Below are 72,089 nucleotides of genomic sequence, written 5' to 3' on the forward strand. Positions count from 1 at the left end.
AGTGATTGAACCACGGGTAGGCAATGTGAAAACGGGTCTAACCACAGGTGGTTTTACTATAATTATCCCTCAAAACAAAAAACAAAAAACAAAATTACAAGAATCACACACTCCATCAGACTTCCATTTTTGTTTACATGGAGAGTATGTTACAAAATAGAATACAGACTAATGAAAAAAATTCCAAAGAGTTGTGCCTTCATAAATTGGGCTCAATCTGTGTCTAAAGGAACAAACCGCCATCTTAGCTCTTCTAAAAGTAAATCTCTGCAACTTCCTAACTGACCCAGGCACCAGCTCGAGATAATCCACCAGCACCAACTACACCTGATGGCTTGGTTCAAAAACAAAGGACTTGTTTGTATCATTAGGTCCATACCCATAATTACTATACTCAAACCCATTATTAATCTTGTTATAATTTTCTGAAGAAACCGATTTATTAACACCAAGAATACGAGCCTTCTTGCAACGATGACTATCGTTGCTCAACGCACTTTGAAGAGCCACGTTGACTTCAACGGCCAAAGTGGCCATATCCAACATGGTCAAGCGCTGTTGAAGCTTAGACACCAAAAGCGCAGAGTAGATTTGGTTAGCCTCAAGTTCATCGTTCAAATTCCTTTAGAACTCTTGAGCATCCAATACTCAAAGTAGCTTGGGCTGTTCAATTCGCCTATTCTCTTTATCAGATCTTGTTCTTTTTCCTCCCTTTCTCTCTCTCTCTCTCAATGAATTATTGTTGATAGTTCAACAAATTCTTTAATTTAATTTTAATTTCTTTATTCCATGTGGCACTACATGTGTCATCTGATGTGGCATAAGAATAATTTTTTGGCGTAAATCCACTTTTAGTCCCTACATCTTGGCTCTTTTCCATTTTGGTCCCTACATTTTCATTTCACCACTTTTAGTTCCTAAACCAATTAACGCGTGTTATTTTAGTCATTTTCGTCAGTGAACAGATGGAAATAATTGAGGTGACTAACGGAGAAATTAAAATATTATTAAAAATTTACTATAACACTCATCAAATTAAAAAAAAAAAATAACCTTTTTAAGTTTTTCACAGATTTAAAATTGAAAAAACAAAATTAAAATCGAAAATTACATCAAGATCTATGTTCATCTTCAACAAGAACACCAAAGGACACTAACCTAGATTTTAAACATAAGAACACATGCCCAGATTTTCTTGCATTTTCTTGCCCTTTCTTGTTAACCAAACACAAACACAAATCGATCTCTAGCAAGAACACAAACACAAACACAAACCTAGCAGCAGATCTTCTCAAACCACAAAATCCAGATATACAAAATCACAACTCAAACCCAGATTTTCTCATCTTTCAATCAACAACGAAACCTCCAGTAAATAAAATTTATAAACCTAGAAACCAAATTCATAAACCTAGAAAATTCTGCATAAAAACACCATAAAAGAAAATTGTAAATTCCAAAGCCCCCATCCTCAAACCCAAGCAAAAATCATTTCTCAGTTCTTTTTCAATCTTTGTTTGGTTTCCAAGAAAATGAAAGAATAAAAATTTGGACAACACCATCAAAGTCCATTCCATCTAAACCCAACTCCAATCAAATCCAAATCAAAAAATTTATCTAAACCCACTCGGTTACATACACATTTACATATACAAAACACGATTTGCAAATAAGGGGTGATGCCCATTATCCTTCTTGCGTTCATTCTGCAAATCCAATCGGGTTTGATCTGCCCATTGTTGTTCTTATGCTCATCTTGCTATGGGTGATAAGTGTTGCAGACCTCATAATGACTGGAGGTTAGAGGAAGTTAAGGTGCTGGGTGATAATTTTGATATGGTGGTAAAGGTGGGTATTAAGATTATTGGAGGTGTATGGTACTACTGATGTTTTGATTCTTGAATAAGCATCGGTGTTGAATAGTGGAAATCAGGCTCAAGAAGAGAGGGGATAGGGTTCTATACGATGGGAAAAAAGGAAAATAAAAAAAAGATTTGGGTGTTCGTTTGCTTACAAAACAAAGGACGTGGATTTAAGTTGGGTTGATGTTTGTTTGCTTAGAATACAACAAAAAGATTGTGTACATTTATTTTCGTGTTTGTTTTCTAAGAAAACAAATAAAAAATATCGTATAAAAAAAATTCTCTTATTGTGTTTGTGATTAAATCTAGGTTTTTGTTTTTGTTTTTATGTTCTGGTGTGTTCTTATTTTTTTTTAAAAAAAAATTTTAACTCATATTTTTCTTTTGTTAAAATTGAGAAATAAATATTTTAAATTATAATCTGATGTGGCATGAGTGATGAGTGCTATAGTGGATTTTGAATAATATTTTAATCCTTTCCTTAGTCACCTCAGTTATGTCCGTTTGTTGACTGACAGAATGGACTAAAATAATACACATTAATTGATTTAGAGACTAAAAGTGGTGAAATGAAAATGTAGGGACCAAAATAGAAAAGAGCCAAAATATAGGGACTAAAAGTGCATTTACGCATAATTTTTTTTATTTTGATTGTTAGTTACATCAGTATACGACAAGGACTATTTTGACATAATACCCAAATGTTAGGAACTAAATTGAAATATTTGAAAAGTTAGAGACTAAATTAACATTTAGTGTAAAGGTTAAAGACCAAATTTATAATTTGGGCCAAAGGTTTTGTAGCTGAATTGACACCTCCCCATGTACAAAGTGCTTGGGGGTCTGGGGGGAAAGGGTTCAAATTACGAGATTAGTAGCATATTGTAATTATTTCTCAAAAAAAAAAAATTATAATTTGGTCATGATGAGATTAGGTATACGATTGACTTGAGTAATAAATACCTATTATGAGCAAAGTAATTAGAGGAATTGGTGTAGTATCGACCTAAATGTCTTTGATAAAGCTATTCGAAGGACCACAATTTGATGTTGACTTAATTGTCTCCCATGCATCAAAGAATACTTTTCTTGGGAATTAACTAAGATAATTTATGAGCGTTCAATACCTTTGTTCTGGTATGAAATTCCATTATTAACTTTATATTGAATTTCCTTCTCAAAAAAAAAAAAAAAAAACTTTATATTGAATTTTGATGGTATACATTTATTTTAGGTGAGAATTTATAGGGGGTGACAGTTTGTATTACTTTTCTAATTTTTATTGATGGGTAGTTGATATTAAGGTTTGGTTAATGAGTGCCAAATTGTATTAGTTAATGTTTGATTTTTTTTATTGCAATTAATTAGTTTTTTTTTAGGAAATTACACAATATTCAGTTGAAGGAGTTATGTTTTTATTAGCTTTTGCTACTTTCTAATATAGTGAAACCCGTTTGATTTTTCGTTGTAACATATGCACTTCGACACCCATTGACAAAAAGTCTTGAAAAGCTATTTGAGCTACCTTATGTTTAAATGCTTATAATCTTAGGCGTATCTTGTGCGGTTGAATTGGTATTTAAGGTCCAAATGAAGACCTTGAATTGAGTACGATGTTAACTCCATATCAGTATCATGTCACAAATTCAATTTCTTTAAAATTAATTTCCACAACTATTCAGTTATTAGAATTTAGAAAGACTATAAATAGCTAAAGAAGTTTCTCAAAAAAAAAAAAAAAAGAAGTTAAAGTAGTATAGTAAATTCAGATATTAGCTTAGAGTGAAGAATTGGTGTAGTATCGACCTAAATGTCTTTGAGTACGATGTTAACTGCATATCAGTATCATGTCACAAATTCAATTTCGTTAAAATTAATTTCCACAACTATTCAATTATTAGAATTTAGAAAGACTATAAATAGTTAAAGAAGTTTCTCAAAAAATTTAAAAAAAAGTTATAGTATAGTAAATTCAGATATTAGCTTAGAGTGACGTGAGAATGATGAAGAGATGGTAGCCACAAACACAATATTGGTGATGTAGCGTTTAGCACCTTCTTAGAAGGCTAACTTATTTTTGCTACTATTTATGAGCTCTATTGCACTTTTTGGTATTATTCAAGAGTCTTATAGTACTATTTCAGCTAACTTTTACTTTTATTTACGATATTTTCAACAAAAAATTTTCAATTTTAATAAAATAAGCGGATCTTATACAGACCCGTAGTATCGCACTACTTATTGGCAAGCAAACCTTTAAATCCAATCTCTCTCTCTAGTTCTAAATTGCCGTCTGAAACTTGAAGACTTCTCAAATCTCATAACTATACTAGATGATTTCCTGAGAGTGATAAGTGCCCACAAAGCTACAAGTCAATCTACATAATTAACTTGCCTCATCTTTTTTCCGAGTTCAAATCCTTTAAAATGATGATGCAAATGGTAGAGTTTATATAATCCTACCACTGACATCCCATCAACTACTATTTTATTTGTTTAACCAAAAAAAAAACTAGTATTTTATTTAAATAATAAAAAAGTTCAAAATTTATTGTTGGTTTCTAAAATTTAGTTGTTCCAAAAGTTAGACTATTTTGAATATATATCACTGTAACTTTCTTTAAAAAACATTCTTTTATGTGTGTGTGTGTTAAAAATACTTAGTATTCTAAAAAAAAAAAATAGTGAGTTAATCCCATATTGAAAAATGAGTGTGAGTTTAAGAGGTTTAAAGTCTGTGCTGTGTATCTAAAAGTTAAGCTTTTTTTGAATATACACTGCTGTAAGTTTCTTTAAAAAACCTTCTCCCCCTCCCTGTGCGTGTATGTTAAAAATATTTAGTATTTAAAAAAAAAAAAATTCATTTGATTGCTTTTAATTTCTAAAACACTTAAAATGGTAGGATTTAGTCCCTTACCAACTCTAAATTCACTTTTATTCCCTAATGTGTCTAATAATAGAGTGATAACATATCAATTTTTAGTTTAGCTTTGTCATGCAAAAGTAATCACCGAGTAATTAAAATCACTCATGGACTAAACAATAGGAATCAACAATATATCGAAGCCAAAGGACAAAACAAAGGATGACATTGGAGGACTTTCTCTTCGATTGCTCAAATGAGATTCTTGTCATGCGTCTGAGTAAGGGATTTTTAGGTGGAAATTGCTTCATGATAGAATTTAGAATTATGTGGAAATGATTTCTTTGTTTAGATGAAGGATAGGGGGGAACTTCGAAATTTAAGGGAGGAATTTTAGATAGAAATTGAGAGCTTAAAATTACGCCACAAATTCTGCCCATTCACACATTATTTCTAAATTTCTTCCAAGCTCTTTTGCTAATTAACTAACACAGATTCACAGCCAAGAAATTTTCCAATTCGTAACTCTTCGAACTTAGCACAAACACTGCCTTTGAGGTCGACATGTTGCTTGATGAAGTGGTGGAGGATTGGTCATCTTTTTTTATAAAGTAATTCCTAGCAAAAAAAGCATTCCCACTTTCTCGATATAAAGTTAGCAAATCGCCATACTGATGTAGGAAAATGATAAAAAAAAAATTCCTAATATACTTTAAAGTTTAAAGAATCAGACCCACACTTAGAAAAAAGTCACCACACTCTCAATTTATTTCAGCCACTATCACACGTATTCACCACACGATTATTCACACCGCTGCTTTTTCCCCTCCTAATCCCAACATTTTATTTTCCCTTCTCACGACAACTCATTCATCTATATTTAATATTTTACATAAAAATAATTAATAAATTTTTAATGCTCTTGTACCATACTAAAACCCTAAAGGCCTAAAACCCTACACTATCTTTTGTTTTTTGTTTTTCCGTTTTCTTACTTTTTCACCGTTGAGAAGAATGGACTAAAAAATGGGTTGAATACAATAGATTTTATAAAAGTAATTGAGGCAGTTTATACAACTTTGTAGACAGATCGCACTTTTAAATTGATTTATTTTCTCAATTGATCTTAAGGAATCATATTAGATTCTAAACCTTATGTATTTAGATGAATCTCATACTTTGATTGTTTTTTGACGATTTTTTTAGAGGAAACAATAATAAACTTTATTCATTTAATATCATGCTATACTTTGATTGTTAATAACTATGATTTTTTTTTTGTTTATTTATTTTAATATTATGAAAATTTTATTTGTAGTTAATTGAGATTATGAAAAATTCTCAGGGTAGTAGCATGTTTGGATGAAATTCTAAACGAACTTGTATCAAGGTAGATTTTAAATTACAATTGCTTACAATTGTGAATTGTCTATTTATTTTACCATTAATATTGATCAATATTTTTTAGCCTTTTAAATTTCTGATATTATCTTTTAATTTTGTCCCTACTAATTAAAAATTCTAGTCCTAACACTACTTCGTGGTCTGATCCACTAACAAGAAAATGCGGAAACCATTATCAAAGAATTGTCAAATACTTCCAATTAATCACCATCACTTCTAAAGAATCATAATGATTATGAAGATTTGTATACACTAACAATAGAAAGTGTATAAAATATTGGCTTCATGTCATATAATATGCAAAAACTACCATAAAACAAGGATCAAAGTTCTTTAATCACCATCTCTTTAATTAATCCATCTCTCTTTCTTCCTTATCAGTATGGGGATCATTTCTCTACTTATCAGACAAATTATCTACACCTCCCTCATCTTGCTTCCATGTCTTCTCTGCGTAAACTCCACAGACTCACCATCTCCTTCACCGGACTTTAATTCAACTTTTGAAGACCTAAAACTTGCCGTGGTCCACCCAATAGTCCAAAGATTCAAAAGCACAATCACTGCAGACCCCTTTAAAATAACCAAAACTTGGGTTGGCCCTGACAAATGCAACAAGTACAAGGGCTTCTTCTGTGAATTGTGATACCCTACCAGATAATAGTTCAGCCAAGGCCCTCGTCGCCATTGATTTCAATGGCTTTCAGCTTGCAGCCCCTACTCTTGACGGTTTCATAGACCAACTTCCTGACCTTGCAATCTTCCATGCCAATACCAATAACTTTTCTGGCACTATTTCACCAAAAATTTCAAATCTCCCATATTTCTACGAGCTTGATATAAGTAACAGCAGAATTTTCGGGGTATTTCCACAAGCATTGTTGGGCAACAGTCTCACTGGGTGCTTGCCATAGGAAATTGGGTTGTTGAAAAATGCCACAGTTTTTTATGTGAGCTTCAACCAGTTGATAGGTCCAATACCACAATCATTTCAGTGCTTGTTCAACATAGGACTGCTCAACCTGGCTCGAAACCAGTTCTATGGGGAGGTTCCTGAGGCTGTTTGCAAGTTGCCTAATCTGTATAACTTCTCCTTATCATACAACTACTTCACTCAGGTTTGTCCTATATGCAGGAAGTACAAAAATACTTGATGTAAGGATGAATTGCATTAATATTCTAGGCCTTTCTCATCAGAGATCAAAGGCTGAATCTTCTGCATTTTTCTCTAAGTACAAGTACTACACTAGCCCCAATCTGCAGTCCTTGAAGAAAGTAAAACCAATGGCTGTAGCTGCTTCACCAAGATCCTATGATACATTTTATAGGATGTGATTTTCCTGCTCTAGATAATAAGGTTAAGTCATGGAATACAAATTCTCTGTACTATTTTTTGTGTACCATTTTATGTTCCACCAATCACCACTTGTTGCGGATTGATTTTTTTTTTCTATTTTAAATTTCAATTATTTTATAAGGAAAGTAAAATCAATATATGACAAGTTGTAATTAGTGGACCATAGAGTGGTATACAACAAATGATACATAGAATATGTATTCTAAGTCATGAAGGGTATTTGTATTATATTAGTAAGTTGCCTATGTGTTGCATGGATGATGTTTTATGTGAGATAATTTTGGAGAATGTTGTACATATATTATAGCATTATTGTTATAAAATTTCATTAGTAATGAACTCATCATAAGAAGTAACAATTATTAATTGTACACACATATCGATTATAATTATTCAGTTCAAGTAATAAGAAATATTAATAAAAAAACAATTATGGAGGAATATTATAGAATAAAAGTTGATATAGAATGCACATTTTTCTTTCTTCACAATTATAAAACAAAACACATCCCAAACACTTATAGTAAATCATAGCTTTTACAAAATCCACAAATCCACGTCTAGCTTTTACAAAGCCCTTATCCTGATTGTAGCCAACTCATATGAGTTAGGATTAGATGAGACAACAATGTTGGAGTTAAGAAGTATCTTTGAAAAATTGAAGGTAAATGACATCTTTTTTAGTATGCGTATATTTGATATGAGATGACATGAAGTTCTATGTGTAGGTATATATAAAGAAGTAGAAGTGCAAGAGGTGAAAATGCTAAATTGAAATGCGAAGGGTTTTGTGTGTATATGTGAGGGAGAAAAAGTTTTGAAACATTGAACCAAATGAAATAAAAAATATTTATTTATTTTTAATTAGAAAAGTCTTGAATTATTGAAACAAATGAAAAAAAAAAGTCAATATTTAATTTATTCTTATCTCTAATGTGAAACTTGAGAGTATTTCAATTTTTTTTTCAAAAAATACACCACATGATTAAATCTCATGTGTGTGTGTGTGTGTAATACTTCTGAATATTATTAGTTTGAGATTAGAAAATATTAGTTAATATTAAAATACGCCACAAAAAATATTTAATTAATTAATATTAAAATGCTCAAATACTTTGTTTTTTTTTTGAGAGGAAACGATAGTAGATTTTATTTAAATAGAATCAAGTTATACAATGAGAAAGAGAAAAGAGGGACATTCCCCCTTATTATTTTTTGCAACACTAGCTAAAGCTAGAGCAGCGCAATTACATCGTAAAGATAGACTAACAAAAGAAATAAAATAAAAACTACCACAAAGAAATTTAATGTCTTCAACACTTTGTTTAAATTATCCAAACAAGCTACTTAGATTTTAATCACCTAAATCTAAATTCATGTGTCAAAATCCTGCTATCCAAACATGAGTATTCAATATGTTACTTTTGTTATGGTATGAAAATCCATTAATAACTTTATATAGAATTTTGAAGGTATACATTTTAGCTGAGAGTCTTTGGTGTGATAGTTAGTATTACTTTTCCAACTTTTATTGATCGGTAGTAGAAGTTAGGGTTCCGTTAATGAATGTCAAAGTTTATCGGTTAATGTTTGGTTTTTTATTGCAATCAATCAGTTATTTTAAGAATTCAATTAAATAGGTTGTTTGTTTATTACTTTTTTTACTACTTCATAATACAACAAGACCCGCTTGATTCTTCCTTGTAACATATGCACTTTTACCTCCATTAACAAAAGGCTTAAGACGTTATGAGTAATGATATGTTTACAATATTTTCACAATAAATCCTAAATGGCAAGTTGTTACTGGTTGTTGTTGTTAGGTAAAAAAGTAATCTTAGTGTTAGGTTTAAATTTGAACTAATAACAACTAACCCCTATGATTTGTTGTAAAAATGTTGTAAAAATATTGTGAACGTAGCATCTCTCAAAGACTATTAGAGTAAATGCTTATAATCTGAGGTGTATCTTATGGGGTTGGATTGGTATGAATCTAAGGCCCAAATAAAGACCTTGAATTGAGTACGTTGTTAACTCCATATCAGACTATCAGTATCATGTCGCAAATTCAATTTCGTTAAAATGAATTTCCACAACTGCTATTCAATGATTAGAATTTAGAAATACTTAATAAATAGTTAAAGGTATGGTAAATTCAGAGATTAGCGTAGAATGACGTGTGAATGATGAAGTGGAGTTAAGCTACAAACACAATAAATTGGTGATGTGGTATCCCACTAGTTATTGGCGCGCCCACCTTTAAATCCAATCTCTCTAGTGCTTGGGAAATTGCCAGTGTGAAATGTGAGGACTTCTCAAATCTCAACTAAGTGCAGCGTAAAGCGCCTTGCTGGGGACAATTACATTGAACATCATGAATTATTCGATCTTGCAAACATTTGTGGACAATACATGTAAACCAAAGAAGTTTAACTGTTTAAGTGCACTACTCCTCAAAATTCTTATATACAATTACTATATATGATGATAATTAGGGATGTAGAGCTTTTTACTCTGGATGTCACTGTTAGAAATACTTAATAAATACCAATTGATCAAATAAAAACCTTCTAAAGGGTACTTTATATTTGTGGTTAGGATCTAAATTTTGAGACATCAAACTTCTAAAATTTTAAAGTAGAAAATTCCATATACTTGAGGTGTAGCTTAACACAAGAATTTTTTCTATTTGTGAAGGCCAAATGACATTACAAATAATCAAATTCCGTCACAAAAATTGTATTTGCAAATTGCAATATCCTAAATTTATGTTGTTTTAGAATCTTAAATTGTGCCAATCCTTTCCATTCTGTTACATAGAGTCAAGGCATCATCATTATGATCTATAACAATACTAGATGCCTACCTGTGAGTGATCAAGACATCAAGCACCCACAAAGCACCAACTACGCAATGGTGAGGGCCAGTAGAGTCAAGTCAATCTACATAAGCTGCCTCATTCCTTTTTTCCAACTTCGAAACCTTTAAAATGATGCTGCAAATGACAGACTGTATATAATCCTACCATTTACATCCTATCAAATACAATTTTTATTTTTGGATATTATATACGCAAACGAAATTTTCGATTCATTAAAAACTATAAAAATTCCATAGATAGTAACCAAAATTGGGTGATGAAGCTCAACCATTAAACTCATGCCTATTCATAAATTGAATAATTTCTTTCCCAACTTCAATACCTACAAAAAAGAAAAAGCCAAAATTTATTGTCATTCTCTAAACTTTAGTTCATGACAATTTTAGTCCCTTAAATTTAAAAAATGATCGTCTTTTTAGTCCCTACAAACTTATGCTGATTGCTTTTAATTTCTAAAAAACTTAAAATGATTGAATTTAGTTTCTAACTAACTCTAAGTTTGCTTTTAGTCCCTGGTGTGTCTAATAGAATAGAGTGATAACATGTCAATTTTTAGTTTGCCAATGTTATGTAAGGAACTAAAAGTAATCACTAACTAAAATCACTTATGGACTAACTATAGGTATCAATAATACCTTGAAGCCAAAAGACAAAGCAAAGAACAATATGGAAGATTTTCTCTTAAATTACTCAAATGAGATTCTTGTAGTGCATTTGGGTAAGGGATTTTTATGTTGAATTTGCCGCATGATAGAATTCAAAATTGTGTTGAAAAAAAATTTCTTTGTTTAGATGAAGAATAGGGAGGAACTTCAAAATTAAAGGGAGGATTCTAGATAGAATTTGAGAGCTTAAAATTATTCCACAAATTCTGCTATTGACACATTATTTCTAAATTCCTCCAAGCTCTTTTGCTAATTAACTATCACAGATTCACGGCCAAGAACCAAACATCATTGCTAAAATATCCACCAGAGTCATCAACCTTGAAATTGTGATAACATGGGGAGGGTACACCCACCCATCCACCGGGTCAACAAACTCGAAAGTGTCCAATTTGTTACTCTCCGGACTTAGCACAAAGCCACAAACATTGCCTCGCTCAACTCTTCGAGGTGGACATATTGCTTGATGAAGTGGACACAGCCACTATATTGGTAATTGTCTAAAATAAGTGAAAAGTGATATTAACGATAGATCCAAATAAAAATGGGTAAAAATTGAATATATGAGCCTATAATAAGTTTAAGCCTCTTACGCATCATAATATCTCTTAACACGTGGTAACTTCATCTCAGATTCTAGGTGGCTTCCTCGCCATAGGCAAAGCGGAAAACCGATCATCTGTTTTGATAATCTTCAAACGGAAAAAAAATAAAAATAAGAAACTTGATTAATTGGTACTAAGCCCAAGAATGCAAAGTGGGATATCACAGTGTTGACGTCGAGCCAAACGCAACAAAACTCTGTAGTCTGAATAGCACCCCAAGTGACTGATATATATTTGGAATTTGCGTAAATATAGAAAAGTTGATTGATGTGCTAATTCTCATAGCTTTCTCAAATCATTTTTAAACGTGGTTTATGGGTGATTATGCGTATCATAACGAATAAAAAGTACTTCATTTGGTTTAAATGATTGTCAAGATGTGATATACTCATAGACCTTCACGTAGAAGACTCCTGGTTGTTTTGAGTTTGACTACGATTTTATAACATGTCAATTGTGAAATTGATGACTTAGAATTTAGTAATACTTGCAATAGTATTTAGAATGAGAGAGGACCTTATTATTCTCAACACATACATCGATACTTTCTAAAAACTTTAATTATATGCTTGTTATTACTTCGTGGTCCGATCCACTAACAAGGAAAATGTGGAAATATGCTCACTATGGGACTTCACAACGACCTCAAACCACTATCAAAGAATTGTCAAATACTTCTAATCTCCATCACTAAAAAATCATGATGAATTGTGAAGGTTAGAATCCACTAACAAGAGGAAGAGTGTTTAAAATATTGGCTTCATATTTTATAGAATGTGTAACAACTACTATAAAGCAAGGATCAAAGTTCTTTAGTCTCACCATTGCTTCTAATCCATCTCTCTTTCCTCCTTACCAAAATGGCAAGCATTTCTCTACTTATTAGACAATTTATCTACACCTCCCTCATCTTCCTTCCATGTCTTCTCTGCGTAAACTGCACAGGCTGTGGTTGTTCACCATCACCATCTCCACCACCGGACTTTAATTTAACCTTCGAAGACCTAAGACTCGCCGTGGTCTACCCAATAATCCAAAGATTCAAGGAGACAATCACTGCAGACCCCTTTAACAAAACCAAAACTTGGGTTGGTTCAGACATATGCAACAAGTATGAGGGCTTCTTCTGTGATAACCCACCGGATAATACTTCCGCCAAGGCCCTCGCCGCCATTGATTTCAATGGCTTTCAGCTTGCAGCCCCTACTCTTGCAGGTTTCATAGACCAACTTCCTGACCTTGCAATCTTCCATGCCAACACCAACAACTTTTCGGGCACTATTTCACCAAAAATCTCAAACCTCCCATATTTCTACGAGCTTGATATAAGTAACAACAGATTTTTTGGGGAATTTCCACAGGCAGTGTTGGGCATGAACAACATTTCATTCTTGGACATCCGTTACAATTTCTTCACTGGGACAGTGCCACCGCAAGTTTTCATGCAAACCCTAGATGTACTTTTCATTAACAACAACAATTTCAAAAGGCAGCTACTCCCTAAGAACCTTGGTTTCACCTCTGCACTCTACCTCACATTTGCAAACAACAAATTCACCGGTCCAATTCCACGAAGCATAGGAAATGCTTCATCAACATTGCTCGAAGTGTTATTCTTGAACAACCAATTAACAGGTTGTATTCCCTACGAAATTGGATTGTTACAAAAGGCCACAGTCTTTGATGCCGGAAACAACTTACTGACTGGGCCTTTGCCGTGGTCGCTAGGCTGCTTGGATAGTATTGAGCAGCTGAACTTTGCTGGAAACTTTCTCTATGGAGAGGTACCTGAGGCGGTGTGTCTACTAGGGAACCTGTTGAATCTTTCACTGTCAGATAACTATTTTACTCATGTTGGACCTGTGTGTAGGAAGCTGATAAAAAAAGGGGTTCTTGATGTAAGGAACAATTGCATTCATGGTCTCCCTGATCAGAAATCTTTGGGGGAGTGCTGGTGGTTCTTCTTCTACTCTAGCTTCTGGCACTGCCAATACCCTTGGTGGTTGAGTACTTATGTTCCTTGTAACGCTCATCCTCCACTGAAAAAAGCTCCTCCAGTGGGGTCCAAGAGAAGATTGCTGTCTTATGCTGCTCTTGGAAGAGAGAGATTGTGAGGATCAAATGGATTTTGGTTAGAAATTCCTGATTCACCAACCAAAAAGAAGTGCTATAAATTAATGGTATAGACTACAGATTATAGATAAATAATTGTAATACTAGATAAATAAATTGTGGAGCCAACTAAAAGGTGCTAATTGACTTGCTGGCTGAAGTGAAATTGGCCAATTCTCTTGTTATTTTTGATGAGCTATCAGACCACTTGGATCCTGTACTCATGTTTGATGATTTGTCTAATGTGGTAATCTTTATACTTTTAAAAATGTTACAAGCATACCTATCAAAAATATATAATTATATATATAGTTTCTCATTATCATTAGGATATGGATGAAAGTTGACAGAAAGATTTTTGTTAACAAATAATTTAAGGGCAGAAGTTAATATTTATTTAATAGTCAATTAAATAATTATTTTATATTTTTAAAAGAATAAAGGTCAAATGGTGCATACTTAAAAAAATCATTTTTTTAATAAAAAAAAAAGCGGAATCTAAGTTTGAATCCTACTTACATAAAAAAAAAACTCATTGATATTTTGAGTTAATAATAAAAATTAATTATTATGAAGCTCCTGCCAAATCCTATGGTATCTATAATAGCAACAATAATGAAAATTACACTTTATACAAAATAATTTTTTTAAGAAAGTTATACAATATACTTTAAGAGTGAAACAAATTAGGGGATTCTAGACTTTTAGTTAACTTAACTAGTAAAATCTTTTATTTTTCAAAAATTCGAATTCGAATCATGTTTAAAAAAAAACTAATTGATCTATTAATCTGATGATAAAAATTAATTATCATGAAGTAGATATCATAATTTCAAATTCTATCTTATCTTAAGAAAAAGAATTTAACAAATTAAATTTAAAAATAACCAATTAAATTAATTACTAGATTTAGAAACATAATAAACTAAGAGAGGTGCTACGTCCACAACATTTTTACAACAAAATATCCGACCTCATATAAAAGAATGAACAGCATGTTTTTTTTTTTTTTTTGGGCTTGAATGAAAGAAACAACATCTAGGCTTTTATTATACACAAGAGAATCTCATCTCATGGACATGAAATACGTAAAGCAAGCCCCATAATATGAACCATTAAATTAGTGGAGGAGTCTCAAAGTGCAAGTGCACAACCACGATAACATTAATATATATATATATACATATACACACACACACCGATCTTTTTACCCTCTTGGGATAATGCCGACCACATTCGAAACTCATGCTAGAATTTGACAAAACATAGGACTTAGGATTATTAGTGGTCCACTAAAATGTCCCTAGTAACTCAACTAAGTCCGCCTTTCATGAAAAATTAGTACTTTTAGGTGTAATATATTAGGTTTTTTGATTAAATTTAAATATATAATTGTATTAAATTTACTTATATTTGCAAAATAAAACCTTGTTTGTTTTTCATTAGTCAATACAATCATGTGTTAGATAAACTATATCAAAAAATTTCCATTTCATTTAATTTCAATATCTGTGAATTTCATTTCTGGTACCAAAGGGGTGTTATTTTGTATCTACAATACTTGTCACAAGATATCTTCCTTTGTAAACTCATTTCTTAACCAAATTGGCTAGTATCGTAACTAGAAATCGCAACAGGACTACACATGGCTGCATTATCGTTCAAAATTTTGCACACAACTATCAATTATTTTATAAGTATAAACTGTTAAAAATAATGAATATAATCATTTAATCATGGTTCTAATATAGTAATTGATATGTTAATACTTTTGTATAAACACTCCATTCAAAAATATTTTAACAGATGTATTATAAAGGATAGAGTGAGATGTAAGTTGGATTTGAAAAGTACACAACTAAAATAATAAATTTAAAAAAAAAAGAAAAAAAGATCAGCTTTTTTACTTAAAATTGTGAACAAAGTTTACAAAACCGGATGACACCTGCAAAGATGGCTTTTTGGGCCCAGTCCACTTTTCATTAGGCCTTATCTCCCCCCCCCCCCCCAATCACAAAATTAATTCCATTTGGACTCTGATTTCGTATAAAATTAATATTTCAAATAAACTATCGTATAATATAAAAGAAAAATGCTAATAGACATCCTTAAAATAATGATTAATAATCTATTTAAAAAAAATTTATGGAAAAAAAAGAAAAAAACAATTAATATTTTAATAACTTTTTCAATTTCCAATAAAAATTGTGTCAAAACTTTCTTAAAATAGATTGTTAATCAGTGTCCTATGAGCACCCATTAGCATGATCCAATATAAAATTAAACAACTTAAATTACTTTATGATCAAATTAATAAGCTACGATTTATCCTAAAAAGTTAAATAATTACAAAATTATGAACTTTATCATTTAATCATTATTCTATTATTTTAACAATCTTGATAACATGTGTTTGAACTTAAAACCACCTACTATGATACCATGGTAAATTAATAAATAATAATTATCCCAAAAACTTAAAATATTACGAAATAATAAATTTAATCATTCGACTATTATTCTAACATGCCATAACTTTTTTTAAAGTAATCAAGTATTAAGACACATAAATCACATTTTTAGATATGTTGTCATACTTTTAAAACTTCAACAATTAGTTATTTTTTAATAACTTTTAATTATATATGCGTGCGCGCGTAATTAAATAAGATTCTAAGACATTTTGGGCATAATAATTCGCTATTGAGTTTTGAATGAAGTCCTATCTAGCTAAATATAATCAATCTTCATGTGATTTTCAATAGGAAATTTTATTATTTGTACCACAATGAGGACCGAGTCAACTACAACTAGTTAGTCATAATTTTTACAAATTATATGACAAAATATGGCGTCACTTAAAACCAGCATAGCTAAAAAAACATGCTAGTTGATTGAATATGTTAGGGTTCATAGATTAGATGGCAAAACCTAGTGCCAAAACATAGCCCACATTGGGCTTGTATATCAAATATCAATAGAATTTTTCTATGGTTGAATCTAGTTCAAAATTTACTCAAAGACGATGAGTTTATCATGTTTTGCCCATATGCATCTTTTTACATGCATAATGAGTTTCTAAGAGAAACTTGTTTTATTGGAAAGTAGCCTAATCTTTTGACCACCGCGCACCCATAGTGCGGTGGTCACTTCACAAGTATAAATACTTGTAGGGAGTGAAGGGGTAATGACCAGAATTCAATTATCCAGAAGGGAACTTCATACACATGTACATTTAGATTAGGCTAGAGTAGAAATTCTATCTTGTATAAAAAAAGAAAAGAAAAGATATTTATAACTTCAAAATGAACACAAATTTGATACAATTTGAATTTTAATAAATGAGGTATAGCCATTTGAAATTGGCAGAACTATGTTATCTCAAGCGACAAGTTTAATAACCAGAATAAAACCTTGCTCGACCTTCACCATACCCTCGCTTAAGTGAATTTACAGCACTTTTTTCCCTTATTTATTTATTCCCTATTAAGCTCAACCTACTAAGAGAAGTCTTACTTTGCATGTTTCAAAATATAGTTTTTTTATTATTTTTATTTATCAAGAAACCATTATGCATTTCTATTTAATTGTTTACTATTTTGTTTTTTTATTTTGAAATTTAATCATTTTTTATTGCTGTTGTCTTTTAATCTTACATCTCAACTAAAATCTTTGCTATTGTTAAGATGGGCTAAAACAGATACTTTTGAGTCCTTGGACCAGGCTCTAATGTATAGAGTGAAGAAATGAGGCTTTGGTCATGGAGAATAGAACCTCATAACAGGCCGAAGAAATGACTTTACATTGCCTGTGAGTCTGACCAAGTTTTTATTCATTTCTGGGAAGATTGGGCAATGAGTATGAAGTGTCAAATTTACCCTAGGTTAACCTAAAATCTCAACCCAAAAAAAAAAAAAAAAATCCAAATTTTAAACTAAGGGAAATGTTAATAAATGCCCTAAGAGCATTTGTTAATGAACCATTTTAGGAAATTTTTTATGAAAAAATAAAATGAGCAATTAATATTTTGAAATTTTTTTCTATTTCCTATAAAGGTGGTGTCAAATCTTTCTTAAAATGGTTTGTTAACAATTGCCCTAAAAGTACCCGTTAATATGACTTTTAAACTAAAAGATCCCTACAAGGTTTATTATTTAGGACCCCAACTTAATATAGGTATATAGAGATGAGTTCAAGTTACATATAATATAACTCTAAATTTTGTTGGGAAAAATTAATGGTTGTAATAAATAAGGGGAGAGAAATCAATTTTTGTAATAAATAAGAAGAGAAAAGAAAAACACCCATAAATATATTTTGCTGTTGCGGTATTTAACTATTTTTAACTATTAGATCTAATAAAAATCAATAATTTAAAAAATGTGTAATTTGAACTCATTATATATATATATATATATTCCATTAACGAATCAAAGAAAGAACCTATTGTAGCTGCCTCATAAGGCCTATCCTTGCACATAAATTGGTGGTACCATACATTTATTTTGACTATTTGAGATAACTCTAATGTATACCAAAATTTCATCAATCATGCCGATTAGTAACGAAAATTCCTTTTTTGTTGTAGTTGTCGTTCTTGTTCTTGTCGTTCTTAAAGTATGCATGCAGACTTTAATTTTCCATGATTTTGAGTGATCTCAATGACCTGGCCTCTTAAATGAATTAATTATGATGACAGCTTTCTCCATCTCAACTAGACTCTTGTATCCTATTGTTACATCAGGCCCTTAAATTTGTTAACTGGCAATGAATTATTATGACCAACTTCAAATATCCCACGCACAGCGAAAAGCTTGACCCAAAAAAACAAAAAAACAAAAAGAAGAAGAATGAGCTAGTCAAACATCCAAAGTTTAGAAAATTTTGTTCAAATTTATTAATTGACTTTATCTATTCTCCCAAACTAGTTGGGACTTCACAATTAAACACATCACAAAACCATCAGTGACAATTTGATATAAGTTGTCGAACAAAATTTCAAGAACCTTGTTTTCGTATCTATTCTATGTAACTAAAAAAAAAAAAAAAAAACCCAATAAATTAATAGTAAGAAAAAAAGTTAACGTAAATAACACAAGTCCAGCAATTCATGTCAACAGGATATGTAGATTATTTTGAAATTGATATTTTTTAGAAAATGAATAATTTTTCAAATAGTATTTTCTAAAAAATTATTTAGGTAAATTATACTAACCTACCCTGAGGTTTGGAGTAATACCAAGCGCATCCAACGGTTTTAAAAATGACTCATTTGGTCCTTAAACATTAACGTTGTTTGTGCACCATTTATTAAACCCTTTTATTTAGTTTTTTTTATTATTTATTTGATAAACACACACACACGCACACGGATATATAGGGGAAGGAGAATAAGATAAGGGAATACACTCACATGCCAACACCAAAACTACATGCGGTAGTTAGTGTTATGGAGCAAGTGATAAATTTCTTCTCAATATCATATCTTACCGATATGGGATGACTCGACAACATTGAGTATATTTTTTTATTTGATAAACACACACACACATATAGGGGAAGAGGGATGAGATAAGAGAATATACTCACACGTCAACATCAAAACTGCATGTGGCAGTTAGTGTCGTGAAGCAAGTGATAAACCATTTCTCAATATCACACCTTATTGATGTAAGATGAATCGACAACACTGAGTTTCTTTTTTTATTTGATAAACACACACACACACACACACACACACACACATATAGGGGAAGGGGGATGAGATAAGGGAATACACTCACACACCAACACCAAAACTGCATGCTGCAGTTAGTGTCACGGAGCAAGTGATAAACCCATTCTCAATATTACATCTTACCGTTGTGGGATGACTCGACAACACTGAGTATCTTTTTTTATTTGATATTTTATTTAGTTTTTACTTTTCCTTTTCTTTGCTTTTCCCTTTCTTTGCTTTTCCCTTCGATTTTCACACCAGAAAATTTCTCCTTTCACGCCAAAGCCATAAAATTTCTCTCTCTCTCAAGCCCAAGCCACAAGGGTTTCATACTCAAGTAAATGACTAACAATTCTGCCACCGGAACTATTTCAGAGCTGATTCACCCACAAAACTCACACCATACGAGGATGGTGGACAGCAATTAGGTCGGGATCTACGAGGATGGTGGCAGCCGTTGCTGAGTTGAGACAAGTAGTGGGCGGCAGTGGCAAGGTCACAATTTGGAGCTTGCCGTCATGGGTATGAGTTTTTATTTTTAAAATTTGATTTGGGTTTGAATAGTAAATCATGTGATGTTGGATGGTTGAAATTGTTTGGGTTTGAGGAGAGTGGATGGGTAGTGATGGGTGGTGTTGTGGTGGACGACGATTGTGGGTCTCACGATTCTTGCCATTGTGGATATGGGCTTTTATTTTGAATTTTTTTTTGATTTGGGTTTGTTTGAGGATAGTGATGTTGGATGGTTGATTGGTTGAATTGATCTATGTTTCCATCTTGAAAAAAAAAAAAAAAACATAAAGTCAGCATTTCGATCTCAGTTCTAGCAAAATAGATGCAAAGGGTGCCTTTTGTTTTCAATTTTTTGGGTCTTTCTGGGGAAAAGAAGTTTGCGGCTTATTGGGATTGAAGGATGGTTTTCATTACAAGAAGTGAGCTTCGTTACGAAAATGAAATAGAGAAAGAGTGAAAGAAATTTGTTGGAACAAAATAGTAGATTTTATGGTTTTATTTTTGAATGCCCTATAAAGTTTTCTCCCAAATGAGACTAGGTTTGGTTTTGGAAAATGAATACAAATTTGATTTCATTTTTCTGTATGTTTCTTAAATACATGGTCATGTATATCCTTTGATACTGGTTTGGGCTTGAGAGTGAGTGAATGAGGTGGTGTTTATGTTTTGGGCAAAGAAGAGAGAAAATGAAGAAATAGAGAACAAGATGAACTAGAAAATTGTTTGGATTGATCATGAGAGTCAACAAACAGCATAACATGGTGTTAGTGTTTAAGAACCAAATTGGTCATTTTTTAAAACCTTTGGATGTGCTTGGTATTACCCAAGGGAGTTGATTCCGTACCACATTGACCGGTACCGTTGATTTATTTCATACTAGTGCCTGGACCGGTACAGAAATTCTTCTATATTGTACCGGTTCAAATACTAGATGTATCGGGTCCGTTTCGGCTTTACCAGGTTATTTACCAAATTTTGGTTGAAAATTTAAAACCGGTCAGTACCAAAAAAATCAGAAGAAAAAAAATAAATGAAAAAATAAACATTTAATTGACATTAACGGCTACGTGGTTACTTTTTTTCTAGGACACAGGCCCAAGTATGAACAAGGATCCTAGGCTCAATACTTACTATTTTAAGGGACTGGGCTTGGTTCACAGGAGCTAAATTGGGCTGATTTCGAACTAGGTGGTGTACAAAGCACGAATCCTAAAACACATACATGCTAACATATAAGAAATATATGCATTGAACAACAAGAAGACAACCAAGGAACGAAATGATAAAGAAAGAACATGAAATAAATAAATAAAAAACATTAGGGATCCTTAAAATAATGCAAAACACTTTGTTACTTTCTTGATTATGTAATATACTATGCTCACTAGGATGTGTTTCAAGGCCCAAATAAGTTCAAAAATTACAGACTTAGTTGACCTTTCAAGCCTCTAAGACTTGCAAAGTTTGAATCTCTTTGAATCCAAGTGTGTTCTCTAGTGACTTCTTGAGGATACCGGACGATATTTCCCTCTCTTTTCTCTCTTTTTTGAATTCTCACAGAGCTTTTTTCTCTAGGATTTTACTCTAATGCACTGTTGCTTCCTCTTTTCACTAGTGGCTACAGCCCCTTTTATAGTGCCATTCTAAGGTTTCTAGGGTACCACTGATTCCCTCCATTTGCTCCCCTAGGTACTAGAACCAATGTTGTGCCAGCAGCATTAGTGGTTGGTCCCTTCCTCATTCCTTATTATTTTCTTCTTTTGGGATTTCTTCCTCAAAAGCCTTTTGTTGACCTTTGGTATTTCTTCTTTCAAGGCTTTTAGATCCCACATTTTCAGACTCAACTTTTGGCTCCCTTTTCCTTTGTCATTTTTCTCAAGTGAGCTAATTCCTCCCTGCCAGATTGAAAGTTTTCCAGCCACCTTCCTTCATGGTTCTTCTTTCTAGGTTCCCTGAGGTACCAGCTTTTTGTTCATGAATTGTTGGTTCCCAAGCCTTCTGATTCATTTTCTGCATCATTGGGTGGCTAATAGGGACTTATCTACTCTTGTTCTTTGTGCTTCTTAGCATACTCCCTTGACCTATCTTAATCCAAACCTAACCTTGCTGCACGTCTCGAAGATCCCAGGATCCTAGGAATTCCTAGGTATTTTGGGCTGGTTATTTTCCCAGGCTCCTCAGTGATTTTTCTAACATTTAATGGTTGGGTTAGGCTTTTTTTTTCTTCCTTTATTTCATGGGGATCGAAAGTTGCCCATCCTTGGACTCGGGCCTTTCTTGATGGACCCTTAATGGGTTTGGACCTCTCCCTTCTTTTTTTATTGAGAGCCTAAATGCTTTATTATTTTCTCGGACTTCAATCCTTTGTGTTATTTTGAGCCTTGTTATATCATTGTGATTTTTTGAACCTCAACATTTAGGCCCTCGAGCTAGTGGGTTGCTTGTAGCCCACGCGTGAGTAGACCAGATTCTTGATTTCCATAGGGGTTTCTTCCCCGCTATTTCAATTGGCTTCAAGGTTTGTCTTCTCCTTTCCTCGAGATCCTGCTTTTCCTGCTATCCTTAAGTATCCTATTTCTTCTTTTCACGTGTTACACTTCTTTTGCAACCTCCCCTCTTTGCACGAAACGTGGCGGTTGAATGTTTGAGTAAAACTTCTCCATCCATTTTTTACATTCCTCGTAACTCCTCTTAATAACTGCCAATAACTCTCTTTTATATAAAAAATTAAATATTGGCAACTGTCATTTCTTTCTATACATCAGCTTCTCCAATTGTCCCTGTGCCAATATTGTTGTTACTTCAAACCATCTTTTCACCTCCAGAGATTTTATTTTAACCTTATCTTCTTCTTTCTAGCTTCTGTTTCTCTGTCCTTCCTTCTCTATCCTTCACTCCTTCTACTTCTTCATTTACTATTGCATTGTCGTTTCATGGCCTCTTCTTCCTCACGAAAAAGGAGGGAGCGTACTCCCACTCCCTCTGAAGGTGAAAGCTCTTTTGGGTCTGCATAGGGCGAGGTGCAAGAAGTTGTGGAGCGCCTAACCTTCCCTTTACAGGATCCCTGGTACACCCCTAGTTTATGCTTTCTTCAGATGTCTCACAATGAGGAGCATCCTTCCCCTCACACTTAGGTGTTTTTCGAACAGTCTGGGTTTGCTAGTTCCACCTAGGTTCCAGTTCTAAGAGAGATTTTAGATTTGCAAATTAGGAAAGGATCTCGTGAGGCGGTTCCCATTTTTTTCGACTTTGTTCCGGGGAAGATTACTGATTGTTCCATTTAGGTTGACAGGGAGCTTTCTGATGGTGAATTCATCGGTTGTTTGGAGCGCACCAGGATCTTCAAATCGGTAGCGATTTCCAGGAACCTTGAAGGTTTTAGGGACGCTAATGGCCTTAGACACTTGGTGCGCTGCTAGTGTCCCTCTCTTCACACCTTCTTCTTCTCTGTTGGTAAGCTTACTATCACTTTGGAGGATGTAGTAAATAATTTCCTCCTTCCAGTGTTTGGTGATGAGAATTTTTTTGATATCAGCCTTTCCAGCAAGGATCTTGAAATTGAAGACAAACTCTATAGTCACTTTGGTGGGCGGACCACTTCTTCCGGAGGGAAGCCAGCTAGGATAGGCAAGTGGGTCATGAATCTTTCCCAAGAGAAAGACAAGGCAGTTAGGCGAGCCGAGTTCCTTAGTAAGTTTTTATTAAGTGAGTTCCTCGAGTACGAGATTAAGTCTGCTTTCTTTCCTCTCGCAATTAAATTGGCGTTTGGCATACTTGGCCTGCATTAGCCCCTCGTGGCTTCCAGTACCTTCATCAAGTGGTCCAAGGTACACTCACTATTTAGCACATCGGGTACTTGGACAATTTGGTTTTAATCAGGATATCTCGCTAATATTTAAAGAGGTAGTGCCTTCTCTCCCTTCTTTGAATCTGTTTCTAAGGCTTTAGGCCTTTTCTTATTGGTCGCAGAGGAGCCGTCAGTTTGTGGTGCCAAACTCTTAGAGGGGAGTCTTTGCTTCTAGTGGCTTTGCTAGTTACTAGAGAAGGGTTCAGAAGGCGTTCTCAAACTTTTTTGGTTTTGGCAAAATTGCAAGGGTTCTCGATTCTAGTCTTTTCTCTATTCCCACCTTCAACAAGTGTCTAGCCCTCCTTATTGCTGGCATTGTGCCTGCTACAATTAGTAGCAAGATAGGATTTGTAGAGTGGCATGCCGCTAGGGGTGTTTGGGTATGCTACGCGAATGATTTCCCTGATGCTTGGTCAGGATGTGACCTTATTATGGGCGCCTCTTCTGGTGGGCCAATCAAGAAAGGGGTGATAGAGGCAATTGGTACTACAACTCCTATAGGTAAAGGTAAGGAGAAGAAAATAAAAAAAAGAAGCTATCAAGAGGGCTAAGCTTAAAGAAAGTGTTGAGGGTATTGAGGTTGGCCTTGAGACTAAGAAGAGGAAGATTGCTAAGTCTTGCAAGCAATTAGTCATTTCTGAGGATCCTAAGAGTGTGGAAACCCCCACAATTGGAAAGGAAGTTGGCCATCCTTTACTCCCAAAGATTCGAGTGAAGACTAAGATAGAGTCTTCTGTCTTTCAGATTCCTTTGAGCTCCTCAGCCCAGGGTTCTTCGGGGTCCTTTGACTTCACACCCTAATCTCCTTTAGGGCCCTCTAGGTGTACCCGTAGTAGACAAAAGACTATTGAAGGATCTGTAGAGAGAAAGAGAGAGAAGGGCAAGGCCTCTTTCCTTTTTCTCTCTTCTTTTTTGTTTGTTTTTTTTTTTTTGCCCGTCCTAGTTTGTTGTTCTTGTTGTGCCTTTCTTTTTCTTTTTCTTTTTTCAACTGATGAATGGTTGCTCCCCTTTCGTAGTCTAAGTGCAAGTCAAACTGCAAGGGAGGTAAAAGCCAATCTTCTGGTGATGATATGGTATGACCCTCTTACACTTGTGCATTTTTATTGCTTGCTTTCTTTCCTTCTCTAGTGCTGTGTACATATGCATTTTTGTGATGTTCTGCCTCACACTTCTCCTCTTTTCCTTTATAGGTCGAGGTACCTTCTCTCATGCCTAGTGGGGCCTTAGTGGAAGAAGTGATGACAGTCCAATTTGCTGCAACCTTAGGTGTGGAAATGTAGCCCCCTAGTGGTGGCGTGGCTGAGGAAGTCAGGCAGGTAGTAAAGGGTGCCCAGCCCATTCTACCTTTTACTTCCTTAGTTGTTCAAGACCCTAAAGCACTCCAACATCTTGTTACCCAGGATCCCAAGCCTGTGCAGACTCCTAGTCCTACCAAAACTGTGACACTTGAGCCCATAATTGAGCCTGTGTTAGGCAAAGAGTCCTTAGGGGGTGCGTCTTCATCTATACAAGAAGGTAAGTCTCATCCATTCTATGTTAAGTCCTATTCTTATCTCCTTTATGCTTTCTTTCTGAGGGTTTTAGTTTCTTTTCCCTCTTTAGGTCAAACTAGTGCCCAATTTGTCCCTAAGGCCACTCCTTCCTTGGAATCAGAGGGTTCTGAAGGTGTGTATTGTTCATCATCGTCATACTCCCCCTTCGTTTCCTTTTTAGTTCCAATCTTTCCTCTCTCTCTTCCCTATTTCTCCCTTGCCTTTTCCTCTTTTGGCGAAGCCTAGAGTATCCTTCCCTTCCTTTAGAAATTTTGCCAAAGTTTCTTCACATTTTCTTCAACATGCTTTGTGCTCTTTTGCAGAGTCATCCAGGAAGTCAGAGGGCCAAAAGGAGGAGCCTCCCATAAAAGATGATGTGGCTGCCCCATATGAGGAGGGGGCTCTACCATAAAGAGTTGATATTGGTTCTTTAGCCTTCTCTTACCCTTCCATCTTTATCTCTTCTTCTTTCCCCTCCTTCCCCTTTAGTTTTAACTTTGTTTGCTTTTGCAGGTGTTGACATAGGTGCTAAGGATCCTGAGGCCGTAGTTACTAAAGTAGTTATGGAACTTGCTCCCAATGTCGAAGTTGCTAAAGTTCAAGCAAGGATCCTCCAGACTGTCTAGAGGATTAAAAGTTCTTTAGTTCTTGAGAGTGGAGACATGGTAATAGAGGAAACTCCAAGGATGAATGTCCAAGGGCTCCATACTTTCTTGTCCCGCTTTAATTCCCTAAAGTTCAACAGCCTTCCTACGAGCCATTTTCATCGTTTTGGGCCCCCTTTTGGCAACTTCCTACAATTCTTTGTGCCTGCTCAAGGTTTGCCACTATTAGAGGGATTACTCAAAACCCATGGGGACTTCACTAGTGGGTTCAGGGGAGGTGCATTTCTAGGCAACATCTTGATGGAGCTCTTATGTGCTATGCTGATTTCCTTGAGGGATTCCTTTCTTGACTTCTTATCCGAGGAAAGGCTTTTAGAGTGGAGTAGAGTGGTGCAGGATCTCATAGAAGCCAAATTCAGTCTATCCTTTTTACTGGAGTATTTGCATTCCTTAGCCCACATGCTATTCCAGGGACAAGCCTCTAAGGACCTTGATGCTGAAATCACTGCTACTGAGGAGGTCTTAGCTCACGCTCACAAGGCATTGCAAGACTTGAAAGTTAAAAAGTGGTTGGTTCTTTCTTCCTCAACTGTTCCTGCAATTTCCATAGAAAGCTCTTTCTAGCCGGTCTTATACCTTAACTCCTTGCTTTTTTCTTTTTCTTTTTTTTTCTTTAGTAGTTCAAATGTATAAGTTTTTTTTTTTTTTTCCAGACAATTAGGGCTGTATAAGTTTATCTTTATTTCTCTCTTTTGAATACTAATTCTAACTTCTTCTTTTTTTTTTTATGGTGATGTGAATCTTTTTTTTTTTTTAAGACTACTTCTAACTATAATAGTACGTAGATCTACTCACAATGTGTATTCTACTTTTCTTCTTCTTTTGTTCCTTCTTTTCTCTTTTTTTTTTTTTTTTTTTTTGAACTGAGTCCTGGGCCATGGTCCCTACAAATTTGCAGTAAATCTTGGACTAGGTACCCTAGTGATTGTGTTCTTGTGCAAGTACTGAATTGGGTACATTGGACATTCCTCTTTTTTTCTCAAGTCCTAGGTCATGAACCAAGCAGAACCCTTTTGGACAAGTATTGGGCTGGGTATCCTAGGCGCTTATATTTGCCTGTGGTCCTAGGTCATGCACTTGAACTAATTGTGGTATGAGTCTTGGGTCATGCGCTAAGGTTTTTCCTTTCCCTCTTTTTTTTTGTGCTAGTCCAGGTACCCCTCCCAGATTCACCCACATTCAGGTTATGTAATACTACACAATTGCACATTTTACTCATAGCTCGATTTAAAAAAAGAAAAAGAAAAAAGAATGAAGATTTCATTGAAACACAGCATAGTTGCCATACTAAGGAACATAAGAGGATTTGATAAAGATAGTAGGGATCATAGAATGTCCTTCTACCATGGGCTCCTAAACGACAAGAAAAAAAAAACTAAATAAAGCTCAAAAAGCAAAGAATGATGAAACACTTAGCAGATTGGAGAGTTGGTAGAAAAAGGGTCTTGGTGTACTGAAATCTCCCCCTTTCAAGCATTGTATTGTTTCAGCCATTTCCCATTTATTGGGTCTGTTAGGACAGTCCCATCTTCCTTTGTGAGTTAGTAATATCCATTATGGCTTCCCTGATGATATAGGGTCCCTTCCATTTCAGAGCAAATTTGGAGGGTACTGGGACATTCTTCCTCACATGCTCTGTTGCTCTTAACACCCGCTACCTTTCCACGAAGGCTCTTGGGTGTACTATCTACCCATATGCCTTAGCCATCCTATGCTGGTACCTTTGACTCCTTCTTTTGGCCACCTTTCGTTCTTCCTCAAGCCCCTATAGATCTGCCAACCTCTTTTCACTATTTATGCCATCTGTGCCTACTTGGATTTCTTCGAGTACTATACTCTTGGCTTAGGGATGACTAGCTCCACGGGGCTGATGGCTTCTGTCCCATAAACTAGGGAAAATGGTGAAAATCCTATAGCTGTCTTCAAAGAGCTCCTACATGCCCAGAGTACATCTGTCAGGTGGTCACTCCATTTTCACCCATAATCATGCTTCATTTATTTGAGGATTTCAATATCACCCTGTTAGTAGCCTCTGCCTGACTATTTCCTTGTGGATAATATGGTGTGGACCTCCTATGCTTGATGTAATATGCCTTGGTTAGGTTTTTCATGTCTTTGTTTATGAACGGAGTTCTATTATCATTGATCAGCCTCCTAGGAATCTCAAACCGTGTGATGATGTATTCCCGAATGAAGTTTGCCATAACTGCTCTAGTGGCATTTTTCAAAGGGATGGCCTCTGTCCATTTTGTAAAATACTTGGTGGTCGCCAAGATCTAGATATAGCCATTAGAAGGAGGGTTTATGGGCCCTATAAGGTCAAGCCCCCAAGTGTGGAAAGGCCATGGTGTTGTCATATCTTGCAGCACATTTGGATGAGTATGGATTGCGTCTCCAAGTACTTGGCATGCATGACATGTTTTAACTAGCTCTTCGGAGTCCCTTTTCATTGTAGGCCAATAGTACCCTAACTACAATAGTTGCCTATAAAGTCTTCTCTTCCTTGGGTGACTTCCATAATCACTGGAGTGGACTTCCCTGACTGCTTCTCTGGCTTCCCTAGGCCTTAGGCATCTTAGGGGATCGCCATTGTACCCTTTTTTGAATAGGATTCCGTTCTGCAAGAAGTATCTAATGGCAAGTTTCCTGAGCTGGTGTGCCAATAGTATTTGATGCTTCCTTCGTGTCGCCACTTTTCTATTATCCCTTTTATCTCATCTCTTCAATCTTTTTGTTTTGGTTCTTCGGGAACATCTTTTTAAGGATCCCTATGATGGAATGTTCTTGTTTGCTTACCCTTATCAAAGTACCTTTTCCTTTAAATGGCATCTGGGATCCCAAGGTGGCTAGGGCATCAACGAACCTGTTTTCACTCCTTTAGGTGTACTCCACACTGAAGGTTTGGAATTTCTACTCCACCTTCTGCGCCCAAGTTTTGTAAGTTGCCAAACTTTGCTCTCTTAGTGCGAAGTCACCCTTTACATGGGAAACCACGAGGTTTGAGTCTCCTAAAACCCTCATATGTTTTACTCCTATACCAAGTGCTATGGCCAACCTAGTTAGGTATGCCTCATACTCAACAGCATTATTTGAATAGGAAAACTCAAGCTTGAAAGATAATGGTATGGTATCTCCATCTTCGCAACTTAGCACAATTCTCAAGCCATTTAAAGTTGCTGTTGCTGACCCATCAAACCTCATTGTCCACTTCTTTCTTGGGAATTCTGCCACTGCCACCTCTTTAAGGATCTCCTCGCTTAGTGAACACTCCTCTTCCCCTAGGAACTGGGCTAGCAGATCTGCTATGACTTGGCTTTTGATAGCCTTGGCGGTCTTGAGGCCGAGGTTTTATTGAGAGAGAGCAAGACTAGCCACTATGCTATTCTTCCCGTTAGGAGAGGTTGATGAAGGAGTGCTTTTATGGGATGTGATTTGGTTACTAAGAGGATCTGATGGGCTAAGAAGTACCAGTTTAGCCTTTGAGACCGTAGATAACCACCTGACACACTCTTTCTATCTTGGGGTACCTAGTCTCCATATCTTTAAGTGTCTCGCTCACATAATAAATGGGTTGCTCATTCCCATCATCATCTTCCTGTGCTAGTAGGGGCCCTGTAGCCTGGGAATTTAATACTAAATATAGTAACAAGGGTCGCCCATGTACTGGTGCTTGTAGGATAGAAAGATGATTCATGATCTACTAGATCCTCTAAAAGGCTTCCCACTATTCAATTCTCCAAGTATATTCAACCTTCTTTTTCAACAGTTTGGATAAACCACTTGTGATCGAAGCTAATCCTGGCACAAACCTCCTGATGTAGGAGACCCTTCCTAGGAAACTTTTGAGCTCTTTAATCATTGTAGGCCTTTTCATTATTGCAATGGTTGTTGCCTTAGCTAGATCTACACTTATACCTCTGTGATGTACCGGGAACCCAAAATTTTTTCTAGTAAATACTCCAAAGGCACACTTCATGGGGTTCATGCGTAGTTTGTACTTCCTGCACATTTCAAAAACTTGTTCAAGTACTTGGAAGTGTCCTGCCCTGGTTTTTTATTTTACCACAATGTCATCCACATAATCCTTCATTTCCTTACGCATCATATCATGGAAAATAGCTATCATGGTTCGTTGGTATGTGGCCCCTGCATTTTTAAGGACAAAAGGCATCATAGTGTAGTAGAAGTTTCCGATCGGGGTCCAGAATGCTATCTTCTCTGCATCTTTGGCGGCCATGCAGATTTGGTTACACCTACTGTATCCATCCATAAATGAGAACATAAAGTTTCTTGCAGTTGAATCTACAAGGAGGTTAATATTAGGCAGTGGGAACTCATCTTTTGGACATGCTTTGTTCAGATTGCAAAAGTCCACACAACACCGAATTTGGTCATTCTTTTTCTTCATGGGTACTATGTTGGAATGCCATTTGGGATGCTGAATTGGCTTGATGAATCCAACTACTAGCATCTTCTTGAATTTATGAGTTATTTGAGTCTCTATATCAATATGAAAGACCCTGGCTAGTTGGACTACTGGCTGGACTCCGAGGTCCACATTGAGGGAATGGACTACCAATCCTGGATCCAGACTTGGCATCTTGTTGTATGCCCATGCGAACACATCCACATATCTCCTGAGTAATGCTACTAACTGTTCCTTTTCCTGTGCTGTCAACTGATTGCTAATGAAAACAGACTTCTGGGATCCTAGACCAGCCCCCAAGTTTACCTCTTCCAATTCCTCCTTAGGCTGGATTTGTGCTTCCTTGACTAGGTCCTCTAGGATTTCTTCCTAAGCCATCATACAATCTAGCGGCCTAAGACCCTCTTGTATTACGCATTCAAGTCCCGTGTACCTTCGTAAATGATATATTAGCCTCCCTCCAAGCTTTAGTACTACTACACAGTCCTGGGATCTTGAGGAGCTGATCGCTTTCTTTTGCCTTTTTCTATCCAAGAGGTTCCTCAAGTCATGGGTACTTCTTCCTCCTTCTTCTTCTAAGACAGGTGCTCTTAGGGTCCCCAGTGTGAGGTTCTCATCATCTGCTTCCAACTCGTCATAAAACATTGTTTTCACAAAGTTCACTTCTCCTTGGCTAAAAGGGTTTGGGTTGGTAGGGATCTTTACAGGCCTCTCATTCAGTCTACCTTTAACACATTGATGGTACATGGAGGGAATAAGGTGATGCTTATGGAGCTAGGGGCGTCCTAATAGAGCATGGTAAGAAACTATGAGGGTCCTTTTTTAGACAGTTCCCAAGCCCAAATAAAAATAAGGATCCTGGGCCCTTTACTTGTTGTTTGGTGGGCTGAGCTTGGTTCACCGCAGCTAAATGGAGAAGCTGATTATGAACCAAGTTGTGCGCAAGAATCTCCTCAAGGAAAAAATGCGATTCCTCCTAAGCAATAAAATACCATTATAAGTGTTTTAGTGTTATAAAATGACCATTTACTCTTACAAAATAAGTAAAATAAATATTCATAATATTCACAATGAAAAGGAGATTGAAATAGAGCATTTGAGGCTTATCTTTTATTGTGTGAACATTTAAAAGAATTCATTCACTTGGTACCCCGAGCATAATATCGAGGTACCCCAGGCGTGAATTTGTGGTTCCTAGTGGTACTAGGCCTGTAAGAACTCAGAATACTGATTTTCTGAACTATACGATCTTTCTCCATGCTTATTATGTAATAGAGTTTTGTCATTTTCCTTTACCTCTATAAGTCCTGCATAAGACCACACTATACAATACACATATCTTCAAATAATTATTAGTTTCTTAGATTAGGATATACATTTTAACACATATACATATATGTAAATGAATTTCATGAGAATGATTCGGCCACGAGGATCTTGGCCCCAATTCTCACAGACTTAGTACTTTTGCACAAGACTTGTAGGACTTAGAACTCAAGTCCAAGTGGCTTTACTTGGGCATTGACTTCCAAGATAGTTAGGCGAGGAGGATTTTTTGTGGGAGAGAGTGATATCTGATGTGTGCATATTTTGGCATATGTTTCTTTGATATTTTGAATGATCTCAAGGATATGGGACAAATTCCTCCACCTTGGCTCTCTTATTTTGTTTATTTCTTTCTCTTTCTTGCTGGGCTTTTAAAGCTTTAAAAATATATGTTTTGAATCACTGAACTCTTCCCCTGAATCCCCATTTTTCTCCCCTCCGAATCCCCATTTTCTGCTATGCCTTGTGTTCATTTTATAGAAGATCTGGTCTGGTACCACGGGCGAGGACGTCCCAAGTCTGCTGGGTAAAACTATGACCTTTGTGACTTGAAAATGTGCATTGGACAGAGGTTTAGCTTATTTAGGCAATTATAACTCAAAATTTGCATTTGGCTTTAGCTATAAACGAAATATTCCTTCTTGGAAATTAAATGAGTGGGTGGACTGCTTAATATACTAGATGGCATCTTTGGTTGAAAGTGACAATTGAGAGGAAATTGTGGGGAGGTGTCATGCACACGGGGGAACTGAGTTTTTCATTAGTTCATGCATTTCAAGCAAATATATGAACCAAGGGAAAGTTTTGGGATCCTCCAAAGGAATAGCTACACTTCCTTCATGGAATGAACTAACGTATTGCCAAAGATTAAAATTCACCTTCATGTTAGTATTAAGCTGCAGATTGGTATTCAATTTTCCATAAAACAAATCAATTTTGTCAAGATGACAATGTAGTATTCATATATAGCCAAAATATATTGGTGTTGCATTTGATGCTAAGAGTATATTTCTAGCACTAATGTTTTTGCTAGCAATTCTAGGATATGCTTTTTGAAAGTAGCACACAAAAATCACATTGGATGCATATTAAATCTCAATATAAGATAGCGTTGTTTTGTCAACAAGATTTTGTTTGTTTTACAAAATAGGTTAAGTGAGGGGAGCCCCAATGAACTTTGCCAAAGATATTTTGTGCATTGTAGAACATGCTTGCTATGGCTAAGGTGAATAACACCAAGATGTTTGACACATGAGATTTTTAGTCCATGAATAATGACTACCAATGGGACCATGATATCATAAATCATTGAATCATATACACATGTTGATTTAGAGTCTAATCAAGGCTGGCTGTTCTTCTCAAAATGTATTAAGAGGTAGAAACTTCCCTAAGGACATGACTTAGAAGGATTAAAAACATCTCCACGCCTTGCTTTAGCTAAAGACCTTTCTCTTCTGGTGGATGTTCTTAATCTTTGCCTTATTCTTTTTCCAGATTGTGACAAATTGTATAATATTTCAGATTGCAGCAAATTATTCGCGTATCATGCCACCAATTATATTGTTGTTGAATTGCTATGTACCATATAGTTCATGAGCCAAAGAAAATAACAGTGGCTGAACTTAAGTACAGTAAAGTTTGCACTAGACTTTTTAATTTTTATCAAGTGAAAGATATATCTAAGGAAAAAATTTTAATCTTATCTTAGACCGCAGTGTATGCACAGTAAAAGCCAATTGCCAAACAAGATATAGCAATTAAAAAATTATTTCATGTATATGAAACCAAGTGAGGATTTCAACCACACAAGAATTCCAAATTTTAATTTTTGATAATTGGTCAAGTAAGAAGACCAAAATATTAGAATTTTCATTTTAATCTACAAGAATAAAGTATTAGTGTATGGGTGATACCTCTTGCACAAATTTTTGGAGTGTTTTGATATATTCAAACATGGTATTAATGAGTGAGCTTACCGAAATGGTACCTTTCTTTTGTTGAATCGAAGTACCTCCAAGCTTTTGGTGAATTTGCACCTTGTAGGAGGAGGGAAATGTTGCTAGCTAATTTGCAATGTCATTGACTAATCTCTTTGTATAGAGATTTGCAAAGGTATCCATGCTTTTGCAACTTTGAGTGATGTACTCTTGGATTTTTTTTTTTTTTAAGTTACACCTTCCTTACTTCCTTAGGTTCCCTTGAACCAATTTCTTTCAAGGAGGTCAATCTTGTGCACTTTATACACCCATTTATGGGTTTTCATACCCATTCAAGGCTCTTTCTCTTTGTACCCCTCGTTGGGTCTTGCATACAATTTGCACCCTTTGCTGGGATGTGCTACAGTTTGTACCTATTGCTAGTACGTGCTACAGTTTATACCCATTACTAGTACATGCTACAGGTTGTAGCTATTACTGGTATGTGCTATAGGTTGTAGCTATTGCTGGTATGTGCTACACAGGTTGTAGCCATTGCTGGTACATGCTATTGGTTGTAGACATTAATGGGATATACTTACAATCTGCGCGCATTATTGGGACGTGCTATGGCTTGTATCCATAAGCTTTTGCTTTTGACTAGTTTCTTGGTTGTACTTGGAAAGTTTTGCTCTTTTCCAATTTCTGAGCCAAGTATTTAGGAAATTTGTTCTAGGCCAAGTCTTGGGCTAGGTAGATGGAAAGTTTGCTCTTCCCAAGTCCTAGGCCTTGTCACTTGGAAAAATTTGTTTTGGCCAAGTCTTGGGCCTGGTACATGGAAAGTTTACTCTTCTCAAGTCTTAGGCCATGTCAATCGGAAAAAATCTATTTTGGCCAAGTCCTAAGGTAGGTACATGGAAAATTTGCTCTTCCTAAGTCCTGGGCCATGTCACTTGAAAAATCTGTTTTGGTCAGGTCATAGGCCAGGTACATGGAAAGTTTACTCTTCCCAAGTCTTGGGCCATGTCACTTGGAAAATTTTTTATAGCCAAGTCTTGGGCCAGGTACATGGAAAGTTTACTCTTTCCAAGTCCTAGGCCATATCACTTGGAAAAAATCTGTTTTGGCCAAGTCCTAAGCCAGGTACATGGAAAGTTTGCTCTTCCCAAGTCCTGGGCCATGTCACTCAGAAAATTTGTTCATGGCCATTGAATTTTTCAATATTTAGAAAAGGTTCCTTTGTAGCCTCCCATTCTCAAGTGGGGCCACTGAACTGATTTCTTTTCTTTTCTCCAAAGGGTTAAGCATTTGTTTCCTTCTCCAAGGATACTCTAAAATATTCTCTCTTAGTTGTGAACAAATACTTCATGGAAATACTATTTTTTACGAGCCATCTAAGGTTACTCTCACTGGTGAACTGGTGGCTAGGAGGAGCTCCACCAAGATGATTTTGTCATGGTGTTTTCTTTAGGTGGGGGATCCTGGAAGAGGAAGGCTTTCTCTAGGCATGCTCGTTAGAGGCTGTCTTTACAAACCTCATAGTCTGTTTCTTTACAAGGATCTCTACTGCTACTACTTTTTTAGAGATCTTCTCACTCAATAGATACTTCTCTTCTTTGGGGAATTGGACTAGTAAGTTTGCTACAACTTAGCTCTTAACAGCTCTGGGGATCCTTCAGACCTATGTTGTATTGGGAAATTAATATTAGCCACTAGGCCACTCTTCAAGATTGCAAGGCTGATGAAGGAGGGCTTTTATTAGATGGGAGCTCATCACTAATAAGATTTGGTGGTATGAAAAGTAATGATTCAGTTGTTGAGATGAATGATCACAAAACATGCCTTTTCCATGTTAGGATACCTCATTTTGTATCCTTCAATGCTCTATATGCTAGGGATCAAGATCCCAGGTACAACAATAATGATTATACCATTGACTAGTTCCCATAATGGAGGCAGATGACTCATGATATGTTGAAATTTTATGAAAGACATTCAGTTGCTCGGCTCCACATATGAAAACATTCTCCTTTTTCAATAGTTTGGATAGTCCACTAGTGACCAAGGCTGGCCTTGGTGTGAACTTCCCAATGTAAGAAATTCTTTCTAAGAAGCTCTTGAGTTCCTTGACCGTGGTATGCCTCTTTATGGTTGATATTGTTGTTGCCTTAATTGGATCTATGTGGAGATCGATGTTAGGCAAGGGAAATTTATCTTTGGACGCGCCTTATTTAATTTGCGGGAGTACACGCCAATAAATCTTCATTTTTTTTTCAATAGCTCCACCAAATTCTCTATTTTTGGTACCGATAACTGAATGCTGATTAGGATAGGCCCTGAGTTCCTTGGGTCAGCCCAAGGTTCATTTCTTCAAGTTCCTCCATTGGTAGGATCTATGCCTTCCTTTTCATATCCATAGTTTTCTCCAGGGTTTTTATAAGCAGTTTATTAGCCTTCCCTCCAGGTTTCTTCTTCTTCTTCTAGGACAGGAGCCCCCCGGGATCCTAGAGATGGGATATTTTGACTCATTGTATCCTTACGTTCCTCTAGAATCTCTTCTTGGACTATCATGTAAGATGGTGGTTTGGGATCCTCTTGTAAGCTATATTCAGGTCCCGAGTGCCTTCATAAGCAATATTCTGCCTTCTGTCCAGGTTTCTCCTTCTTCTGGGATAGGAGCCCCCGAGATCTTAGAGATGGGAGCCCCCCGGGATCCTAACAATGGGATATTCTTCAGCTGGAGTCGGCTCATCATAGAATGTATTTTCCACAAAGTTTACTTCGTGCTAGATAAAGGGACTAGGATTGGCAGCAATTTTTGTGGGCTTCTTATTCGGTCCCTATTTCACGTACCACTGGTACATTGAGAGGATCAAGCGATATTTGTGATGCCATGGTTGACGTTTAGAGCTAGTTGTACGTGTCCTTCAGTGTACTCTATAGCTTCTCCAAATCTTGTTATTTCCATGGGTGAGCCTAATTGTTGAGTTGCAAGAAATGATAGATGCACCATATAGTTGTTGAGCTTTCAATAATGTTGATTTTGCTACTGACTTGCAATATAGTGTTTCTATTAATTTTCTTTAAAATATATTCAAGGTCCGCTAGACAATAGGCTTTAGCCCCTAAGACATGAGATGGTTGTTGAATCATGCTTGATCCACCTTCTCTTGATGCTATTGTGGAAATTCTATCCATTTTCCTAATGCCTTCATTTTTTTTTTTGAACCATTTTACTTTGCTAGATCCGTGGAAATACTTTGCCTTTGCTAGAACCAATGATCTCCTAGGCTTTGTTGGAATTGAGGGTGTACTTAACTTTGCTAGAATAATGGATCTCCTCAGCTTTGTTGGGATCAAGGATCTCACAGGCCTTTTTGGGATCATAGAATTACTCCATTTTGCTAACCTGCACCATATGATGTTATTCTTAAGTTGCTGCAAAAATTATTTAGCTCTACAATGTGAGGCTATTGCTTTTGCTATGTAATTTACATTTCATCAAGCCTTTTTGATTCGCTTACTTCTCTTTCTTCTTTTTCTTTTTTAAAAAATTAAACAATATCATGAATTTTTTTTTATAAAGAAAATACATTAGCCCCCAAATGTGGTGTCATTGCTTTATTATGCAGCTCATACAATCTTCATTTTATCAATCTCTCTCTCTCTCTCTCTCTCTCTCTCTCTCTCTCTCTCTATATATATATATATATATTTTTTTTTTTTTTGCTCACTTCTCCTTTTTTTTAGCGATGAGACAATGTTATGATTGTTTAAATATTACAACATGACCCCCCCCCCCTTTTTTTAAGAGAGTAGGGCAATGATCCATTATGTTCAAATTGTAAAGTGGAGAAAACAATGATGCATACAACTTATTTTGTGTTGGAAAATTCCCCAAAATTCCATGTAGAGTCTCTTGGTGGGATGTTCTTTGGAGGAACCCACACTTTAAGAAGAACTTTCCTTCCTCTTGGTGTTTCCTAACTTTGGAGTCATGCTTGCGAAGGGGCTGCTTCTTCCCTCTCCTTTTTCCCAGTCCCCAGCGGAGTCGCCAAAATGTGAATGTCCTTTTTTGGACAGTTCCCAGGCCCAAGTAAAAATAAGGATCCCGGGCCCTTTACTTGTTGTTTGGTGGACTAGGCTTGGTTCACCGCAGCTAAATGGGGGGGCTGATTACGAACCAAGTTGTGCATAAGTCACATAAATCTCCTTAAGGCAAAAATGCAATTCCTTCTAAGCAATAAAATATCATTATAAGTATTTTAGTGTCATAAAATGACCCTTTACTCTTATAAAATAAGTAAAATAAGTATTCACAATGAGAAGGAGATTGAAATAGAGTATTTGAGGCTTATATTTTATTGTGTGAACATTTAAAAGAATTCCTTCACTTGGTACCCTGAGCGTAATATCGTGGTACCCCGAGCGAATATCGTGGTATCCCAGGCGTGAATTCGTGGTTCTTAGGGGTATTAGGCCTGTAAGAACCCAGAATACTGATTTTCTGAACTATACAATCTTTCTCCATGCTTATTATGCAATAGAGTTTGGTCATTTCCCTTTACCTCTATAAGTCCTGCATAAGAATACACTATGCAATACACATATCTTCAAATAATTGTTAGTTTCTTAGATTAGGATATACATTTTAATACATATACGTATATGTAAATGAATTTCATGAGAATGATTTAGCCATGAGGATCTTGGCCCTAATTCTTACAGACTTAATGCTTTTGCACAAGACTTGTAGGATTTGAAACTCAAGTCCAAGTGGCTTTGCTTAGGCATTGCCTTCCAAGATAGTTAGGCGAGGAGCATGTTTGTGGGAGAGAGTGATATTTGATGTGTACATGTTTTAACATATGTTTATTTAGAGGCTAAGTGATATTTTGAATTATCTAAAGGATATGGGACAAATTTCTCCACCTTGGCTCTCTTATCTTGTTTATTTCTTTCTCTTCCTTGCTGGGCTTTTAAAACTTTAAGAATATGTGTTTTGAATCTTTGAACTCTTCCCTTGAATCCCTATTTTTCTCCCCCTCGAATCCCCTTTTTTTGCTATGCCTTGTGTTCCTTTTATAGTAGACCTGGTCTGGTACCCCAAGCAAGGACGTCCCAGGTCTGCTGGGTAAAACTATGTCCTCTGTGACCTATAAAAGGTGCATTGGACAGATGTTTAACTTATTTAGGAAATTATAACTCAAAAGTGGCATTTGGCTTTAGCAATAAATGAAAGATTCTTTCTTGGAAAGTCAAATGAGTGGGTGGGCTGCTCAATGTACTGGATGGCATCTTTGGTTAAAAGTGACAATTAAGAGGAAATTGTAGGGAGGTGTCATACACATGGGGGAACTAAGTTTTCCATTAGTTCATGCATTTCAAGCAAATATATGAACCAAGGGAAAGTTTCGGGATCCTCTTTTCACCAAAAATCACTCCCCTACTGACCAATCATTTCTCCTTTACTATCCACTCGGGATCCCACGGGCTTGGGCCATGGGTTTCAAAGATAATACCTAGTTTTTTGCTAGATTTTTAATGGCTTATTTTTTTGCTGAAAATCTTAATATATATAGGGCCTTGATATTGATTCTTCTTGCTACATATCCTCTAGCCTGACCGAGATCTTTGCTACTTGTCTAATGGTCTGATTGAGATCCTTGTTGCATGTCCTCTAGCCAAGATCCTTGTCCAAGATCCTCTATTTTTTTATTTTTTATTTTTTTATTTCTTTATTTTTTCTTCTTTTTTGGGATTTTGGGCCTTTATGGTCCTTTTTAGCTTCATGAATTGGGCCTTCTTTTGTTAAGGCCTATGGTCTTTTCTTACTTTTCATGGAATGAGATTTCTTGTGAAATTTTGGTCCTCAACAGAAACCTATGAGTTAATCACATGGAATTTGGTCAAGGCTACTATTGGGCCTACCCTTAAGGCCATCTGCACATATCCCTCAGTTGATTTCGCTGATTCTCCAAATCCTGTTATCTCCATGGGAGCCCCCAGGATCCTTCTGCCGATCCGGCCCATAGCTTCCAAGGTACTTAAAGCTATAAGGTTAAGTGATGCCCCTGTATCTACCAGTGCTTTCCTGATTTGGGCATCATTTATGGTGGCCATTAGATAAAGGGGTTTGTGATGGTCTGGATGTTTAACTTCCATGTCTTCATCTATAAAGGTTATTAAATTGGTTGTTTCCAAGTAAGCTTGGCTGGTATGAGATTCTTCTGTGAAACATTCCATTCATGAATTTGCTGCTATACTCATGAGGGATTCTGTGGCCATCCTTCTTGCTTCTAGCCCAAATCCCAATTGGCTGAATAGTGATATGAACTTAGGGTTCTTCTAAAGGGTCTTGACTGTGCTTGGGTGGAAGGATCCTTCAGATTCCTCTACTTCTGCCGGGTTCCCATGGATCACTACAACCACCACTCCCTTCCCCTTGTGGTTGGGTAAAGGGTTCCTTTGCACCTCGGGTTCCTTTTAAGTAAGATCCAGGGTCCCCTCTCTAAGCTTCTTGTGGAAAAGCCTGCGAAGGGTCCAACAATCCTTAGTAGAGTGCTTCACATAGTTATGAATCTTGCAAAACAAAGGATTCTTCCTTTCTTCTTCAGTAGGTGGCTTGGACATAGTGAATGGCCTAACAATTCCATCTCCAATCCACTTATCCAGGACATGATTTAACTCTTTTACAGTACAAGGGATCACAGGTGGTTCCTCGACCATTTTTCCTTCAGGTCTCTTCCTTTTTTCGCCTACTTAAATTGTCATGGCTTGGGGTACTGGCACCCTCTTTGTTCTCATAGTTAGCGTTGTTCTCTTAGTCCTTTGTAGTAGGTCGGTGAATTGGGTTATGCATAGATTTTTGAGGTTAAGCCTGTAATTGAAGAGCATGTTGGTTATGTAGGTCTCCATGAGCTCCTTCTCTTCGTGGTCTCCATAGCAATCCAAAGAAACGTCTTTAAACCTTTTGATGAACTGGACAAGATCCTCCCCAGGCTTTTGCCTTATCATTTGAAGGCTTTGGAAGGTGACCTTGTCCTCACCCTGGTAGTACTTTCTCGTCCCAAGTCTTGATGGACCCAAGCTTCAAGGTAGTGTGCCATGTATACGCTTTGTCCACTAGGAACTTTGCGAATTCTCTTAAACACAAATTCTTGTCTCTTGCGTAAGGACCTATAGTGTGAATAAATCTACTCACGTACTCCACAGCACTTCGGGGGTTCAAATCCCTAGGATAAGGCTTGCCAAGGAGTTTTGGTGGGAATAGGGGATCCCGAGAAAACTGCTTGGGGACCCCTAAGAGCTTTCCCTTTCTTGTTCCAACAGGGCACTAACATCTGCCAGTGTAAGATACTGGGGTTAGCTCTACCGCCTACCGCTGACCCTCCCACTGGTTGGGCTCCCTTTTAGTTAGCCATAGGGGGTGTCATCTTTGATTTCTTGAGTCCTGCCCTCCTTGAGGAGGCGGATCTCCTGTGCAAATCTTTCATCATTTTTGCCATTCAAGCCATGGGGTCTAGTTCCTCCCCCCGCGTCTTTGTCTTGAGGCAACCTCTTGCTCTACCAAAGGTACCTCATTCCTCTATCTGGAAGCTACCTCATTTTTTCCTACGGGCTCAAATGTCGCGGGTGGCATGTTGGTACCTTTACTGTTCCTTGGTCTTGGAGCCCTGCTCTATGAAGGGACTGCTTCTTCCCTTTCTTGTACTTAGTCCCTAATGGAGTTGCCAAAATGTGTGGGTACTTTTTTTGTAGGACACAGGCCCAAGTATGAACAAGGATCCTAGGCCCAATACTTATTGTTTTAAGGGACTAGGCTTGGTTCACTACAGCTAAATTAGGTTGATTTCGAACTAGGTGGTGCACAGAGCACAAATCCTACAACACATACATGCTAACATATGAGAAATATTTGCATTGAACAACAAGAAGACAGCAAAGGAACGAAATGATAAAGAAAGAAGATGAAAAAAAAAAAAGTTAGGGATCCTTGAAATAATGCAAAACACTTTGTTACTTTCTTGATTATGTAATATACTACGCTCACTAGGACGTGTTACAAGGCCCAAATAAGTTAAAAAATCACAGACTTAGATGGCCTTTCAGGTCTCTAAGACTTGCAAAGTTTGAATCTCTTTGAATCCAAGTGTGTTCTCTAGTGGCTGCTTAAGGATACCAAACGGTATTTCCCTCTCTATTCTCTCTTTTTTGAATTCTCACAGAGCTTTTTTCTCCAAGATTTCACTCTATGCACTATTGCTCCCCTTTTTCACTGGTGGTTGCTTCCCCTTTTATAGTGCCATTCTAGGGTTTCCGAGGTACTACTGATTCCCTTCATTTGCTCCCCTGGGTACCAGAACCAATGTTATGCTAGCAACATTAGTGGTTGGTCCCTTCCTCATTCCTTATTATTTTCTTCTTTTGGGGTTTCTTCCTTAAAAGCCTCTTGTTGATATTCCGTTCTGGAGTGTCCTACAGAGCTGGCCTTTGGTCTTTCTTTTTTCAAGGCTTCTAGATCCCACCTTTTCAGACTCAACTTTTGGCTACCTTTTCCTTTGTCATTTTTCCCAAGTGAGCTAATTCCTCCTTGCCAGGTTGAAAGTTTCCCAGTCACCTTCCTTCATGGTTCTTCTTTCTGAGTTCCCCGAGGTACAAGCTTTTTGTTCATGAATTGTTGGTTCCCAAGCCTTCTGATTCCTTTTCTGCATCATTGGGTGGCTGATAGGGACTTATCTACTCTTGTTCTTTGTGCTTCTTGGCATACCCCCTTGATCTATCTTAATCCAAACCTGGTCTTGCTGTATGTCCCGAAGATCCTAGGCTCTTGGGAATTCCTAGGTATCCTGGCTCGGTTATTTTTCCGAGCTCCCTAGTGATTTTTTTGACATTTAATGGCTGGGTTGGACTTTTGTTTTCTTCCTTTATCTCATGGGGGTCAAAAGTTGCCCATCCATGGACTCGGGCCTTTCTTGATGGACCCTTAATGGGTTTGGACCTCCCCCCTTTTTTTTATTGAGAGCCCAAAAGCTTGATTATTTTCTCAAGCTTCAATCCTTTGCATTGTTTTGGGCCTTGCTACATCATTGTGATTTTTTGGACCTCAACACCGACATCGCCGCAAAAATTTCAGGTATTAAACTGTATTTCACTGGTCTCTCCCCCACCCATCTTCTTTTTTTTCTTCCTAACGCCTCTGTTCTTTATCTTTCATTTTTGCCACTCAACTGCCTAACTCCTCAGATCTAATCTATACCTTGAGCAGTAAATTAGTAATAGCATTTGATTTAGGTTAAGTGTGCCCTTGACAAGTGACAAGACCACTACACTCATGTGAAGTACTGAAGTTTACTGGAGAGTCTATTCAACTTTTTTGAAATTTTTCTGCCAAATTGATAATGTGTTGTGCACCACAACTACTATTATTATTATATATTAAATAAATCAACTAAAAAAACATCTATTGAGTATTTATTAAAGAGATAAACTATCAATTATTATTAAAATGAGCTAACATTTTAAGTTTTTAACTAAATTTTAGCATATTGATTAAGATATAGACTTATAATTATAAATATTTTTAATAAATTATATGGATTTTGACTAATGAACTTATAAATAAGTGAATAAATAGTTATATATTTATTTTTATATATAAATAAATAAAATTAGCAGTAATTTTGAAACGGTACACCGGTATTAACCTGTACTGAAATATTTCATATATTTGACCAAACCGAAACGATCTCCAGTACAGTATCGACTCCTTTGGTATTATCTCAAACCTTAGGGTAGGTTAGTATAATTTACCCAAATTATTTCATTTTCTTATATTTGATAATGGCGTTAAAATGAGTTGAAAATTTATATTTTGATTTCATTTATTAGCTTTGCATGAGATAGAGTTATTTTTTTAGAAAATTTTAGCAAAAGCAGTTTATCTCATACACACACACACACACACACACACACTTACACATCGTGTTCTCCCACGTATTTCCTCAATATAAACAACTTTATTTTAGCAATGACATTGACCTCGCTGAGGCCATACAAATAAAATATATACCTATCTTGAGTTTGTGTTGTCTGCATGTTTCAATTTGTTAAATACCATATGATTGTGAATCCCCTTACTATTTTGAGGGAGACCGATAAACTTGAATTACAGGTAAGATTTAGTTACAGTATTTATGTGTTGTTCTTTATATTTTTGTAAGCGCACAATTGCACCTGGACCCAAAGACAACTACGGGCTCAGACCCAATGAGCCTTAGACAATAAAATTTGTAGAGTGTGGGCTTGAAACCTAGGTTAGAAGTACTGAGAACTTGATAACAGGTTAAGAGTTATAAACACATGTAAATAAAAAAAGATAATTGTAAATAGGCCTCCTCGGACGTAAGCCGAGGACTACTTCTGTATTATTTCTATTTCTTACTTAAAAGTTACAATTCTTAGTTTCTTTCTTTGTTGCCGATCCCCTTTCTCTTTGGCCTTCACCCCCTTTAAATACTTCATTCCCTGATACTTTTTGGACAGTGACTAGAAGTTTCAGCCCTACTGTTTAGGGGTCACTTCCCCATTAATGCGGCCAGGGAGGTAGGTGCAGAGCCTTTAATGCGGAGGTGGCAGCCTTTGCTCTTGATATTTTCTTTAACACTGGTGCATCTAGAAGGTTCAGGGTGTCCCCATTTAACCATTAGTCTTTCCAGAGTTGTGCCTTGACCTTCATAATGAAGTTTTGAGTTCTCTTAGATCTGTCCGAGGAGAAGCTCGCCCTCGGCTGTATTCTCGGATCCTCGGCGTATGGGTCAATTCTTAGAGTTTAATTCTGGAGCAGGTCGGCCCTCCATGCTACAGTCCAAAGGCCCATATGCCCATTTTGGTCCTTTTACTCCCCACAATTTCCCTCTTAAAATTTTGTCATGTGAATTTTTTTTCATAGGATGGAAATGTATTTTTTAGTTAAGTAGCCACATAACTGAATTTTAAGAGAAAAACCTAAGGAATATTACTTAAAATACTGTACCTAAATTTTGTCTTAAATAATTATAAGAAAAAAAAATTGCAATATAAATGTAAAGTGTGGGTCATAGTTATAAAAATGGTACATTTTTTCTCAAAATAGCAAGAATTAGTCACATTTTTTCTTATATTCTATTCGTGTAAACTAATAGATAGTACACATTAAATCATTATAAAACATTGTGAGTTTCAATTAATTCAATCTCTTAATTAAAAATTTAAGATTTAATCTTTACCTGTATTAATCCGTGTTACGAGCAAGCGGACACGACTAAAACTATCTCTAAAAAAACAGTTAAAAACCATTTTCAGTCACAGCTTCTACAAATTCTCCAGATTAGTGACACAGAGCAAGAAGTTGTCCACGTAGGTTCACTTTGCTATCTCTAGTACCATACAAAATAAAATACGTACATATAGCTTTGATTCACCGAGTCACCGACACAACCCCGGGTTCTCAATCTCAAATCTATGATTCTCAACCTCTTTTTCACTCTTACGTAACGTAAGCTTTAATCATGTGCATCACGTGACCAGCTAGTAAAAGTTAAAAAAAGATAAAAGAAAAAAAAAAAAAAAAGTTAGAGCATCCACATCATTGTATCTAAAATCATGTATAATGCAAATTTTTTTCAATTTTACACATTTTGAGCTACATCAGTGTATCTAAAACTAGCTAAAATAGTGTAAAATCATCCCCGAGCTACAGTACCGTGTATATTTACACGGTTACTGTAGCTCGGGTAAACAATATTTTATCATTTCTCCTTCGCTCCTTTTTTTTTCTCTCTGATCCGTTCTTAACAGACTCCATCATTTTCTCAACACAGAATACAGAGATATACTTTGCTCAAAAAAAAAAAGAACACAGACATACACAAACAACCACAGATCGGTGCTTGACTTGTAGATCGGTGCTTGACTGGTCGGAGCTCGTGGGTCTTGCCGTGGATCGGGGCTCGCGGATCGCGATCGGAGCTCCCAGATCGCGATCAGAGCTCGCGAATGGCGATCGGAGCTCCCAGATCGCGACCGGAGCTCGCGAATGGAGATCGGAGCTCCCAGATCCCGATCGGAGCTCGCGAATGGCGATCGGAGCTCCCAGATCGCGATCGGAGCTCGCAGATCGCGATCGGAGCTCGCAGATCGCGATCGGAGCTCGCGAATGGCGATCGGAGCTCGCAGATCGCGATCGGAGCTCCGGATGGTGATCTGAGCTCACCGATCGGACTCGCGGATGGTGATCGGAGAGGGAGTTGATGGAGAGGGAGAGGGAGAGGGAGTTGATGGAGAGTCTGAGAGAGATGGGTTTAGAGAGAGAGAGAGAGCGAAAGTGAGAAATGAATAGGAGAGAGAGAGAACGCGGTAATTTAAGAGGTTGTTGGGGGAAAAGAATAAAATATTAAAGAAAATTAATTATTTAATTAAAAAGGGTGTAGGATAGATGAACTGATGTAGAGGTTTTGTAAAATTAGATAGATAAAATAGAAAAAGTAGATTTTTAATGTAAAAGTGGGTGTGTAAAATGGAAGATCTAATGTGGATGCTCTTACAACGTCAGAAAAACAGTTATGTCATTATGTGAACAAGTGGTTGTCGAAATAGCTTCAACAATCCCACAAAATGTTTCGAATGTTCTTAACGTACACGCGCCTATAAAAGGCATTCACAAGGAGTATGATAAAGGTATTTTTTTTAGCCTACTGTTTTGCTCGTAGGATGAATTTAAAAAATTTCACTTACTAGTTCTCAATTTTCAAACAAGGTTATCTAATAACATTTTTGTAAATATGTTAAAAATTATAGAGCCTACTACTTGATTAAATAATACATAAACTGACTTCTTTCTTCAAATAAAAAAAATTATATTATATTGTGATGCTTTAAAAAAAATAATTATGCACATATTGAACACATAATTATATTTTTTCACACGCTGAAACATATTATTTAAATTATAGTATCAGACACATTTTTTATATTTATAAATACTATAAATATGTATTTTTCACAACATTTTTTAAATTATAATTTTCACATCATTTTAAATAAAAATACTAAAAATCTCCAACTAAACCACCTCAAAATCTACATGGTCAATCTTAGAGAATTGGCGCGTGTACATGTTAGCCTTAATGTTGTTGTTGTTGTTTTTATTTTTTTTATTTGAGCCTTAATGTTGTTGAAGATACGAAGATCTTAAAATAGAGTAATTGTTAAAACCACGGAGGGTGTCACCTTCAAAGTTCATACTTCCCCCAGCCACCATTACCGACAATTTGTATGACATGTCATTTTTTTTCAAATAAACTTTTGATTGAATATATGAACCTTTTCTTTTAATTGAATATATTGACTTTTGTGAATTTAAATTAAAGGGATTTGAAAATATTACTTTATTTAAAATCAATTTTATTAAAAATATTAAAAATTGTCAAAAAATCAATTCTTTTCTTATAAATTAAAAAATTTTATATTTAATTATTTTAAAATCACATATTAACAAAGGTTAGATGCATTTAGCCAAGAACTTATAGTTTAAATAGTTCTTTTGAAAACAAAAATATTCAAAGCACAAATATTATTTGTTCTAATTATTAAATTATCAAAAAAATAATCATCAATAACTTTCATCACTAAAAATATTCATTATTTTTACAACTTTATTTAACTCATTACTTTAATTTAAAAAAAAACAACAGCTAAAATCCAAATCTTTGTATAACTTCTCCCAAATGAAGAATGAAAAAGAAAAATATTAACAAATACCTTATAACATTAGTTAACAATTCATTTAAAGTAAATTTTTATTAAAAAAGATTAATATTTTAACAATTTTATTTATTTATCATAAATTGTATCAAAACTTTACTAAAATAAACAGTTAACCAACGCCGAACGCACTGTTTAGTATAGCCCACAGACAAAAACCAAAAACTGAGTACTGAGAAATGCTCTACTAATAAAATTTTTTCATAGCCTTCTTTTTCTTTTGGTAAAAATAAAGCTGTGTTCTCTCATGTCACGACACTGCTTATGAAAACCAAAAAAAAAAGTGAAATCTTTTGTATATTTAAATTTATTATACCCGAGTTTTCACGTTTTCAATTTATAAAAAACAAACACCGGCCATTGTTTTTTTAAGGTTTCCGCTGAGCTTCGTGTTGTTTTGGGTTTAATAGGCTAAAATCTAACGTAGTTACACGTCTTTGTCTTAATTCGTTACAATGTTCTTCTATTATCGGTTATTTCCTTCTCTTTAATTCAAACTTTAAATCTTGTTTTCTGGTCAAACTCACCTGCCAATTATCAAGTCAAAAACGGTTCCTGTCGAAGATTCAAATTCTGTTCATTTCTCACCGTTTCTCACCAACCAAACAGACCCCCAAAAAAAAAAAAACACTAATATTAACAAACTTTTCAGATACCCAAAACTTGATCCTTCATCATTGTTTTGGGAACACTTGAAACAGTTTACACCTATAAAATATTACACTTTCTATTCAAAAAAAAAAAAAACCCCAAAGTTGTAGTAATAATATTGCCATTAATCACAAAACCCCACCTCAATCATCATCCCCTGATGATAAAGAAACTGAATTTGATGTTGGCAATGATGAAGACGAAGAAGAAGTTGAATTCTTACAAAACTCAAACCTGTTCTCTTCCATTCTCTCCAACACAAAATGCGCCAACAAATCCACAGTCTCAACCAAATTCTCTTCGCACAAGAACTCATCGCTGCAAATCCTCTCAACCTCTCTATCAAAATCGTGGACAAAAACATGGGTCTTGGAGTTGGAGTTTGACCCACCGACCTTCTTGCTCCTCGCCAAAACGCTCGTCGTAAATATCGCCGACATTCTCCCCGGTGCATTAGCGAAATACCCACGTGGCCCATCGACCAGAATCACGTCCCACGGCACGTCGTACAAGTGGTTCGGCATGTCGTTGATCCCCAGCTTACATTCTGAGAACAAAAGATTCTGCACCGGTCGGCAGTCGTTTTTGACTGCCGATTTCGTGACAGAGATGAGCTCGCTCATGTCAGAGACTTTGGTTGTGTACGACACGTCGTAGGCTTCGATTCCAGGGTGAGACTGCTCGAATTTCGAGACCAAAAACTCGTTCTCGTCTAAGTAAACGGTTCTGCCATTAAAGTTGAGAGCTTGCCAGAGCAAAGACTCGTGGGTGAGGCCGAAGATTAAGAAGTTACAAGTTGGCGAGCAGTGGGTGAGAGTGGTGGCTATGGAGGTGAGTTCAGAAGAGGACATGTGGGGAGTGGTGGCGTTTGATGTGGCGGCGTAGTGGAGGAGAGCGTCGGAGATGGAAGGTGGGATTGGAGCTGTAAAAGCCGAAGCTTGGCTCGTGGGTCTGGTTGAGGATGGCATGGTTGAGTTAAGGAGAGTGATGGTGAAAGCTAAGGTGAAGACTGTAACTATAAACACCAGCCACAACCGGTGTGTGGAGGAGAAGGAGGCGGAGGAGGAGGAGACGGCGCCGCTTTGCTTGTGGATTGATGGGTGGAGGAGTATTACTTTTGTGTTGGTGTTGCTCTTCATTTTTGGAGAGAGAGAGAAAGAGTGAGAGAGGGAAATAGCTTTTGATATTTGCTTGGGAGTGAGAGAGGGACAAAGAAATCACGGAGGGGATTGAGTCTAGAGAGATTAAAGGACACGAATCCCAAATGGGTGAAAGTGATGGACGTGGTAAAGATCAGATGTGGGGCCTTAGTTTTTGGAAGAGAGGGGTGAGGTTGAGACGTGTGGGACCAGGTCATAAATGGAGTGAGTGAAAGCTTACATGTGTACGACCGAGTGAAGTGAAAGAGACCAGCTATCTATCTATTGATGAGGTCGTCGGTGGTGTTGTTGTGGTTTTTTGAAAATTTTTGAAGGGATATTACGAAATTTGAGTCCCTCTTGTAATGGGACATGAATGACCTTATAAAAACAAAATAACACAAGTCACGGGAAATTGGGCATAAATTGAGGTCGTTAGTGGTGGGACAACGAAGCAAAGGGTTTGTAGAAATTAAAGGCTTGTTGTTAGTTTTAACATAATAATTAATATTTTAAATAAAATTACGCATATTTTTATTTATATGTATATAAAAAATAATTAAATAACATAATTATGTAATGAATAATGATTTTTTTTATCATTAGATATTTTAGAAATTTACAGCTTACAAAATGTGTAAGTTAAGCTCATTTCATTATAAAATTATATAATGCTAGCCTCTAAGCACGCACAAAAGTTAATAATTTGCATCTAAAATAATTTGAAAAAATATATATATTTTTTATTTTTTAAACAAATAAAAATGATAAATTTTGGAGATAAGCAATAACTGTAATTTCTTTTTTAAATGTATGTTTGAAAGTGGTATAGTGATATAGAGAAAAGTTTGGGTAGGAAAAATAAGATAAACCTGAGGGGGTTAAATTTTAGGAGTTCTCTTAATTTTTAATTTTTTAGATTAGGGGTGTTTTACTTTTATTCTAATGAAAAAGGAATAAAAATGCTAAATTTTAGAGAATAAAAAGATGAATATGAAAGAAAAAAAAAACCTTAATTTTAGGAGTTCTCTTTTTGAATTCAAATTAAAATTTGTTATTTGACATTTATGACCTTATTTTTAAGAGAAGTTACCATTCATTATTGAGGGTATTTTTTAACCACATTTTTTTAGGGTCAATTAAAAAGGAGAATTCTCTTATATATAGTATAGATAATTAAAATTTTCATTTTTTATAGTAAAATTTATTTTAAAAAGGAAATAAATATTTTGTATTTTATTAATTTCTTTTAGAATTAAAAATAATGGAAATGGAAAAGAAAAAGAAAAAAAAAGGAATTTTATTTTTGCCTTTAAAAAATAATAAAATTGACTGTGTAGCTTTAAATTAAATTAATTTTAATATCATCAACCTTTTTTTTTTGAAGCTAATATCATCATCCTTTTAGGTGATCATATATGATATAATTTGGATTATGACTATAAAATTGACAATAACATGTATGTTTTGGTTATTTGATTTGCAGGTATACAAATTACTTTAAAAATGTGTTTGAGATTGATCCTCCCTCCAAACTCAATAGTTATTAGTAATTTATATTGTTATTTTTTAAGTAGGTATAACTTCTATTATTACAAAACATATTTAATTTATAATTGAGTATTAAAATCCAAAGATATATTAAAAAAATTACAAAAAAATAAAATAAAGCATTCATTCACCTACTTCTTCTTGCATCTTTAGTATCAATATAGCCAAATTCTTATCAATAAAAAAATAAAAAGAAAGTACTTGCATAAAATGCGTCTTGTTGCCGTTGGCTAATTTAATTTATAGAAGGTTCATATAAAAACAACACCATGTCTTAAGTTTGTTGGAGACTTCTTAAAAAAACAAAAATGAAAGTTTGTCGGAGATTCGTATATATTCTGTATTCAATACTAATATCTGTCCCAAAATACTGCTCAAGTTCAAAAGAAAATATCGACAAATAGAAGTTGGCTCTATCTAGCTTTTGCCTTTATCTATCAAACAGTGAGAGTTAAATGGTTTTTTTTTTCTCCTCCCTTTGAAGTTTGAACTAACAGTGCATCAAATGCGAACTAGCTTCTTTGATATTTAAATTAATATCTGCATTCATTCATCCAACAAAGTTGGGTTGGGTGTGAAAACTTTAACTTGCAATAGTGAAAATAAAGAAGCAAAGTTACCCGAATTTATGAGACTGGGATAGACATAAAAGTGTCAATTTTTCAATCAATGTTGGGTTGGAATGGAGGAGAAAGTACCTAACAAGAGCGCCAAGGTTGTTAGGAAATGACAAGCACCAATTCCGCATTCAACGGCCATTTATTTAGCTATATCTATATGCTTAATTGGTACTGTGTATGTCAACACACTTTGAACTTTGAAGAAGTTCTGGGAATTTTTTGAAACAAACGAGGAATTTAGCTTCCACGTGGGTACGTACACATGCTTTCCATGATTATGGATAAAATTTGATTCTTTATACATCATATGGCTCTATGATGCTGTTCAGCTTGATAGTTCATCTATAAAATACAATTTCACTCAGGTTTAAAATTATATATATATATATATATATATATATAATCTTAGTAGTTACACGTGTTGACTGTGAGTTTGTGACTACTAATAATTATAGAAATTGAAACCCTAGAAAATTCCTTGTCGGCAATCTAAAGCAATACATTCTAAAGTTCAAGTAAACTATGAATACATCAATACATCCCCATAACACTCAAGCTAAGACATATATTTCATATTTGGGAGTTCATGAGAGAGAGAGAGAGAGAGAGAGAGAGAGAGAGAAGATAGTAGGACACATTGCATGTTTTGAGAGAGAGAGAGAGGGGGGGGGGGGGGGACTTTTATCAATGACATGAAGGTTATTTGCAAATCAGGGAGCATTACTTGATTTTATAATTAAGGAGAGATTGGAATAGACCCGATAGTACGTAGTTTAGGGAGATAGAGCAAGAAAAGGAAAAGATTAACGTGTTTCTATAGTTTGTATGATGGTTATGTGAAATAGTGTTTTTTTATTGGATATGTTTGTAAATTTTGATGTGAAATACTGTTAGGAATGTGAGTGGTAGATTTTTGTGTGAAACTGGAATTGAAAGTGTTTCACGGACGTGCTTAATCCTACATTGATTCAGATGTTGGCATGGTTTAAATAAAACCCTAATTATAATTTTTCATTAATCTTTTTTTAGGTATGTCATAGATAAGATTATTGTGACAAATATAATGAGTAAGTTTTACAAAAGTATGGTGAATTTGAGATTTTTATTTTTTAATCTTGCCCACTTAGTCTAGCATCCACGTATCAATGATTCAATATACAAAAAAAGAAAAGGCTAAGAATTTATGATTTTATATTCAAACTCCTGTTATTATGCCATCATTAGGTTTCTACTTTTAACCATGATATCTTTTTGATTGCTAAAGCAACCATGATTTCGTTTTGTTATTAACATGTCATCCTTCTGTTCGGAATACCATTGTAGGCCATAAACTAGCTGGTATAGTTCCCCACCCACACCCTCTCAAAAAATAAAAGTTACACATGGTAAAGAAGGGTATTCACCAAACCGCAAAAATTGCACCAAAATCATTCGTAAAATAGTATAATCACACCGCACTGCAAGTAACAGTGCACTGCACTGCGCTACACCGCATAGTGCAGTGTGGTTTGCATTTTTATAATAAGAAAACCGCACAAACTGTACTGCATCACACCCGCTCTATATATTAATATATATTTTTAATATTAAGTATATTATTAATAGTTCAATAATCCTAGTTTTCTAAAAAAAAAAAAAGTTTAATAACCATAGCTAGTGTTGACTAGAAAACTAGCTCAAAATAAAGAAAAATTAGCTCAATAGTTTAAAACTTGGTCTAAAACAGTTTTGGGTTGGGTTGGGTAGGAAAAGTCTAAAATTTGAAAAATATACTAACTTCAAGCCATTCAAACTGCATCTTATACACTGCACCGCACATGTGACCAAAAAAAAGGTGCGGTACTATTATGGTTTTGGTTAAATTTTAAACTGCATCGCACCGTACCACACTACTCTGCACAAGTAACCACAAAAATAAAGTGCAGTACAATTATGATTTTAGGTAAACTGCACTGCAAAATGTGGTATTAAAAATGATCTAAAATTGTACCGCACCGCACCGCACCACGAACACCCTTATCATAAAGTACAAGACACACAACTAAGATTAATTTTGACACGATTTCAATTGCATTATATACGGTTGTATAAAATGTTACACATTATAAGTACAAGACACACAACATGATTTCAGTTGTAGCATATACAGAAGTACATAAGTCAGCATGTACAACAATAATTAGTGTTCGAATAACTCCTTCAAAAAAAATTTCGTTTGAGCTGCACAGTGAAAGAAAGAACTACAGTGCAGCAATTCTACACTTTCTGGCCAATTGGCAATTATTATGAAGCAACCTCCATTCTCCCTCAGTAGGTGGAATTATTTAGACTTAAAGTGTGTAGGGTCGAGGACTCCGGGCCCGGCGGCCAGACCTCTAAGATAATGGGGTTCACGGACATTATTGTTCAGAAGATATTATAGTTCAATGCTTCCATGTACATTGTTGTTACTTGTTATATCCCCATCATATTTATGTCTGTAAATTTTTTCTCCACTTTCCCCTTTGTGATGTGGCTCTTATTACTTCTTCTTCTTCTTTTTATTTTTTATTTTTATTTTTAAAGATGCTACTACCTAGATTTATGGTCGTATAATGTCAATCTTTTTTAGAAAACAAAAAAATTGAATGAGTGAGTTTTCAAATGAGGTTAATAATTATGAGAAAAGAATGGCTTAGGGAAAAAATAATAATAGAATCAATCTTTCAAATATTTTCAAGGTAAATATCCGGTCCTTACTCCTTAGTGAGGGCGAGATAGTTTAATTTTGTTAGAGATATCAAGATTCAAGACTCAAATCTCTTATATTATTAGTCAATTTTTATTGTATTATTATCATAGTAAAAGTTCATTTTGCAAAGTATCTTCAACTACAACTTATAGTGCAATCCTACTCTCTCTTTTTTTGGATGAGAACAAGTAATCCTACTTATTCTAACTATAATACAAGTATGTAATCTAAGGTTAATTGAGTGTTATCCTAGTCTTATCAATATATTTTTCAATTAGTTAACTATAACATAGAGTTCAATAATATAAAGATATAGGGATTTAAAGTTTTTTTTGTATATATAGGTGGTGAAGATAAAATTAAATTAATCCTTGTAAAATGATACATGTATTATTAGTCTTTAATAAAGTCATTTGTTGTCTAATAAAAGATTTAAGTTTGAATTTTGCTTATACAAAAAATTAATTGATGTCTTATATAGATAATAAATATCAATCATCTCTCTTCAAAAAAAAAAATTTATATCAATCATCTTAAAGCAAATACCATAATTTCAAATCTAACGTTTATATAATAAATAATTAAAAAACAAAAAAAATCCTTTGCGATTATATTGGGCCAACTGATTGCTACCTATGTGAAGTTTTGTGAAGTTAAATCAAAGATTTACTTTCGTGTGATTTTTATTCTTATTTTTTGCATTTTTGGGGAAAGAGTGGTCCATGGTATCAATCATGCTAGAAATTGGTTCAGCTTTTGTTGTAATTTATTTTGACATCCACTAATCAAATTTTAGGTGAGATTTCTCATTCATGTGTGATGATTCTTCATCGAATTTCTCATATTGACATCCTCTTCTTCTTTCTTTCTTTTTCCTTTTCATTTCCTTTCTCCTACGCGCTACCACTCTTTCTTCTTCTTCTCTATAATTTTTTTTCTCTTTCTCTCTTGCATGCTGTCTTCTACTTCTTCTTCTTCTTTCTTTCTTCCTTTCCTTTTTTTTGTTTTTGTTGTAAATATCCTAGCTGATGGATTTTTTTTTTCTTTCTGAGTTGGATGACTAGTGATTCAGTTGGATAGAATAGAAAGTTGGCTTTTCTTTTGTCTGGTTTTTATGGGTTTTTCTTTCTCTTGTCTCAACTAAAAAAATAGCAATTTAGCTTTGATTCAGTTGGGTTTGCATTGTTCAAGCTAGCTTGGACTTGCAAAGGAGAGAGATGGAACGAAGATGAGAGATAGAATAAATAAATAATTACATTTTATTGTTTATGTCAGAAAATTTACACTTTTTCTCAAAAACACTTACACGTACTAAACACACAATTATGTGTTTTTTTTTTTTTTTTACTTTAAAAAATGTTATTAGATATATGATACTAAACACATGTTTTGCATTACGAGTATTTTAAACACATGTTTCACAACAATTTTTAAACCACAGTTTTTACATTATTTTAAATAACAATACTTAAAATCTGCTACCACACATGCCCTAAATGTCAAGTTTATACTTTTTCTAAAAGTTTTATCTAGAAATACGATATAGAATAGTTAATTTAGAGATCTCTTGAATCTGTAACGTTGTAATTTTTTAAATTATTGAAAGTGCATGGGATCGACTTTTTCATTAACAACGAATCTACATCCTGATTTCAAAAATACAAATTGGAAATGAATGATTGCTAAGTAGGCAAGAATACAAAAAGTGCAATCCCATCAAGAAACTTTTATTAAAGTGAAAATTTTGCAACCACAATTCTATGATTTCAGTTTGTTTAACATATACTTTTCCCAAACACTATGCTCTTTGGTCTTGCTAAAGTTATCCATAATGCTGAACTGAGTTGGACAGAATCATGATGGAATCTCTAGATTAACTATATGATTATTGAAATGATATGGACCATTATTGGTCTCCCATGCCTAACCCTATACATAGTAGCAGTAGGGCCAAGCACCTCTAAAGCCTAAGTACTTGACCAAACTTAGGAGCAAAAGATGCTCGAAGGAAACAGTTACCACACTCAACTTATCATTTTAAAAAAAAAAAAACTTATCATTATCAAGTTATTAAGAAAAATCTCAAAAAAAAAAAATCTCACTATCAACACTATTTTACCATCAAATAAATTATTAGAGTACGTGCATAAAACATTTTATAAAAAAAAAAAAAAAAGATTTTTGACATATTAAAAGTTACTTTATCTTAAAAAAATTTGTTTCGGGGCATGTTGCTTTTTGCACTAACACTCTGTTTGTTTCAGCATCAACAAATTTTGAAAAATGGTTTATTTTTCAAAGAGCAATTTCTAGAAAACTATATCATTTTTCAGTATTTGATAACAACCTTGAAAATGAGCTTGAGAATATTTTCTGGTGTTTGGTATGCAAATTTTTATTTTTATTTTTTATATTCCTTGTATAATTTAAAACATGCGTATTATGTAAACTAACTAATGTAACCAATATTAAAAAAAAAAAAAAAAAAAACCATGGATGAATTTGGTTTTCATACTAAAATTTTGACAATAGATACAATAAAAATTAGTTGTCAAATTTTCATGATCTCTACCACTCATTTTACTTATATATATGGACAGGAACGTCCACACACACACACACATTTATATATATATATATATATATATATATTAACCATTTGTCTATATACATAAAATTGACAAGAGAATACATCTTTAATAAGTACAAAATAACAATAACTTTTCACTGTCTACTCTTTTTGCTAGTACACTAATTGTCTACTATGGTCAACCAGAAGTCTTTAATATTACTCAAATTATGTATTTATATAATGTATCTACATAATATATCATCGCTACATAATATATGCATAATTTATCTATCAACAAAAAATATTATGCTATGTAAAAGTAATTTAGAGCCATATAGGCACAATGTTTAAAATTTTCGTCTTTTACTTCATTCATTCATTCTTTCTTCTTTTTTATTTTTTTTATATATATTTATAGCACTTTTATGTGCAAAAAAAAAAAAAAAACTTATACATGGAATCCATCAAACCAAAAGTTTCTTAGAGAAAAAAATAAAATCAAGTTTGAAATTCAAAGTAAAGAATTGAGATTTTGGTAGAGATGAATGAATAATTACCGCTGCAAATATGTTCTTTTTTGGAAGTTGGTAGAGATGAATGAAATAATTACTAAGGAATGAGGGAAAAAAATTTACTCAAAGAACTGTATTATAAAGGGGAAGAGAAATATGGAGAGAGAGTGAGCGAGAGAGATCTATGGAAGAGGAGAGACCGGAGTGAGTGATAGTGAGGGTGTGAGGGAAGAAAAAAAAAAGGGAAAAGAGAAAGAGTGAGAGTGAGAGAGCGTACTGTGACATAGAGATTGTTTTCCAAAAAATTTTTTGGAAAACAAGCTATAAGAAACAAGCTTTATTTTTATTAGGATTTTCTGTTGACTAAAGATAGTTTTCCGTTGACCAGTTTTTTTGTGTGCTACCAAACACTAGAAAATGTGAAAAACTATTTTTACAAAAAGTTTTCCAGCAAAAAAAATAAAGCGTAAGTAAATGTTATGATTTTTATTGATATCAAATTTTGTGCCTTACAAGGAAATTTTATAAAAGGATTGATATGTTTTTTTTGGGGTTCAATTTCCGTAAAGAGCAAAACTTAGATACAGTTCCTTAGATGCAGTACCTTAGGTACCCCTTCTAAAATTCAGCCACCTGCCAGACTAAATAACTCAATTAACAATGTTAACAGAGTCCGTTTATCTGTCTCTTTCTTTTCAATTTTGTTTTCAATTTTTCAAGATGTTAGAGAACCCATGAGCAAAACCCAACCTCTTTAGCTTTTCAATCTCTCAGACTTCTAAATTTTTAAAGAAATCAAGATTTTAGAAGAACGAAAAGGCTGACCTTTTTTTTTTTTTTTTTTTTAATTTGATAAACTTCAATATATTAAGCTAAAAACAAAATACAAGATGGGCCAACTTCCACACAAACTTTAGCTAGCCAAGGAGGAAGATTAGCCGAATTAAAAAAACAAGAGTCTTTGGTAGTAAGAGCAAACTTTGCTGCAGAATGTGCAGCAGAGTTGCAAACTCTTCTTGCCCAAACAAAATAGCAAGACGAAAAGGAAAAAGCTATTTAGGCATTGCGTTGTCAACTAAAGGATTTTTGCTTCTTGTCTGCGGCTAGGGACATAGTTAGAGAAGCAGAGAACTTGAACGGACAATGAACAATTTCATGTAATCATAGATCTATGAACGACCATACCCAAAAACCCCATGTTTGGAATCCAACCAAAACCATCATGTCCTAACAACCAAAACAAACCCAACCCCCAAACCCACATAAAATCAAACGAGGAGAGGAGAAAAGATAAATTAAAGGAAAACTAAAGAACAAACAAAGAAAGAGAGGAGGACGACGACGACGATCGGCGGCCACCGCATACTGGTGTGCTTCCGATGGTTGCAGAGCTCATGGGGGTTTCAGGCTTTTAGCCATGGGGGCCTAGGCTAGACTTCAGCGAGAAGAGAAAACCCAAAAGAGACCATGAGAGTGGCTAACGGTGGCCTACTGTGGCCGCCCTTGACAGCAGCCATGGAGATCCGATGGTGGAGAGATCTTCAAGTTTGAGATGGGAGTGAGATGATGGAGGAATATAGTTAACAGAATTAGAGGGAGGGTATTAACACCGTTAGCTAAATTATTTTAATAAGACAGATGGCTGAATTTTAAAAAGGGTACCTAAAGTACTGTAGGTAGGTTACTGTATCTAAGTTTTGCCATTCCGGAAAATTCAACAAGAGGCCTACCTGACATTTATTAGTCCAAAGACTCCAAACAACCTTTTAACTCCCTGTATATGGGCCTTATTGGCCTTGCCTTAGTGGGTTTTGGGCCTCCAGCATGAGGAGCAAAAAACACATCGGACTGTTTGGTCCATGGACACCAGCCTTAAGTATGGGCCAAGAGACTCACTCAATCGGCCATCTGCCTTAATGGCATTTGTTTACTTGGGCTTTGGGTTTTTCAAATTATGGGCTCACAAAATTGTCCTGAAACAGAGGTATTTAAATTTATAATTCCCTCTATCGAGTATTGACAAAATGACACTTCCTTAAGCCTGAAGGAAAAACACTTTTCTTCATTTGAAGTTTGAAAAAAAACAGTACTCCCCTCCATTCCCTTAATAAATAAAAATATTTAAAAATATTTACTTCACAAAATTTTAACCATGGTTGGTGAAAACATAATTGATAGATTTACAACTTCTACACAAGCACAGACAAAAAAAAGGGTATGCTTCTTCTGTATATATTTTTTTCACATTTTATTTTCATGTCCCTCCTTCAGTTGTCCATAACGGTGGGTTTCAAGTATTGAGGGGACATACAATTATTGCTTTTCTAAATTTCAATTTTTAGTTTTTAGTTTACAATTTCAAAGCATTATTTGGAAAGTTGTTGTTAAGTCTCTGGAAAAAAAAAATTAATGAAAGATGTTTTTGGCAAAGAATCAAGAATTTTTTTTTGATAAATAAATGTAGACATTTTCTAGAAATTATGATGGAATTTAACCAAATGGCAGGTCAGTCCACAAAATTTTTAATGTCAAGTTAAATGTCTTTAGTAAACAAAAAAAATTGTAATTATCCCTTATATTTTTTTTTTTGAGGGACAATTATCCCTTATATTTTGTGACCCACTATTTTGCTAAACACATTAAATTCTTGTACTTAGAGCATTCACACCAAAAGTGTGAAATTGCTAAAAACCTATTTTTGCACCAAAAACACCCTCTCCATCAATGTTGTCAACCTAAATTGTTGATTCTAGTCAGCTTAACTGATAAAGTCTCTAATGGTTGAATAAGAGATTTGAAGTTTAATCCATGTTTACACAAAAAAAAAACTGATTGGTATCTCGATTTGATGGAAAAGAAATGTCATTAAGTTGAAACTTTTTATAAAAAAAAACCTAAATTTATTTGGCAACTTGCTACAGTTGCTACCAATAAAAAACTATTTTCTCTTTCCTTCTCACTTTATTAAATTAGTTTCTCCTCTCTCTCTCTCTCTCTCTCTCTCTCTCGTGTTTCTCACTTTCTATCAAGTTTGTGCTCTCATCTTATGCTTATCAAAAAAAGTATGTGCTCTCATTCTCTCTCTCAAGTGGTGGCTAGTGGTGGTTGGGGTGGGTTAAGATCAGGCTGGGGTTGAGATCGGGGTGGGGTGGGTGTGTTGAGATTCGATTGGGGTGGGTTGAGGTCGGGGTGGCTGGGATTGAGGTCTTTTTTTTTTTTTTTCTTGGGTTGTTGGTGGTGATGAGGTTGTGGGTTTGAGTTTGTGATTTGGTTGTAATTTTGGTGAGTTGTTTTTCTTTTTCTTTTCTAGTTGTTAGTGGTTAATGGTGATGAGGCAGTGGGTTTGGGTTTATGATTTGGTTGTGATTTTTTTTTTTTTCAATTTTAAATGGTGATGAGGTTATGCGTTTGGGTTTGTGATTTGGTTGTAATTTTGGAGAGTTGTTTTGTTTTTCTTTCTCTTCGGTGTGGGTATGAGTTTTCTTGGATTGAGAACAAAGTGGTAGGGTTGCTTGAGAGAGAGAGAGAGAGAGAGAGAGAGACATACTGAGAGAATAAAAAAATTAATATTTAAATGAATTGGTAAAAAAAAAATAGAACCTTTAATGTTGAGTATATTATAAAATGAGGTGTTAAAATAGATAATGTAGTGTTTTGAGCTGTTAAAAGCAAAAAAATTTAACATTCTTAATGTGAATGTACTCATGATACTTTTCTTCCTTAGAAATGCGCAAGTCTTAGGTAGTTTCAGAGCAGTGCTTTGGACCCTCACAAAGGAATGGGTAACACCTTTGTGAAAGCCCTCAGCACTGTTTTGACACTATTTAAGTTCCATTTTGTGAGTCTGGAGCCCTGATCTGGGAGTACTTAAATTTTCCCCTCTAGAAAGAAGGATCACCAGGCAAGTGTCGGAGGGGGTTTTCCACCTCATCAAAATCATCCGATCTCTTGGCATGTGGAAAATCTGTCACCGAATGGTTCTCCCAGTTGCTCAAGGGATGAACCAAGGGGTCCACTAATGTTTTACATCGAATGCGGCGAATCTATCAATTTCTTTTTTGATAAACACATGATGAATCTAACATTAAGGATGCTTTGTGCTGAACCTTACCTAAATCAAACGTTCTTTTTATATAATCAACACCTGCAGGTAGAGACAAAAAATGCACTTTTGATGCATGCCATTGTGACAGGAGTGCAGTAATGACAAAGCTGTATGGAGAATTGGTGAAAGTTTAGACATCTTGCCTAGAAGTATAACCTGATTTTATTATTATTTCGTGATCCATAGCTTAACTAGTATTTGTTGGCGTTATTAACTAAAGACATTCTTATGAATGTTGCATTCATATATATTATTTATTTCAAAGACCACCCCCCAAAAACATTGCCAAAAGCACAAAACCATAAAACCAAGAGAAAGTATACACACGCGCAAGTTTTGTCAACAAATTTGACACTTTTTGGTATAACGAATTGTTGGTAATAAATCAAACAGTGCATATGAGAACCAAGGAATGCTTGCTACTTAGCAAATGTGAATAAAGTTGTAAATTATTTATGTTTACTTTAAAACGAATCTCAACCAACCCAATAAAAATGAGAAAATTGAGGACCTGACAGACTTTAGGAGATCAACATGTTTATCAATCATAGTGTTCATACACGTGCTTTTATATAGTTTAAGCGGACGGATTGTGTTATGTGATTTGTTGTAGAATAAACCAGAGTCGAGAAACTCTTTTTGACTTTGTGATCAATGGGGAAATTCATCAAACACAACAAAGGCTACCAAATTCCCACAACTTCAGTAACAAATCCTTTTGTAGTGCTTAACAAATAATTACAAATCCGTGTTAAAAGTAGTGAAGTACCACGTAGAAACTAGACAAAACAATTACAAATTTACAAACGGAGTGCCTGTAATTCTGACAAGAGAAAAGCAAAAATTATCAACTTAATAATATGTGGTTATCTCAAGCACAAGAGGCCTCAATTATTTGCATCACAACAAAACAAACAAGCATAATAATGATAATTTGACTAATTTGACTTAATCTTGCTTTCTTGATCCGCCATATGACCTCAATTCTCCAATCAAAACACCCAAATCAGTGTAAGATGAACCCCCTTCTTCAACAGCCCTCTTTGCCATTTCCCCTAGTGCCTTGGCTCTGCCTCTTCTTTCCTCAGCTTTCTCACCCACCATTACCTCCCTCACTGCCTTCTCTAAAGCTTCTTTTTTGATATAATCTCCCACCAATTTAATCCATTGCTGAGCACCAACCCCAACCCCAATCTTCAACACATCAGTAATCAACTTCTCATTGTAGAACTGCTCAGCAAATATAGGCCATGTTACCATTGGCAACCCAGCACTGATTCCTTCAAGAGCTGAGTTCCAACCACAGTGTGTCACAAACCCACCAACTGATTCATGTTCAAGAATCAAAACCTGGGGTGCCCACCCTCTGATTATTAGTCCTTTACCTTTCATTCTTTTCTCATACCCTTCAGGCAACCAATCTTCCTTATCTCCTTCTTGCTCACCATCATTCTTGTCCTTCCTCACAACCCAAATGAATTCCTGCCCAGAATCCTCAAGGCCTAACGCAATCTCGCGTAACTGAGAAGCTGGGAATCTTGAATTTGTACCAAAACATACATAAACAACTGAATTGGGTTTCTTGGAACCAAGCCATTTCAAGCACTCATGTTCATCAATGGAGGACTCTGTTCCTCTCTGTGCTTTCTCTTCAGCATTCCTATTGCAAAGCGAAACTGGGCCTATATGCCAGGCTTTCCTTCCAATAACATTCCTGTAATGATCAACATAAGCAGGCTCAAGCTCGTAAAAGCTATTAACAAGCATGCCAAAGCTTCGTTTTTCAGTTTCTTTAGCTCTATCCATCATCCTTGTAAAGTCATTCTCCAAACCCAATCGTGTATGATCCGCAATTTGCAAACTTGTCAACTTGATCTCGTCTGGTAATCCAGGCAACACAAAGGGTTCAGTGTCGGATTTGACAGTTTTGTGGGGCATGTACTGTTCTACACAGTGCATAGCACACATGGAAAAGAAGCTAGTTCCATGGAAAATCAACCTCGGAATTCCATACTTTGATGCTATATCTGTTGCCCAAGGAAAGAACATATCAGCAACAAGTCCATGTGGGTGTAGTTCTTGTAAGAGATCATCTAGAGGCTCTTGGAGCAAGGATGTGGCGGCGAAGAATTTGCGGTGAACTTGTATGTCGGTGACAAGATCGAGATTTTCGAAACCTTCAGGGAGGCCAACCTCTTTGGCAGGAAAGTGAATGATTTTAAGGCTGATTTTGGCGGAAGAGTTTTGGATTTTGTCTAAGGTTTTGGTAAAGAGAGGTGCGTTTTTAGGGGTGGTGATTATGGTGGTTTTGACACCTCTAGCTGAGAAGAGCCTGGCTATGTCTAGGGTTGGTAACATATGGCCATGTGCCATTAGAGGGAAGAATAGGACATGAAGCTGATCAGATTCACTGTTCATGGTTGTTCTTGTTAGATGTTAGAACGAAATTGGAGCAGATTTCAAGGAGAAACTAGAAGCTTTGGTTTGAAAGCAAATGATAAAGCTTTCACCAAAAATAAATAAAAAAGGCGAATGATAAAGCAGAGAGTTGGCAGATAATAAAGAAAGCCTATAGTGGAGCTCACATCCCAGCCCACTTTTATAGGGAGCTTGGCCCACTTTTACTTGCAGCAAAGAAAAGCATCGCCCTTCAATCCATTGTCAAGAATTTAAAGATCGTTGACATATTTGTCTCTTGCATCCCCTATTTGCTGAATTCAGATCCTCTAGAGTTCCTAGGAACTCTACCAAGTAGAGTTCATTAAATCATAACCACTCTTTAATGATTTAATGGTTTAGATTCTGCCATGTCAGCATTTCATTAATAATATTCTTAAAATAATAAAATAATGTTGTAAACAAAACAATTAAGATGATTGTTAATGAAATGCCGATAATGCGAAATCTAAACCATTAAATCATTAAAAAATGATTAGATTTAATGAACTCTACTTAGAGCACTTAACTCTATGATCTGAATCCCTATTTGCTACATGTGAAAAAAAAAAAAAAAAAAACACTAAGACAAAAAGCTATAAAAAAAAATTTATTACTTTTTGCCAAACATACTCTAAAACAAACCATTTTTTGGATTCACTAGAAACTAAATCTCAATAAGACACTAGTTTAGAAATTTCAAACGATTAATATAAGCTTAATGGGTTGAAAAACAATGTACATGATCATTATTTTATGTTATTTGAGATCTAATGAAAAATGTTAACTAGTTTTAACTGTGATTCGTTATAATTAATATATATATATATATATAGGCAAGTAGAAAGAAAATCTAATTAGATTTCAAATTGAAATTCAATTAGAGTCTATTTTTGCATCACGTGTTCCATATAGTTTAAGGTTTTAAATTTTTTGTGCCAAGTAAGTTAATTCTAGTATAGAAAATGAGGAGTCCAATATAAATAAATCATAAAAAAAACTAATCATATATTTAACTATATATATAAAATGATAAGAAAATAGAATTTGAATGATTTTACATTTATGAACCTTTTTTTTTTGAGTAACTAAAAATAATTTAAATTTATAAGTTATTTATATAATATACTATGATTTTGTGTGGTCCATTACTTTTATTAAAACAAAGCTTAGAGAAAAATCAATTAGAATCAAAAATAGATTTTACTTTTATTAACTTTCCATAAAAATTAAATTGTTTAGATTTTTGTTGTTATTTTTTCTCTAAATTAATGAGCATATTTTTTAAAAAAGTTTCTGTTTAAATATTTTGTATGTGAAAATTTTGAACCTAAAAATTTATAATTGAGCTAAACAATCCAATACACCTATTCCCATTCAATTTAGGAGATATTATTGGACTAATCTATTCTTTTTATTTTGTGTTGTATTTAGATAATTTCACGTACAATGATTGTAAATTGATATTGTATATGTAGTATCCAATAGTGATTTTTAAAATTATATATATAATAGCAATGTAATGAGAAACTTGGCATAACTAATATCATAAAAATTGCAAAGAAAAACTATTTTAATACCTCTAAATGTCTTGGTTGAATTAATTTCCTATATGTTTAATAACCCAAACTAACATCAATAGTACCACTACAATTTATTTTTTATTTTTTATTTTTTGAGAAAGAAGAACTTGAAATTTTTTATTAAGTGATAGGTAAATCCGCTTGGTAAGCTGCAAAAATTTGGATAGGAACATCTTCCATTCAAATTGAAAAACCAATGACATGACATAATTCCCTACCCTACCAACATGATGGAAAGAAATACAAGTACATAAATTTGCCATCAATTGGGCATCCCGGAGTAACAGACCATATGAAACTAATGAGGGAGAAGGATCCTCAGTGCAGCCATAACGATCATCGAGTCTCCCTCAAGAATTGCTTTGTCGAAGCCTAGCTCTAGGGAGAATTCAAGTGCTCTACATGCTGCCAAGGTTTCTAGGTTGACAACTGAGTGTGGGAGTGGGATATTTTGTGACAAAGAAGCCATGATCATGCCTTGACTATCTCTAACAACCACGCCAATACTTGCTCTGTCTTCATCCTTGAACACCGCTCCATCAAATTTAATTTTAACTCGATCCATCGGAAGAGGCTGCCAACATATCTAAACTGGTGCTGCTGTTATGGGCTTCCTTAGCTGTGCTGACCGAAACTCCTAGAGGGACTGATAGGCTTGCCGAGCTACCTGATCCAATGGCTAACCTGGTGGAGTGGTCCTAACCTTATTCTACTGAAACCATATATTCAAGGTGAGCATTGCAAAGAGTTCACCACTACAGCCCGATTCCAGCACATGAAGGAGGACTTGAGGAAAAGTTTGGAACCGGGTGGTGCTCCTAAACTCCCATTGTGGATCATCCTCCCATACCTGAGTTAGACTCGGGCATGACCACAAAGAATGTAGAACATCATTTGGGCTTTGTGAGCAGAGGGAACAAGTTGAATCTTCCATAACACGACGAACCAGGTTTGAGTTTGTTGGGATAGCATTTCAGCATGCTCTCCATACAAAATTCCTCACCTTACACGAGACTGCCAGTTGCCAACTCCTTTTCCACAGTGATTTTGTTTGCACTGAAGCTTGACTCCTTGGTGGAGATGACCTTCGGACTTCAGTTTTCAGGAAGTAATATCCTAATTTGGCGGAATAGATACCAGACTGCATAAAAGGCCAGAACAGAGCATCATCACAAGGCTGTCAGCTGAGTTGGATTTTCTGAATTTCACTTGCTTCTTCTTGGCTGAATACTCTAGACAGGAAGGATGGATCCCATGAGTGTGTAGCTGGGTTTATAAGTGTTTGTGGGTGTAAGGAGGGCAAATGTTAGGATTCAAGTTTCTAGGGAGGTGTTTCACACACATATATACTTAGATTAGGTTAAAGATGTTTTTTAAATACATCTTCTAAATTTTTAGAGATAAAAAAAATTAATGTAAAAGAAACTTTATAAATTAGAGTTATATTACTCATTTAACTTACCACTATGCATACATGGTACGGTGGTCACTCTACAACTATAAGTATTTGTGTGGTGTAGGGGGTAAGGATTGGGGTTTAAATCTCAAGGAGGGTACTTCACATACATATACACTTAGATTAGGCTAAATTAGAAATTTTATCTTGTATAAAAAAAGAATTACTCATTTACTTTTTTTTTTTAAATTATTTTGAATTTTATTTAGTCATCTATATGAGATAAAAATCATTAAATTACTATATAAATTTACTATCTATAAAAAAAATATTAAATATGATAATTTTTTATCTATAGAATTTGTTTAATATTTAATGCTAATTATTTTCTATTAGCTATTACTTCATTTTAAAATTATTTTTAAACTTCTTTAATTACTTGGATTAACCAAACAATGTTTTATATAGCCCATGCATAATCCTACTACGATTATGTTTTTTTGGTGAAATTTGAAATGTTGGTAATTTTTTATTTGAGAAACTATATGTTGGTAATTATTTTGTTAACTTTAATTCACATCTTTTATTTATTTATATATATATATATATATATATATATATATATATATATATATATTACAGTAGGACTAATTGTGGTTGACATATGGTCTAGGTATCTGACTTTTCTATTTATTATTTTGTAAAATTGTTAGACTAATAATTTATGTATTTTTTAACTTTTATTTTATTTGTATTCAATTTTTTATTCTCTTATTCGTATTGAAGGGAACATAAAAGAATACCCTTCAGTTTCTTTTTTATGTGAAAAATTACGATCTATATTGGCTTGACCCGACCCATTTGCTGGATCTAAATTGAACATCACATTTCAATATGATTGATAAAGAGACAATTGTAATGTGATTTAGGGGGGAAAATGAAAATGGGTCCGGAAACGAGTTCTCATTTCTATAACAATTGATTGAAAAATGAAAATTGAAGGGAGATTTATGTATAGAAGGACAAATCTTCCATTTAATGCTCCAATGTATTAGATGGACATGATACAGATGCATATTTGAATTGCATTGATCATCGGGTTCAATTGAGAAGTCACGTCGAAAGGGTATAATTCAAATTGAGATTGAGATTGAGGCATTTTTATAGAAGTTATGTGTGTCGCATCTATCACTTCTTTTCTATCTCTTATGTAAACGGGGGTGGTTAGTTAAGTCTCCATCAAATGCTTTGTGTTATAGCAAAAGTCAAAAGAAAATTGAGAATTTGTATGCTTTTCCATGCCTTTTTTCTTGTGTGTACATGTCTTTTGAAGGGCCAAGATTTTGCTCTTTATGAGGACATATGGAGTTTCCACACTGTCAACCAGCGGCTATTATTATTAGGTTCAGACTTCTTGTTACGTTTTCTTCTTCTTCTTCTTCTTCTTCATCTCTTTTTTTATTTTATTTTATTTTTTTAAATTTAAGATATAATATTTACTTTAGTCTAATCTAAGTATATATGTGTATGAAACTTCTTCCTAGTGACTTGAACCTCGGTGATAGTGACGTTTCTAAGAATGTTGAGGGGAACACGCAACCCGTCAGCCCGGTTCATTAGGATGCCACCTTTTTAGCATTCATAGCCATGCCCCTTACGCAGCAACGTTAAGCTGACGGATCACGTTGACGAGTTAGGGGTGACGACCTTGGCTGTAAGGTCTTTGGCTGACGTCCTTGGCTGACGGATCACGTTGGCGTACGTAAGCTGACGACAGTATAGGAGGTACACGTGGGCTGACGACCTTGGCAGGTGAAGGCTGAAGGAGTAATCCAACTTTCATTTTTAGCCTATCTTGACTTCTGCTTATGTGAATATAAGGAAAGTTCTTGCGCTACACGTTCGACTTTAGTCAAGAAGATTCCTATAAGGAAAGGGCTCAATACAATAGGCAAAGATCCGCGAATTACTCTTTTAAAAGGAAAGTACTTCTTCACCAAGGCGCATATTTCGGCCACATACCACTATATATACCCTAAGACCCTCATGACCCAAAGGTACGCACTATTACCTCAACTCTGGCACTCTATGGTTGTTTTAAAGACTCTAACTTGATCGTCGGAGGGTCTTTGGCCGGCACCACACCGGTGCTCTCTGTCGATCACCTACTTTCTCTTCGCAGGTGTTGCTTCAATCGGAGGAGTACTCGCAGCTTACTGGTGATTTCTTCGGCATCATCAGTTGGCGCCGTCTATGGGAACGATGAAAGACATTCAGCCTTGCTCTGTTCCTGAGACAAAAAGTTGTATGGTACTCACTCGATCGATGGCAACAATCAACAACCAAGGCGACGAACTGCATGCTACAGCGCTAGAAAGGCAAGTTCAGACGCTGGCTGCTGCCGTCGAGCGCCTTACTAAACAGAATCACGACTTAGAAGAACAACTACGGCAGATGACCGCGCACCAAAGTGCACCAGGGGAGGACCAGGAAGTAGCAAGCCCGGAAGGGAGGAATGTCGTCAGGCCTGAAGGTAGCACCGCACCAACAAGGCTGGAGCGGCCGGAGACAAACCCGCCATCTGCCTCGGACTCCCTACCACCTCATGTCGCGGCCGAGATGCGGGAGATGAGGGAACGCATGGATGTGATGATGAACGCCCTTAGAGGACGGGTGTCCAGCAACCTGGACGACCTAGTCCATAGAACGGATTCACCTTTCACAGCGTTGGTGAATTCATGCCCCGTTCCTCCAAAGTTTCGCATGCCCCATGTGGAAAACTACGACAGATCCAAAGACCCGTTGGACCACCTGGAGTCTTTTAGAACCCTAATGCATCTTCAGGGTGTACCGGACGAAATCATGTGCAGGGCTTTTCTTACCACCTTGAAGGGGCCTGCGAGGGATTGGTACACCAGGCTGACGCCTAATTCTATCGGCACCTTTAAGGAACTGGGCGCACAGTTCGTGTCACACTTTATTGGAAGTCATCGGCACAAGAGGTCTATTGCGTGTATACTGGGCATTAAGCAGCGAGAAGACGAGACGTTAAGGTCCTATATAGCCCGCTTTAACAAGGAATCCCTCTCAATAGACGATGCGGATGACAAGATACTTGTGGCAGCATTCACGAACGGGCTACGAGAGGGTAAGTTCTTGTTCTCTCTATGCAAGAATGACCCAAAGACTATGTCCGATGTATACTACAGGGCGACGAAGTATATGAACGCGGAGGATGCCTTGCTGGCCAGAGACGACCATAAACCCAGAAAAAGGGAGAGACAGGAAGATACGAAACCCGATAATGGACGAAAAATGGGGAGAACCAGAGAGGGACGAGATGATCGACGACCCAAGCCGCCTACAGGAAGGTACACGAGCTTCACTCCCCTGAATGCGCCCATCGACCAGGTGTTGATGCAGATTAAAGACGAGGAAACTTTGGCCTTTCCTGGAAAACTGAAGGGAGATCCCAACAGGAGACCAAGGGATAAGTACTGCCGATTTCATCAAGACCACGACCATAACACCGCCGATTGCTACGACCTGAAACAGCAAATAGAAGCTCTCATTAGGCGAGGGAGGTTACAGAGGTTCGTCAACAAAGAAAGGGCGGACCCGCCACAAAATCAAGCCCCTCGGCGAGATAATGATCGCCCCAGGCAGCCCGTAGGAGACATAAGGATGATTGTAGGAGGCACCACGAGGGCCAGATCTTCCAAGAAAGCCCGAAAGACATACATCAGAACGGTCCAGAACGTCCAGTCGGCAAGTCCTGTGCTTGGAAGGTCACGGATTGGAAATCCCCCCATTGAATTCTCAGAAGCAGACGCCCAGCGCCTTCACCATCCCCACGACGACGCTTTGGTCGTCACCATACGGGCAGGGGATTACAACATACACCGAGTTCTCGTAGACAACGGTAGTTCAGTAGACATCCTTTACTATCCCGCTTTCCAACAGATGCAAATTGAAAGGGAGCGACTAATTCCAGTTAATGCCCCACTCATTGGCTTTGGAGGGGCGAGGGTACATCCACTTGGCACTGTCACTTTAGCGGTAACCGTTGGAGACTACCCACAGCAAGTCACCCGGAACATAACATTCCTGGTAGTCGATTACTCGTCGTCTTACAATGCCATCATAGGGCGTCCAACCCTCAACTCATGGAAAGCCGTAACCTCGACATACCATTTAATGATAAAATTCCCTACTGATCATGGAATTGGAGAATTGAGAGGAAATCAGGTATCCGCACGAGAATGTTACGTGGCCATGATGGAGATGGACAGTCACATTCAAGCCATGAACATAGAAGAATGTCGGGTGGCGACAGAACCCGTCGAGAGGCTCGAAGACGTACATCTCGACGAAGCCTACCCGGAGCGAACGACAAAAGTCGGAACCCTGGCCGACCCGGCGGTACGTCAGAAACTCGCAACTTTTTTGAAAGAAAACAAAGATGTATTCGCATGGAGCCACGAAGACATGCCGGGAATATACCCGTCGGTCATGGTGCACAGGTTGAACGTGTCGCCATCTTTTCCGCCCGTCCAACAGAAGAAAAGAACTTTTGCCCAAGAAAGAGACCAAGCAATAGCAGAAGAAGTCCGCAAACTGCAAGAAGCAGGATTTATCAGGGAAGTGTATTACCCCGATTGGTTGGCGAACATCGTAATGGTCAAAAAGAACAACGGGAAATGGAGGATGTGCGTCGACTTCACGGACTTAAACAAAGCATGCCCCAAAGATAGCTACCCCCTCCCGCGGGTCGACGTCCTGGTGGATTCTACAGCCAAACATCAGTTGCTAAGCTTCATGGATGCATTCTCCGGGTATAACCAGATCCGAATGGATGAGGCTGATCAAGAGAAGACTTCGTTCGTAACAAGCCAAGGCCTTTTTTGCTACAAGGTCATGCCCTTTGGCCTGAAAAACGCTGGCGCAACCTATCAGAGGCTCATGAACAAGATGTTTGCACGGCAGATTGGAAGGAACGTCCAGGTGTATGTCGACGACATGCTGGTCAAAAGCCAAGAGGAAGAAGCTCATCTGGAGGATCTTAAGGAAACATTTGATACTCTTCGCTCCTACAACATGAAGCTCAACCCAAGCAAATGTGCCTTTGGAGTGACGGCAGGAAAATTCTTGGGGTACATGGTATCCCAAAGAGGGATCGAGGCCAACCCAGACAAGATTCAGGCCATTATGGGGATGGCCCCTCCTAAAAATATTAAGGAAGTACAAAGCCTCAATGGTAGGGTCGCCGCGCTTAGCAGATTTGTGTCGAAGGC

General features: G+C 35.8%; 3 protein-coding genes and 1 pseudogene across 3 annotated transcripts; 1 reads left to right on the plus strand and 3 right to left on the minus strand.

The window, feature by feature from the left end:
* LOC142644292 (uncharacterized) overlaps window positions 1-537 on the minus strand; it is a 2,012-nt pseudogene extending 1,475 nt beyond the window's left edge.
* Window positions 538-12,483: 11,946 nt separating this feature from the next.
* Window positions 12,484-13,904, plus strand: LOC142644732 (uncharacterized protein At4g06744-like). Its single transcript, XM_075819311.1, has one exon. The coding sequence runs from the start codon at window positions 12,498-12,500 to the stop codon at window positions 13,749-13,751; it is 1,254 nt and encodes a 417-aa protein (XP_075675426.1). The 5' UTR covers window positions 12,484-12,497; the 3' UTR covers window positions 13,752-13,904.
* Window positions 13,905-48,051: 34,147 nt separating this feature from the next.
* Window positions 48,052-49,529, minus strand: LOC142642081 (protein IRX15-LIKE-like). The gene has a single exon (XM_075816436.1). The coding sequence runs from the start codon at window positions 49,287-49,289 to the stop codon at window positions 48,294-48,296; it is 996 nt and encodes a 331-aa protein (XP_075672551.1). The 5' UTR covers window positions 49,290-49,529; the 3' UTR covers window positions 48,052-48,293.
* Window positions 49,530-62,071: 12,542 nt separating this feature from the next.
* On the minus strand, window positions 62,072-63,949 carry LOC142642010 (putative UDP-glucosyl transferase 73B6). Its single transcript, XM_075816356.1, has one exon. It carries the CDS (start codon window positions 63,796-63,798, stop codon window positions 62,329-62,331), a length of 1,470 nt encoding a protein of 489 aa, XP_075672471.1. The 5' UTR covers window positions 63,799-63,949; the 3' UTR covers window positions 62,072-62,328.
* Window positions 63,950-72,089: the final 8,140 nt, after the last annotated feature.

The sequence above is a fragment of the Castanea sativa genome, chromosome 7 (assembly GCF_040712315.1).
Source record: "Castanea sativa cultivar Marrone di Chiusa Pesio chromosome 7, ASM4071231v1".
Lineage (NCBI taxonomy): Eukaryota > Viridiplantae > Streptophyta > Magnoliopsida > Fagales > Fagaceae > Castanea > Castanea sativa.

What these genes read in the sequence shown, in the direction of transcription:
- LOC142642081 (XM_075816436.1), bottom strand. Translation starts at nt 49,289, where the DNA reads ATGAAGAGCAACACCAACACAAAAGTAATACTCCTCCACCCATCAATC.
- LOC142642010 (XM_075816356.1), bottom strand. Translation starts at nt 63,798, where the DNA reads ATGAACAGTGAATCTGATCAGCTTCATGTCCTATTCTTCCCTCTAATG.
- LOC142644732 (XM_075819311.1), top strand. Translation starts at nt 12,498, where the DNA reads ATGGCAAGCATTTCTCTACTTATTAGACAATTTATCTACACCTCCCTC.